Here is a 72,089-nt window from a genome sequence, read left to right on the forward strand (position 1 = left end):
GGCATTAACGGCCCCTCCTTGAGTTGAGGAAGGCTAACTAAAGGATGCACGATCTTGACAAACACAGATAGGATTTTTGCACAGTATGTGCAAGCACACACACCACTAAAGAAAATACTCCTCATTTCATACTGCAGGCAGGCAAAAGCCAGACTTTTTATTTAAGTTTAAAGTAACAAATATTCATCTACATCACAGTATACTGCTTAGTTTATCGCTTCTGCTTTGAATTCTGTGCTTTCATTTCACGTGTCTACATTTTGCAATTGTGTACACGCTGCAAAATTAACTAAGTATATCATTTAGCATCTGTGCATATCCTTTAGAGCTTAATGTTACACTGAAATTAAAAGAAATCTTGAACTTTAAGGTACTGAAAACAATTAATAAAATTCCACTGAAAAAAACAGTATAAATGTTTCTTGTAATATAATACTCTTAATTTTATGTCAGTGTCATTTTAATGCCACAGTTTTCAGTTATTCACTGTATAAAGAGAAGCCTAGGGGAAAAAAAAAATCTAAAATGCCATTCCTAAGTCTGTTAAACTCTGGTGATTTACGATATATGTACAGTATATAAATATATTTATGTATATATGTACATATATATTGGTTAACATTCATTATAAATAGAACTGTGTTAACTTAAGCAGTATAAAAATAGCCACTTTCCTGGGAACATGCAAACACAGTATGCTCTCACCTAATCTATAAAACCCAAAACAACCAAAACCTTTAGCTCTGGTTTTCTATAAATATAAATTTTAATTGAAGACTTTCAGCTGATTTAACCATAAAGTAAGTTTTTCCAGTAAAGATATAAAATCTGTTTGATGCTAGCTATAATTAAGCTCAAACACAGTGTATTTTGGGTTATTTACTTTCAAGTATTTTTCCCACGTGTGCTAAATCTAGACACACTGCATTTTTTTCTTTTACAGTAAAATATTATTCAGCTCTAAACACTAAAAGCCAAATTACAGGCAATCTGGCATGCTTGCACTGCAGGGGAAAGGCTCTCCTCTACACTATTCCTATGTGGGAGGCTGTCCTAATATGGCTATTTGTGCTCCAGATCTTTTGTTCATTGCAAAGCATTATCAAGATTCCCATATCGTAGATTCTTAAGGCCAGAAGAGAGAGTACTACAACCACTTAAGTCTCATCTCCTGCTCACTGAAATTCACTCCAAGGTCCCTGCATTCAGCACAGTGACTGGTAGCTGGACTAAAATGCCTCTCCTGTTACAGCCAAAGAGGTTCCAGCTTCAGAAGTTGAGCGAGATCTTGACTTTTTAGTGACTTTTCCCAAGGGGAAAAAATTTCGGTTCCATCTGAACCAAATGTGTCATTTTTCCTTTTTTCTTGCCATATGAAAAACTGAAAAATTGTTTTGCCCTGAAACATTCCCTTCTCCTCCAAAGTGCTCTGAGTACCAGTTAGAAAAGCAGAAGAAGAAAAAGAGGCTATGTTCAAAGGTGATACTATTTCTGTTCCTCTGCTTACCTATTAGCTCAGCAGAGAGCACACACTGGGTTGTACTGTGGAAGAAACAGCACTGAGTCCTTCTTCTGCCAAACAGATTTCAACCATTTACTAGGAGAATGCCATAAGCACATGACTATGCCAATCGTGGCATATGCTGACTCTTTTTCATTCCATTCCACATAGCTAAAAACCCACTCCCGCCCATTTTAGAGGGCAGAGGACTGAAACGCAGCTGTCTCCCTTCCCTAGAACCCCATCTCACCCAGTACTTTGAATTGGTCTTGCTATCTCTTAGAGTTTACAAAAGTATTTCATACAAAAACAAACAGCATGGAAGACTCAAGGCACACTCTCTTCAGGACAACATTTTTCTTGTGATTAGGGGACCTTTTAAGGAAGTAGGAAATTTGAATGTAAATGGCATGGACAAAGGAGGGACCAGAGCCTTGTTTTTTCATTCCTAGAATTATTATATGCACCTGCAAGCTACTGGGTAATAGAGGGATGATCTAGATACCGCCCTCCTCCAGCAGATCTATAGATACTAATCTGGAAATGTTTTCCAGATTAAGATATTTGGTGTGTTTGGATTAAACCTGTGATTACACTTCTGACAATCAAAAGCGCACCTTCTAAAATTTGCTATGTCTCTCAGTTGCGAGATGAGGTGTGCAACTAAACGAGTTGGATGTTAGTGAAGGCCTACTCTCCTAAAAATGTTGAATGAAGTTGCTTGTGCAAGCCTTTCTCTCCGGCGCCTCTGAAAGTGGTACACCTAACTCCTTATCCCTCAAGCAAAATGGCCTAATGTTCCCAGCCACATCCTACATTTTTTCCCTATTCCCAAGGTGTCTCCCACATTTTTCCCAGAAGTCTTTTCTATGTCAGAAGTGATGAATCCTTGTTAAAGTAGCACAGTCTTCCAGCTTTTATATTTTCAGAAAAAAAATACGAGGCGTTCTATTTCTTATGGTAAGTAGCATAAATGCACCAAAACAACAGTATGGATACCCCTGTATTAATTGTTTAGAGAGCTGTCATTGGAAGTTGGGGACTGGGAAGTCACAAAAGGCTCGTTTGCCTTCTGATCGTCCTTCATGGAGGCTGCTTGGTCTGAGATGGAAGAGAAGGAGAGCTGGTCATGTTCCATTATATGCACTTGGTCCTCTTCCTTGTCCTTCTTCACATAAAACAACTTCCTAAACTTTTTGAGTTCATGGAGTTCACAGAAAGTCTCAAGAACCACCAACATTGCAATAAGGCCCAGCAACAGATAACCTGGATACAAAAAAAAACCAAAAACAAAAAGGTGTTTTAATTATTAGCAAATTAAGTGGGGCTGCTACATTTTTAATCCTGTAACTTTTCTCACCCCTGTCATCTCTGAATAGTATGTTAATTTTCTTTATGACTCAATTTCAGAGCTCTGTAACCCACTTTGGACTGTTAAATCCTTTCTTCCTTTTTCATTCTACAATAACAAGACTCTGCATAATAAAAAAGTAACTCTAGCAGCTTTAATTCTGTTACAACTGTACAAGAGAAAAATCTGTAAAGACATTAAATGAAACAGAATACTAAAATTTATCACATATACACTCCCCCACTTACTTACGACCTTCACGATTAAGTGCTCTTCAAAAGATTTTTTTTCCCCTTAATATTCCTACATGTTATAAATAGAAGTAAAAATATGGCAGCTAATTATGGTTATTTGTTGTTTGTACCAGTTTAGCAGGACAAATCACTTGTATTTAATGAAAACTTTTGAATTATTTTCCTTTAAAATTATAAGAAGCTATCGAACACCCTGAAATGAGTGGAAAAACAAAGCAACTAGAAATGTGTACAAAACCAATAAAAAAAAATGAAAAATTACTGTAAAATTATTGCTGATATTTTAAAAACCTGACAAAGTTGCTATATCTGATGACACCTTGAAGATTATTTGCAATGTTTTACTAACATACATAAACTATCCAACTTGGAAGTGTTACTTAAATGATATTACTGATGACTTTGGTGGTGTACTGACTCTGATTTTTAAAGGTAATAGTCAGCTCTCATAGACTGAGACTTTTGGAAATGGAGCTTCGTATGATTAACAGCCCACTGTATTCTTTTTTTTTTTTTTTCCTCTCCAACATATCCATCTAGAATTTGAGGGAAGGTGTTGAAAATGAGCATTTCTTAATCTCAATGTTGCATTAGATCTTTGTCTACTGATAATTACATTTTAATGAGGAGCACAACTACTTGAATATTTTATCATTTCAATGAGTAAATCAAGCAGAAGCTAAGTGTATAATTATTAGTACAACATGCTCATCCAGAGGCTGAACATTAAATGTGCTGAAAGATCAACACGGATTAATTATTATAATCTACACATTGTCACTGTTCTGTTTCCTAAAGGCACAAATATTTCACCTGTAATTCCAGATTATTCACTGGCAATAATAGTCTCCTTTTCCTTCCAGGAGCACCATTAAATCAATATTGCAATACCAGGTACTGATCTGAATCAGCACTACAGCTAAAATTTATGAATTGTTTTTAAGCTTTATCTCATGACATCAAATGGGAGCTATGCATTAATACAAGGATGAAGTAACAAGCTATGCCAATTAAAAGGCATCTATAAATCTGCACTGAGAATTTTGTCATTATCTCTGAAACTCAGTCCAGCTGATCACCACTTGATTTAGAACAGGACTTGTGTTCCCCTAAAAATTCTTGAAAAGCTTGTAGCACTCACTAAGCATTTTCTGATATAGAACTCCAAAACTTTTCTTGAAGAAAATTTAGGTTCAGCAAGAGAAAACATTTTATACATCCCATTTGGTTCCTTGAATTGTTCACATGAAAGGAAAAAGAATAATTTAAAAGTTATGACCTTAAAAACTGTTGAAATTAAATACTCTAAGGTCATAACTTTGCCTAAAAGCTACTTTTTCCTTTTAGTATTTCCTGCAATTTATTTCCTAAGTGTCCTAAAGTTTGAAAAAGGATATTCTGAACGATAATGTTTTCTTCTGATTTTGAGTTTTCAGAATAGCTAGAATTTTTACAAGGCCTTTACTATGTGTGACTTTCTCCATTCACTTCATCATTTACCATCCCCAAATCAACTCTGTAGATCAGCAGGGTAATAATTAAAAGCTACTGCTGGTAAGATAAACATGATGGGTAGAGGGGGAAATCTCCTGCAATGACAACAGGCCTGGCAGGAGAATAAAATAAAGTGTTCTGTTGGCTAGTTCAAGGCCCTGCTTCAAGGAATGAAAATTGAAGGCCAGTCTTTCTTTAGGTAAAACACAAACCCAAGTTAATGGACACTTTGCCTACACTAAGATTGCTGGATCATGCACATGAGCACAGACAAATGCATACCAGCCTAAGAAATGGACCTGACAGGAAAGGTTTGTTTTGGCCGTTCAGATCTTTTAACCGGGGCATCTGATGACCCAGGACTGCACAGACTGAAGCCGTATCAGAAACTGGGATGCTTCAAAACACTGTCAACTGGAGGATACTGCCCTCAGCATACGTTCATTCAGAATGCCCACACAAACACAATTTTCTTAGCTCTACATTGAGCAAATCACTGATCACTGTACCTCTCTTCTGTGTCAAACATAATGAAACAATTTAAATTTAACATTCGTAGTCTTGCTTTGCTATCATCTCGGTCTGCTTGTCTCTCTTTGACAGCTTGTATGTACCAGTGCCAGCTTCAGCTACCTTCTGTTCCAACTGGAGTCAGAAACTTTGCTATTCTGCCTCATTTCCTGTTGTTCCTCAATTCATCTCTGTCCACCTGTCATCTCACCTTATGAGATGACCTTAGGTTACACGGATCATCTTCCTGGCTCTGCAATGCACTGAAATCTTAGCCCAGGATACTCATAACCAATTTCGTAACAGTAATGTGAGCATTTTTTCCTACTATTAATAAGAGACTAAGTAGCTATGGTTTAGCACAATGGAATTCTGGTTTTAGCTTTTTCTTTCTTAACTAAGAAAACTGACTTTATTTAAAGGTCTCCTCTTTGCACAGCTACCTACAATGCGCAGTTTGCTAGCTGACAGCTCACAAAACAATCACCATGGAGAAGGAAAGACTGATTTTTTTTTTTTTTTAATATATATATAAAATGCCTTTTATTTAGCCAGTTTGTTTGACACTTACATGTAATTCCTATTTTATACAGCTCTCGGAATTTTTGATTGTAGCCTTCTCCTGGCACATAGTCTCCAAGGCCAATGGTGCTCAGGGAAATGAAACAAAAGTAAAAAGATTCCAAAAAATTCCAGTCATCTTCCAGAACAGAAAATATTGCTGCTGGGATTAAGAAGAAGCATGAGACAGTGATGAACCCAAGGACTATAGCGTGGATGATTGCAACAACCTGCTTGGAGAAGCCCCAGCGAATGTGGAAATACAGTACAGGCCGCCTCGTGACATATACAATGATGCGCTGTACCACCGCTGTCAGGAAAAGCAGTGTAAACGGGATCCCAATGACAGAGTAGATGATGCAGAAGGCCTTTCCTCCGTCAGATAAAGGCACTGTGTGTCCATAACCTGGAACAAAGCAGAAGAGGCATAGGTTGAGGTAAAGCTGGGAGCTCATGTACCAATTTGATATTGGCTATATTGCGTGAGGAAAAAAACAGCTTCACTATTGCTAATTCTGAATTCTGCTATTCTTGACAAATGCTATTCAAAGGTCTGTTTTAAGCAGGCAAACAAAGCCTAAGTACTAGCAATAAGCAAGTAAAAATAAAAAAATATATTTCAAAATTGTGAACGTAATTGTATAAATGCTTATTTTGGAGAAGGAAGTAATGCCTAGTCAGGAGTGGGAACCTATGCCAGGAAATCTGTGTTTTATTCTGGGTTTTCCTGATGACCTTTTTGTTTAGTTTTACAAAGTGATGTAACTTCTTTTACATACCTTGTTAAGTGGAATAATCCATACTTCAGAAAAATGTTCCTACGTCTACTTTGTAGTAAAAAACTCTAAGACCTTTTGTGAAAATTATTTAAATTACATAAAGGAAGAGGAAATCTCTTGAAATTTAGTTTGGGCAGTCTTTACACTGATATCAAACCAAGCAAGTGCAGACAGGCCCTAGTCATTCTGCAGCCCCAAATCTGCCAGCTCATTTGGGTTACATTAGTGCTGTACAATGAGGCATTTTCCAGAGATACTGCAACTAGCTATCTTGAGGACCTCAGGCAGAGCCCAGTGCAGAAAGGGTTATGCTGCTTCTGATCTCTGAGCTGGGCTCACTCTGCAATCGCCCAGTCTGCCCAGTGCAGCACTGGACCAGGCAGACATTCCCCAAGGGCTCCCAGGAGCCCCCTGCCCGCTGCCCTGTGAAACCAGCTGTTCTGCAAGCTCCTTCAGGTTTTATATGAACATGAGAGACTTCCCCTCTACATTAATGAATTTAATAGTAGAAGCATTGCTCTTTTAAGTTTTCCAGCAGAGTAAGAAAAGATAATGTTCTTTTTATTTAAGACGCACAGAGACACTTTTAGACAGTGAAAGACGGGCGAAGTGTCTTATCCTTACAATGTACAAAGTCTTAGAGTAGAAATGCATGAGGTGTAGTTTCTCTGTGTTAGCTAACCTGACAGGAAACTTCAGCTGTATTTGAATTTTAATGACATTATGAATAATTTACCCAAGCTCAGTCTTTTGAACCCCAGAAAATAGTATTAATTAATGACTTTTTTTCTTGCTCACCTTCTGTTTGCTTCATCCGTTTTGAGATAAGAGAACCGGAACTGCGTAGAGCACACCAGACGCAGCTGAATCAGATTTATGAAGTTGCAGAGAAGGTTTCTCACCTTGTGTACTACTCCATCCCTAATAATGCTGGACATTTGATTGGCATTTCTGACTACCACTGAGCTGACACTCTCTTGGCCCTGTCTATGAGAACCCCAGGATCTTACCCCTCAGAGGTATCCGGGGCTCCACCAGTGCAGACCCCATCACTTCATATGTGAAACTACGACTGGTTTTGCTGTGTGCATCACTTAACATTTTATCTGCACTCATTTTCAAGTGCCATTTTATTGCCCAGTTGCCCTGCGGCTCTTCTATCATCCTTACTGCCTTAAATAATTTTGTGTCTTTAGCAAACTTTGTTACCTCCCTCTTCCAGGTCATTTATGAATACGTTGAACAGCACAAGCCCCACCACAGGAACAACCCTTGTGAAATCCCCCTACTTCACAAACTAACTATTTTCTCCTACTCTGTTTTCTGTCTTTCCCTATCTCACATGTATATGAGGACCAGCCCCAGTTCCTCAGTGTTCCTGAAAGTATTTTGTGACAGACAATCAACTCCAAGTTTGGAAGAGAAGATAGATGTGTGTTTTGAGTAGACTATAGGGTATCTAAAACTGACCCATGTGACACAAACACAAAAAGGCAACTGCAATGCTTCATCACATCAAGGTGCCTTCAGTAAAGCAGAACTAGAGGTATTACTAGAGTAAGATGCAGATCAGACCTCATCTGGACTAATCTACTTCATTCTGTATATTCACGCTTCAAGAATGAATTCACATTGGAAGAAGAGCACAGAAAGGCTACTGAAACCACCAGGGGAATAGAGACTGTTTTATGAGAGGAAGATAAAAGTGGTTGGCTTCCTCAGCACAGATGAATGGAGGCTGAAAAGTGATATAGTATCTCCCTGTTAATGCATCAGCATACAAGTACTACCAAGGGAAAAGAAACGCTTTAGATGAAGAATAATATTGCCACACAAACAAATAGCTTTGATGTAGCATGAATAAATTTAGTCTCAAAATTAGAAAAAGGTTTTTAAGCTTCAGAGATGAGTTTTGGAGCAGCCATCCACTTTCAGTACTGGGGGAAGAGCCCTCTATGTTTAAAATGGAGCCTGATGAAGCTTGGTAACTTTATGGATGGTGCAGTATCATGAGGCTATACATGACAAGCAGAAACTGCGCTTGCAGACCTAGAAAGTCCCTTGCAAGTTCCAGGTTCCTAAATTTAACATATGTTTGCACTGTACAATTAATCCAAACTTTCATTAATTTGAACCCAAACATCTGTATCATGCATACAAAAAAAAAAAAACAAAAACCAACTCTGACACGTTTGTCAGTTCATTATGCACAGAGCAGGTTGATGGTGATTTAATTTCAGCCTCTGCACTGACACAGGCAGCAATCAGCTCACTTCTTGGTGAGGAGGTGTTCTGTTACCTCTCCAATACTTCTCTCATAATTCCTTCTGAAGGCCAGACGTTATCCCTCCAGGTGCTACACAGTATGTACCCAGACTCAGAGGAAAGTGTAGAATGAGAAAGACTTTACTACAGGAAAGTTTGCAACAAGGTTATATTAAACTGGATGCTCAGACTAGCCTGCACGGTTAACCCTTACAGAAATTTTCCCAATTCACAGAATTAGTTGAGGTGCCTGAAGCATATGCTGCCTTTTAAGGTCTGTTCTGCCATTCTGGTGAGATTGTCACAACTCTTAGGGGATAGCTGAGGGGATTGTGTACCTGCTCCTCAGCTGCTAACAATTACAGGAACTATAATACTAAAGAGCATTGACAGTTTCAGACTGAGGAGAGAATATATGCTCCACTCAACCAGCAGCAGTAAGAGGATGACATCTTCTGAAAGCAACAGATGAGTGATCGATGTTTGCTTGCTACTCAGGATAGAGTCACTTCTTGGGAATGATTACATTGAAAAGCTCGAGCTAAAACAGTCACAATTTATGAGGCTATTGGCAAGTGGGGAGGAAAGAGATCCGTATTTTTCCCCAGTATGAATTTGTTGTTATGTGACTTTTCCTAACAGTGCCTATAATCTTAGTCATCACTGTACAAAAGTCATTAAAAAACCCAACACAGCCATACATTAAAAGAGGAAATTACAGATCTGATGCAGGAGATACTCCACGTCTGATTTCAGACACTTGCGCTCTACTGCCTCCCATCTCTTGCTCCTGCACCTGTTTGCAGCTTCTTTGTACTGTAACCTCTTCAGGGAAATTTAATTCTATAATCCCTCCGTAAAATGCCTAGCACATTCTAGTTCCATATAAATAATAGATAATAAAATGTACGCCAATTTGCCTTTTTCAGTGGAAACTACCATGTTCAGAACCATTACAATCGCAATTCTAAGATACTCTTTTTGTTATGAGGAAAGGATGCTCACAAAAAGGGTACAACTTATGAAGACATTTCTTTATTCTATCAAGGAGACTTGCTATGGGTGACTAGAATTAAATTGCCCATGTAGCATATCTGATAACTGTATTACTGATTATGAAGACAGACAAGATTTACTGAACGTTGTATTTTCATATGTATAACGCAAATATCAGATAACAATCACCCATTTAAAAGCACTTACCTTTGAAAAACCAAACTCTCAGATAACCTGCCCAAACTCAGAAGCAAAGTTACACCAGAGATAAAAGGCTATTAACTCAGATATAATCCCTTCTATTGCTTATTCAGCTCTTAGAGGTACCATTCCTTCAAAAAAGCTCACAGAAAAAAACACATGCAAGACCAGCAGGATTTGCCAAATTAAATAAGATCAACGCTCCATCTAGCTCAGTGTCTTGAGACAGACCATATTTGATTGATCATACAAAGAGCAAAATCCCCCAAGACATAGACAATTGGCTTTCAGTTCTGTTCACATATGGGGATTTCTTTCTTAAAACTCATTTACTCCCTTATGACTTGGAGGACTTCTACTGTTATAAGTTTTACATAAATGCACAAAATGTCTTGATTTGTGCTGCTGTAACTTTGAATGTCATCATAGTCTACAAAAGTGCTTATTTTTAAAAATAATTTAAAATGCTTCAAACTTTTTACATTGATCTTGGTGTTGTGAGTTATACAGGTCAAGTATGTGTTCAATAAAATATTTACTCTTCCATTTGCTGTCTTTCAAGTTAGTCTTTTGCTCTCATATCTTTCTAAAAGAAAGATATGTCTGGCACACAAGTCTGATGAAGAGCGGCTGAGAGAACTGGGGTTGTTTAGCCTGGAGAACAGGAGGTTGAGCGGAGACCTCATCGCTCTCTACAATTACCTGAATAGGGGTTGCAGAGAGGTGCTTGCTGGTCTCTTCTCCCATGTGACAAGTGATAGGACAAGAGGAAATGGCCTTAAGTTGCACCAGGGGAGGTTTAGACTGGGTATTAGGAAAAATTTCTTCACTGAAAGGGTTGTCAGACATTGGAATCGGCTGCCCAGGGAGGTCATTGAGTCATCCTCTCTAGAGGTATTTAAAAGACATGTGGATGAGGTGCTTAGGGACATGGTTTAGTGGTGGACTTAGCAGTTTTACATTTATGGTTGGACTTGATGATCTTAAAGGTTTTTTCCAACCTAAACGATTCTACAAAAAGGCTTGGTCATGACTTTTCTATACTTTTCAGTGGTTTGTATCCCTCTTGCACAAGTTCCTCTTTTAGTTATTTTCTGTCCTGTCTTACCTGTGTCTAATTGTTCCTATTAGATCACTTTGTAGAGAAATATGCAGAATTGATCACTGTATTCCAGGTGAGATATATTTTCTCCCTCTAATTTTTATGCCATCACACTGTTTTCCTGAGTCTCTATGTAGTTTACATGTATGTCCAACTCCTAACAGCCTATGTCAAACCCAGTATTGCGTACGAGCATTTCACACCCCTCTTCCACCCTCTGTTAGCTTGGCACTTGTTGGCACTGGGTGTTTTCTCCTTTCGTCCTTCTCAGATACTGCTTTGACCAATCTAAGCAGTTCTGTATCATCACTGCTTTGTCTCTTCACAGTTCAGTCCCTCCTTTAGCTCATTAATTGGTCTTTTCTCTGTTAAGAAACAGTGGCCTTCTTACAGGTCTTTCAGGACCCTGAATTGAGCATCTAGTGCCAGAATGCTGCAATTCTGTGTTGTGATAACCCAGCCTGAACTTCCACACAGCAGTCCCCTGAGGCTGCCCAAAGGGTGGATGTTTGAATTTCGTAAATGGATCTGACACCAGGTGAGGCAGGCGACAGGCAAACAGAGGTGCCACAGCCCTCTGGAAGTTTCCCCCAGGCAGCCTCTCTCAGGCTACGGACATGAAGCCTGGAAGGTGTGTATGCAGGCTGCAGCACTGTCTCTTTCTCTTGCCCCTCTGTTACACTCCCAGGGCATCAGCTGTCCATGACTGATCTCATGGGCTGGTCTCATGAATGGGGACCACTGTCCACAGCATTAATGCTCACTCCTCTCCCTTCATGAATTAAACAGTCATCGGTTTTGTGTCACCTGTTTTCTTCTGCCAGGGCTCTTCTCCTTCTTTCCTACCCCACATTTTTGTCAAGCCACTGCTCCCTCAGGTCCCCCCAGCACCAGGTGACCACCAGCCCTATGTGGCACCACTGAGCTTCTCAGGGCTGGGAGGGGGTTATCTTCAGCGCATCCAGTGTCCTCCCTGACACACCCATTCAGATGGCAAACTCCTAACACCCAACCCTGATGTGGTGGCACAACACAACAAGCAAGCTCATCCCTTTGCTGGTTTGAGTCAGTGTCCCTGAAGAGAAGTCAGCCTTTTAAGCCTGCTTGGAATCTCAAAATGCCCCAACAGATAAAGTGAATCATGTGCTATGTATTAAAGTTATGCAAAAATCTTTCATTCACCCCAAGCATATCATGACTCACTGGAATATGATGATGATGAAGGTCAATGATAATATTTACATAATTTCTACACTGTTATTTTTACAAACCTTTGACATTTTCCACTGTGTTTAACAGTGAAATACATCTTCAGAACTGGTCTATTATCTTCTAAGATAAAAAGGAAATGTCAGGTGACGGTAGATCCATGTGGTAAGAGAGATCCCAAGTAAGTCTCAAGTATTTTTTCTATTGCAAGGAAGAGCATAGCAGCAACCAAAGTGATCAGAAACTTGCCCTACAAAGTTCAAACCAACAACATTATGATTGAAGTAGCTGAATAGGAAGTTTATGTAAAGTAGAGCAGCTGACTGGGCCATAAATTTGCAAGCAAAGGTCACCTACCATACAGAATGAAAGAAATTAGAAAAAGATATAGTATATTATGCAGCACATCTACATGTGCCAAAATATCTGCTCAGAATCAATCCAGAAAATGTATTTTGCTTCTTCTACGTCTATAGGGTGTGCACTGGGAAGGACCAGCTTTATAGATGGCTGACAGGCAGGTAGTTAACCAGCCATTTAGCACACCATTGCACATAAGCCTTTCCTCCCTGCAATACAGATAGGAAAAAAGAAGTTAAAGGACTAAAGAGACATGAAAACTGGTCCATAGCTAAAAATGTGCAAAAAAGTAGCATTGTGCTGCTAGAAAAGACTTTTCAGAACTCCTAGAGGTTTGAGACACAGCAATACCATTAAAACAAGACATTAAAACAGAGTTATATGTTAAAAAGGGGTAAAAATTAGAAGTTCACCAACAGTGTTGTTAAACAAACCTGAGAACTTTGATTTCAAGACAGGCTGAGATAAGCTACCCTACATGGCAGAAAGGAGGAGGAAAAATTCCACTATGATAGGCATTTTTAAGCAGAGGAAATCCATTTGGATGTTACATTTTGCTACCTCCCCAGTTGAGCTAATGGAACTGGTTTTGTGAGTACTGGAGGAGGAAGAGGTGCTGTGAACTGAATTGATGAAACTGTCTGGGGTTAAAAAAAAAAAAAAAAAGAGGGAAAGTGAAGAGGAGGAGATTTGTTTGAAACCTAGTTCATTTCACTAATCAAAGCTTACAGCAGTTCTCAAAGAGCTGCATTGGCATAATTAGTGAGGTGATGAAGGGTGTGGCAGAAACCTCTTAAACCAGTTTTGCCACTAAAGAAAACATTCATTAGGTTCATCCTCACATAACACCAGTAAGGGTGATTTAAACTTCTAGCTGAGGTGATTTAATATGGTGCTATTCCAGCTACCTTCAATAATAATATATCCCTCAAACCTCACTAGAATGAAAGTGGTAAAAACATATTTAAACAATTAAATTAGCCATGAGGATTAGATTTTCTCCATAATGATTTCTCACCTAATTATTTCTCAGAATAGAATCTGGTTTGTTTCGCCAATTTCTAGTGTCAAGGGACTTCTTCCAAAAAAAAAAAAAAAGAAAAAAAAAGAGTCCACCATACTGATTTGCATGTATCTACTAATGATACACAGTTTCAATTCCTTCTGAGACTGTCCTTTGTTAACATCAGTTGTCAAAGCCAAAGACTGCTAATTGTCCTGCTAGCTAGGTTTGGAGTTGCCTTGGAAAGGACCAGTTCATATAGTAAGTTCACAAATGTCACCTGCTGCACACCAAGAAAGGCTGAAATGGCTTTGAACATGGTCGGTTTTACAATAAGGTTGTATGAGTAATTTGGCTGGCTGTCAGCAACATCTGAACCCAAGAAATCAAGCCAATGGCAGGGATGTATTGGCTTCTATGTTCAAAGGCAGTTTCAAAACCAATTTCTACCAGAACAGCTGTACTGCAGAACATTTATGTCTTGCAAAGCATACAAAGCCTGCCACATTTATTCCTGTACAGGAAGCAATATTTCACCTGCCTAAAAAATACCAAGCTAGAAACTGCATCCACAGATGCCGGGAAAAGGGAATGCTGATGAATGAAACTGTGGAAGAATGTTTGGATGAGGACAAGGGATAATTCCACACTATTTATGTGAATACATTGAGATAAACAGCTTGCTTTATGGTCTTGTATTTGGTATTGTTTAAACTGCCCAAGGATTTGGATCAGTGCTGGCAAAACACTGATGTTTAGTTCCTGTTCTGACTAATATGATCTGGGTCAGCCTAAATAACTGGTGTGACAGTGGATATAGCTACATATTCAGATGTAACACATCTACATTCAGAAAGCATGGTGACTGTTAATCAAAAATAAATAAATAAACAAACCCAACATCTCATACCGGGAGCAGAAGGAGTAATGATTCCAATTTCCTACTAATTATGTTCTTAGCCGTCTGAAAACTTATCCCCTTTCTCGCAGTAAGCCGAATCCCAACTCCATGCGTTCTCTGGGAGTCCCACATGAAGAGACAGCAAAAGCTCTTACTGACCTGGACCTACAGACAGGGTGGCACTTCTGGTGGAAAATTGCTTCTATATAAATCAAATAAATAATTACCCGTATAAAAACACATTAAAAATTCTGGATTTAACAAATAATTTGTGTATATAATAATATTTTAAATAAATTTAATAAGCATTTAGTACTTAATACAAAAATATTAAAAACTAAATTAAAACTGGTATGAAAGTATTTCATAAATCCCACAATAAATATCACTACTGTCGATATTCTTTTCAGTTATTGTATACTTACTGTGCTACCAAAAAGGTCTCTCCCACCCCTCACAGGAGTGATGCTCCAGTCCCTTCATCATCCCTTCACTGGACTGTCTCCAGTAGCTCTGTATCTTTTTTGCACTGGGCAGCTCAGAACTGGACCCAGCACTGTGTGGCCTCACCAGTGCTGAGCAGATGAGAAGCATCACCTCCCTCAACCTGCTGGCAACACTCCTAATGCAGCCCAGGATACCATTAACTCTCTTTGCTGCCAGGACATGTTGCGGGCATTCCTTTGGCCATTAATTATGGAAGAAAAATTGAAAGTGCATTAGGTCTTTTCAGATGAGTTTAACAATCGGGATCAGAATAAAACCATACATTGTGTATCTATTTATTTTCTTAACTATAGAAGAATTACAGTACCATTTGTTTATAACAAGAACTCCTGCATCTATTTTGCTATTTTAAGTCCACTTACAATTTTCTAGAGCGATACATGCTGTCCCCTTCTGCAGCTTAGCAGTCCTGGGAACTCCCAAGTTCCAAAAAACATTTTATTATTCCAAAATTATGGCACAGAAATCCTTACATTATTCATGTTTACCATTAACCCATTTCTGTGATCTCCAAGGAATATTCTTTTTCCTTCCAGCTAGGAAATGTGTTAAGATGGTTGTTGCCTTTGTTCCAACCTAGCTGCCGATGTTGGAGAATTGTCTGTTCTAGGAGAAATTTCTGTACCCTGTACTATATTGAGGTTGCTGTGCACCTTTTATATATAATGTGAGATATATAAGGTGGGAATATTGATGTTGTGGCCTGGGCATGTCTTTCCAATTCCATTTTTTTTCTGTATCAATTATGCAGCAGGAAGAACTGTTGTCACTTTAAATATTCAGGAAAAAATGACAATAAAGCACAAATAAACTTTTATTCCTTCCTTCAAATTCTGATATACTTTCATATGAATTATTATAAATATTTTATCTCATGTAGAGATGAAAATACAGACATGTCTTTTAAAACTAGGAAAAAAACCACATCTTGAAGACTGATGAAAAATAGCGTTGCTCCACCTATGAGTTAGCTGCTCTCATGATCCACAAACACTAATATAAAAATACATGTTAAAAACCTTTTTCAATCAAATTCGAGTGACAAAACATAAAGCAGTACAAGTACCCTGTTGTCATTTCAATCAGCAAGAGAAAAGCTGCAGTCAGTGCAGGGGGACCCCTGGAAATTATATATTTATAGATGGTAATTTTCCATTTTAAAATGTGATAATTTTTGATACTCTTCACGTCCCACAGAGGCAGTAGGAGAAATTACAATATGTGATGATGAAGAAAATGTTTTTGTGTTGATGGGCTTGTCAGCAAAACTAGTCCTTTAAAACATGAAAATAGTTTGGTTGCAACAGGAGCTGAGATCTTATTCTAAAAATCTCATCTGAATGTAATGAAAGAAAGCAACATTTGATCATATTACTTAAAGGAGCAAGTATCTTGCCAATTCCTGCCCAGAATCAATTATTTTGACTACTGGAATGTAAAGTATAGCAACAGAAAAAATAAATGGGAAAAAAACCCAATTGCATAGTCACCTTGTTTACATTAGTATTACAGCACAGTAAATGTGGATCCATAGAGTGGTAGCATGGACCTAAATTCATCATTATATTTAGGGAAGCCAGGGTTTACTTCAGATTTGCTCTAATCTGTTTGCAAAGACTGGATGCCCAGTAATAACTGAGGTGTGCTTTACTGCTCTCCAAGAGTGTCTGTTTCAGGTTGTTCAATCAAAAAGAAGTCCAGCCTGCACAATCCAAAACTGCTCCACAAGTGTGAATCAAAGGTGGGAAGTGGGAACAATCTGGAGATTTGTTTCAGCAGCGCACTCTTGATCTTAACCAAAACACTACTTCAGGGCCAAGAAATCTGGCAGATTTCAGCTGCCTTCAGAGTTTGAAATTGAAGTTAACAGCACTTATTTAGCATCAGCTCCTGTGCTCTTGTTCAACAGGGCCATGCCAGCGTGACTTAAATGCACAGTTCCCCACACCTGAGGTGTTTCCACTTCTTTGACGGGCTCCAGTTTTTTTGTAGGAAAGACTTTCACTTACAGTTTCTGAATTGCCATCATGACTCAATAAGATGAAAGATGACAGCCCTAACAGTCTGTGAGGCTGCCTGAACCACAGGTCACTCAAGAACATACAAGGATGCTCCATGAAGCGAAGAGAAACTAGATATAACTCTGGGCCAAACCAAAGAAATGCTAATATTTTCTAATTCTGACCCAGATATTCTATGCTTCCTTTCATCAGAAAGTTCATCCATGTCTTGCACACACCACCATGCCAGATGCAAAGACTACAGTCTGATAGGCATACTGAACAGCTAGCAAGCAGTAACATTTTGACCATTTACAGCAACTGCTGTTTTGGACAGTGTTGACCCATAGTTACTATTTAATTAAGTGAAAAACATTACAACCATATAGCCGTAATGCTAATGATGAAGTCATTCCCATACCAGCAGTTACGATCCATATGGTGGTGGTGGGGGAGTTATAAGGAAGTGCTCGGTACAGATACTGCAGAGTGGTAGGATGTCTTGTACTAGAGCAGCACAACAGTAGATGGAATCCACTGCACAGGAACCAAACGCAGACAAAAGAGTAAGTACAGAAATTAATATGTCCCTCCCACATTCGAGATGATTATTAGCAAATGTTCGGTGCAATACTATCTCTTCTCAGCAAAAGTATCGGAGAGAAATGCAACTCAAAAGATAATAACTTTTAAGTGGAAAACGATAGTATTCTTTCAGGCCACTGCCCGACACTGGATCTTGCTAATCCTGCCTGGATACATTATGTATGAGCAAAGCAGATATTATCAACCCAAGGGAACTGTTAGACTCTTCCAGCACAGTCTACGTGAAAGCACGCATTGCTTGCCACCAAAAAGGGACCTACCATGTGTGAGACAAGGGTGGCAGGACTCCAGGCAAGGCACGTACTCCATTCCAGGGCTAGTAAACATGCGTTTAGAAAGGACATGCTCTCTGCAGGAAGAGCTTGGGTTCTCCAGGCACTCAGCTGCCAAAGCTTTCCCACTTACCCTGGGAGAGCAGATTTTTCAAACCCTAGCTGCAAGCTACAGAACTCCTATCAAACTGCCCACTGAGAAACTCTTTTTTATTGTGACATGCTAAACTTTCAGCCTGACACGAGGTTTGTGTGGGCTGGACCTGTGCTCCCACAGAGCCCTGACAACTTCAGTCATGTTTTTTGAAACGACATGTCATTAAAGACTTCATGCCCTCCGTGTGCTTCACACAATGCTCAAGGCAGGAGCAAAGACTAAATATGCGAGTGCGTTCAGCAGACAGAGGTCTGCTAAACCTCTGTGGCAAAGCATTCAGGCTTTACTTCTATCACAGATGATAGTCAAGAGATATGCATGCATTTCTGGGTTTGCTGTTTGGGCTTGTTTTTTTGTTGTTGTCGTTTTTTAAAGTTAAGAGCACGTTTTTATTAAACCCTAAGTCTTAATACAAGAAATCCGTTCCTCTTAGTGTTATCCTGGTTTTAAGACCCTTTAAGGGTTAAACTGCCATCAAACCAGGATCCATCTGGTGTTGGAATTTTTTTCCCCCACAGACCTCTCAATAACAGCACATCTCTAGAAATACCTAACCAAAACATGAACATCACATTTTTAGATCTGCCTCTAGCAAAGATTTAGCATAAGTAAAGAAACCTGTATTTTGTTTCAACAGTTATTTTCCCTGTTATCTCAAATTCATTTTTCAACGGAGGAAAAAAAATGAAAATTACAGAAGTCTGCTGAATAAAACCCAACCAACAGGTCAAAAGCAAGGTGAGACTTCCTGAGGGCTCCTCTGAGAATTCAGCCAGGAAAATTCCAATTATTCTTTTATTGGTTTACTTGCCCGCTAGGCAACAGATGGTCAAAAATCTGTATCAAAGTAGGGGCCTCACCAACAGGCTACTTCATTATGAGTGTTTCCTGATGGAACAAACTCTGTAAGTCTCAGAAACTTGAATTTGATAAAAGAGAAATACGAATGAGCTTCATTAGGAAAGCTTTACTTGTAGTCCTCAGAAACGTCAAAAAACAAGACGAGGTTTTATGCTGATCTTTCGTTAAGGATTTTTGTAGTTATGTTCAGCAACACGTGTGCAGGAGCATTCCCACAATATTGGATTTTTAAAGCCACTGATCACCAAGATTAACATGCAATCAAAGAAACAGGTAAATCAAAAGCCTTCTTAAGAACTTCAACACGAACTTCAAGGTATTGAAGAGGGTACAAGCCTTTCTGCAGTTCTTCCTGGGATTCACATCCTGAAATACTCAAAGTAGGAAAAAAATCTTAACATGGACAATGTTTTGGCAAAGAGACCAGGAAAGAGTAAATGACATTATCAACTAGATTAAGCAAGTAGCTTGTCCATGATGGCAATCTTCTAATTTCTCATGGTAATTTGGTAAAAAGCATGATGAGACTTTCACCTTGACTGCAGCATAAAGGTGATATGTCTTATACAACAGTAATACTTCCAGATTTTGTCTTTAGATATGGCAGTTTGCATCTATGGAAAAACTAATTTTAGCAGCTAAGACACATTTAGCATCTAACTGGCAGCGAAGCTGAGAGGATATACACTTTTTTTGAAGACAGTGGTAGAAGATGGAGCTCTTTCTTTCTGGAAAAGGTCTGGAACCATGGTTTCATTTCATGCTGTAACTTTCTCTTTCCCCATCCCCTCTAATTTTCCTGTAACAAGTTTTAAAGTTCTATCAATTACTTCAGCCTTCCACCACTTGAAAGACCTTGTTTATGCATGGTGTACCACAGGGATGTGCCAGCTGCCGCTGCTGAACCCAGCACCTGTGCAGTATGGTACTCTGCATGAAGCCTCGTGCAGTTTACTGGGAAGAGGTTTCTGAAAACTGGTAATTTGCACCTGTTACCATCCCAAATGCACCTTGGGATGTGTCAAAAGCTTTGACTGTGTTGCAGTGGCACTTACTGCAGTGCTTTAATCATGTACCAATTAGAGAAAAATGCCTATCTAGTCTTGCTAAGTTATTTCTTGCACTGAAATGAGCCACAGTTGTTCTTCCTACCATCTGGGAATAAAAAGAAACAACCAGCTGCAAATCAGTATGCTTCCCACCTCCACTTCTGAAACAAAAATTGCTTTATTGCACCATCAAAAAGAACAGAGCGTGAAAACAGTGAATGAAACTGGTGTTGTGGGCAGTAAGGAATTATCACACAACATTAAAAAATTAGGGCATTTCATGCTGTGGAGTTAAAATCAAATCCATAAGCAGTATCTTTGCATAAAAATGGAAGAAAGTGTTATCTACCAGATACAGCAGGGGAAGAGAAATTTCTACTTCTAATCTTGTTATTGATTTAACATGTGGAACTCAAGGAAATTACTAGCATCAGCTCCCTTGTTTGGCAGAGGAAGACACATAGTCCTTACCTATCTTTGTAAGATACTGCAATTTCATACGTAAATCAGTCAGACATCATAATGCATTTGCATACAAATAAATCCTATTTCCATCTTCTGTTTTAATAGCTATTTCTCAGAAACATGAAGAACTCAACAACATGTAAAGCAAAATAGAAGCAAATCAATTTAACACAAATAGCAAAAATCACTAAAGCAACTAACAAAACCACCCAGAACTGAAGTGCATCAGTCTCCACTTTTACACGCGGCATATTCCACCTGGAATATTAATTTCTAACTTAAAAATAATAATTAAGATAAATTAAGAGACAATATTTACACAAGGGCCAAAGTGAGATACTTTTTCAGATGAGATGGCTTATTCTAAACTCTAAATCACAGTCCTAAATATGATGCTTGATGGTACTCTGCCATCTGAATAGAGCCTAGCTGAATATACTCACAGTTTCATGCTCAAAATAGAACATTAATTTGCAAGGCCCAATGGGGAAATACTTCAACTGTTGTGAAAACTAGCTTACTGAACCATAAGCAAATTTTATAGATACACTAGTCCTAGTGAATCATTCACATGTTTAGGACATCCTGCGTAGCAAACACTAATTGTGGGAACCATAAATTTGATTAGTTTATGCTGGAATCAGGATACCCAGGATAATCACAACTATATGTCCTACCAATAAATAAAGGGAAAGGAAAAGAACAGCATCATATTTTCACATACTATTTATGTTCATAAGAGGATGAAATGTAGACGATTTTGCCTATCTAGAAGAAGTTATTTAGAAATAAATGGTGATGTAGCATTCAGAAAGGCAAACTACAGATACAAGATATTTAGCCAGCAATGTAAAGATACAGACAGAGCAACTTAAAAGCTGTGTGGTTTTCAAACACTATATTGTCTATTTAGATTGATGGCAATTTATTTTAAAATGGTGAACATCTCTTCAGTTTGTTAGAGAAATGTCTCTTGGTGGGATATTTGATGTTTCCAGAAATTCTTACAACTATAGGATGATTTTCCTAGTAAAAATACATCATTGTAACCTCTGAGGGACAGAATAAGATAGCCCTGCATATAATGAACATCACATATAATTAAATCAGTAGGACAATTCACCAAAAATGCTCCAACTGCCCAATCACAATTCTGGACCCACCATGTCAAAGACTGTCAACACTGACCAATGATTTTGAGTTTCATTTCCTTAAATCCCATTATCTTAAGGTAGCACACATATCAGAAATGCTTAGTACTCATCCAGACTGAAGACTGAATCATACTAAGGTTTCTCTGTTCAGCACCCTCCTGCCAGTGCTTGCATTTGCAAACCGTGGCCAACATGAAAAAGGCTGGATCGATGCAACCTGAGACTCTAACGAAAGCCGGATGCTGTAAGTGGCATCTCTCAGACCTCAATATAAAGGGAGGGGGGATGTAAAATGGTTGGTAATTCCAAAATAAAGGCCTAGCATTGAAAAGGCTGGGCAGCAATGTGTAAATTGATAGTTAACACATTGTTTCAAGGGAGGAATTTCTTTGCAATTGTCTGGCCCTATGAACGCACCCAGTTTCTTGTAATTGTCAACGATCAGAATTTGTAAACTAGTTACAGTAACTAAACACAACAGTATGACTGTATTACTTCCTTACTAGTTTCAAAGACGATGCAATTTATCACATAACACTAGTTACCCAGCAGGAAAAAATAAAGTTCCCCTTGAGATGCATGTACCTGAGGTATACTGGATAGAAATATTTTAGTGGTGGCATCTGTATTAACAAAGAGGAGTCCTGTTAAGTTCTTTCAGCTTTGCTAGCTGTCATTTTAATCCTGCTTGAAATAACACTCCTTTACAAGGGGCAGCCAGCAATTGTCAGATACATTATCATTACAGGAAACACGTTCTTAGCTTGCCAGCTTCCTTCTTACATCTGTTGTTAATTTTCGCATTTTTGATTCTTTCTGTGCTTTCACCAAGTTGTTACATGAAATGCCTAATCTAGTCCCAGAGCTACTGCTGAGAAAGATCCTTTTCTCTATGTAGGTCTACCCCCTCTTGCATTGGTTGTAGTTTACCTGACGGCAATAACTCGGAGCAAACTAATCCAGCAGAAAGAAAGTGAATACATTTCTTCCAGTCTGATAAACTGACTTGGTTTACACTGTTGTGGTCCAGTAGACAATGGTCCTAGCACAGGGAATAACGTTGGACCATAGGGTGGGAAACAGGAGTCCAAGACATCTTCCTTCTGCTGGCAGAGCTGTTAGGTAGGCTCTGCCCATTTTGTTTTACATCACCCTGAACAAACATTTTACTAGGTATAAGGAGAGGCAACCAGCATGCTAAAGCAGAGCAAACACTGCCTTCTTCCCACAAAGGCTACTCACACATTTGGTAAGTTATGTGGGCCATATTAACTGATGGGAGTGGCAATATTTGCAGAGTCTCCACCGAAGGAAAGATACAGAAATGTGTATTGCACACTTTGAAATGGCTTCAGTAAGTCCCTATTCAAGTAGCAGCAATTTCCTCTAATATTACTGAGCAGAAAAACTATTACTAAAGTGAAAAGAATATCCAATGCAAGAAAATGAAAGCATGCTGAAGTGCATACACAGGATGGGAAATCAGCTTACTGTATGGGAACGTATCCTAGCAGCAGGAGAGGAGAACGGCAAGACAAAATTCACAGCCTCCTATTCGCAACCATACTAATGGCTCTTACATGATCTTTCAAACTGTTTTTCCTCTTTGTCTTAGTTCATCCTTTTGCAAAATATATACGGAACTATCACTCTAATCTCACAAGATGCAGAACATAATAAAAGTGCTCTAATCGGTAAAGCAGTTTCTGGTATGCACATGATTCAGGATCTACCGATAAAGGTGGTTCAGAAATGTGAAAGATTATCACCACCTCCCTCATGGCACCTAAGGACAAGGTATAATGCAAGGCTAAAACCTGGAAATCAAACTTCTGTTTGAGATGTTGAGAGAGTTTCTATCTTTTTCTTTGGTTGAGATTCACAGCTAATAATAACTTATAGTATAAATGACATTTTCCTCAAAGCAGCATACAAAATTCTGTCAGGTGGCAATTACCCACCAAAAGCATGACCTGAACATGCAGCTGGCTTCACTTAGTACAAATAGCTGCGCTAAAAGATATGACTGAAAGATGAAGATTTACCTTTGCACTATAGATAGGCAGAATGTAAATGCATAACAACTCCAATAATGAACTAAGGTAGGAGTTTGCCCTTAGATTTACTCTTTTCTTACCAAAATTAATTGTTGATTCATGCAATGCAACATCATGTAGCGTTCATGGTTCTTTGCTTGCCCAACTGGAGTTGCAGCAGTGGACTAGAAGCCAGGGTGGGGGCCTGGATTTCTCAATAAACGTGCAAATACACATAGGTAAATTGAACAATCTCTTACCTCACATAAGAGGGCTTCATTGCTAACTATTAACCATTCAAATTATTTACAGCATTTTGCATTCATTGCTGTGCATCACTCTTACAGTTCACGGTGGCTAGGGTTTTCAAATATTAACACAATGATATGGCTTTGAGCCTTAGTCATTTTTGCTATACTGCTGAGTCAGCATTCCAATACTAAATAAAAATATAGCCATGAACATAAGTAACAAAACACGCTGTGAAGTGTTTAAAATTTAATTGCCCATTAGTAAATCATACAGCCTAGATCTTCCAAAACTCTATAAGAGATGGAAGTTCTCCGGTTTGCTTTAGGATTTTCTCATTTCCTTTAGGCTGTAGGCTTCAAAGGAAATGTCTATGCCATTCTTGTACAGCATGCAGTTGGGTAAATAGCTACTTAAATAACATACAGAGTAGCGATTTCATGGCCTTCTCACATTAATCTGAAATACAACAAGCAATTTTTAGGGGTCTTTTCCCCCTTTTATGAAGTGAGATGTATAAGGATTATACAATGAAGTCCCCAGGAGTTAAACATCCAAGCTACTTCATTTTTTAGCAGATCTCTGAACACCTTGCTACTTTCTGAACGCAAGGGTTTTTTTCACTATGGCTTTCTTTAAAGCCATGTATAGCATGAACCCAGCCAATTGGGGAGGAGGTAAAATCAGAATCTTTGCCTTGTCTTTGCGTTTGGTGACTCTGAAGTAACAAACCCCTTTTCAAACTACATTGTAAACAAAGGAGGATACCTACTCTAGCTTGCCTCTGGACTTTGGCACTACTACTGCATGTTGCAATGTCTAAGCCTGCCAATCACATTTTAAGAGCTTGACCGAGCAAAATATGTGTTCATAGTGTGCCATGTAGGTTTAAAATAACAAAGAAACTAAAAGACCAAGTGTCACATGTCAGAGACAATTCAGTACAGGCTTTAAAATAAGAACTTACATAAGCCCCATTCCAGCCAGTGCTGCCATCATTTGAAGTCTTCCAAAGGACCGCTTTTGCCTCTTAATGCTGAGAAATCTTCTCACATTTTGAAATAATTATAGTTTTAGCATGTATTTAACCATTGTGTGTAAAAAAAGGGAGAACGACTTTCTGAAACAATAGTAAATTTTACAATCCTTGTTGAGCTGACTGCCTCCTTTCTCCTTGATGCAGGAGACCTTTTCCCTGCAATTCTGTGTTTAGCTTAGCTTCAGGATACTCATGTGTAACCTTTAGGCACATTACTACAGAAAAGAAGATGCAAAAGCACATGTGCAGTCGTGACAGAATTCCCAGCCGGCTTCGTAGCTGTGTAATTTTCTGTAGGGCAGACTATTTTTCTTTCCCCAACAGACCATGCATTTGTACTTTTAGTCTCACTGCGTATTTCTGTATGAAAAGCCTGGTACACAGCTTTTACCAACATTGCAGGAAACATGGTGAAGCAAATGTGTAACTTATCTGCTATTTTCACAGAATTACTAAGGTTGGAAAAGACCTGTAAGATCATCAAGTCCAACCATCAACTAACACCACCATGCCCATTAAACCATGTCCCACAATGCCTCGTCCACACACTCCTTGAACACCTCCCGTGAAGGTCACTCCACCACTTCCCTGGGCAGCTTATTCCAGTGTCTCACCACTCTCTCAGTGAAGAAATTTTTCCTAATATCCAGCCTGAACCTCCCCTGCTGCAACTTGAGGCCATTCCCTCTCGTCCTGTCGCTAGTCACTGGGGAGAAGAGACCAGCACCCATCTCTCTGCAACCCCCTTTCAGGTAGTTGTAGAGAGCGATAAAGTCTCCCCTCAGCCTCCTCTTCTCCAGACTGAACAACCCCAGTTCCCTCAGCCGCTCCTCATAAGACTTGTGCTCCAGACCCCTCACCAGCTTCGTTGCCCTTCTCTGGACACACTCCAGCACCTCCATGTCCTTCTTGTAGTGAGGGGCCCAAAACTGAACACAGTATTCGAGGTGCGGCCTCAGCAGTGCCGAGTACAGGGGCACAATCACCTCCCTACTCCGGCTGGCCACACTGTTTCTGATACAGGCCAGGATGCTGTTGGCCTTCTTGGCCACCTGGGCACACTGCTGGCTCATATTCAGCCGGCTGTCAACCAACATCCCCAGGTCCTTTTCTGCAGGGCAGCTTTCCAGCCACTCGTCCCCAAGCCTGTAGCGTTGCCTGGGGTTGTTGTGACCCAAGTGCAGGACCCGGCACTTGGCCTTGTTGAACCTCATCCAATTGGCCTCAGCCCATCGATCCAGCCTGTCCAGATCCCTCTGCAGAGCCTTCCGACCCTCCAGCAGATCAACACTCCCTCCCAACTTGGTGTCCTCTGCAAACTTGCTGAGGGAGCACTCGATCCCCTCATCCAGATCATCGATAAAGATATTAAACAAGACCGGCCCCAAAACTGAGCCCTGGGGGACTCCGCTTGTGACCGGCTTTCAACTGGATTTAACTCCATTCACCACAACAATCTGAGCTCGGCCGTCCAGCCAGGTTTTTGCCCAGTGAAGAGTGCACCTGTCTAAGCCACGATTCGCCAGCTTCTCCAGGAGAATACCGTGGGAGACAGTGTCGAAGGCTTTACTGAAGTCCAGGTAGACAATGTCAACAGCTTTTCCCTCACCCACTAGGCGGGTCACCTGGTCATAGAAGATCAGGTCGGTCAAGCAGGACCTGCCCTTCATGAACCTGTGCTCGCATATAATCATATCAACTAAATGCAGTGCCTTTACTGTAAACACTGAATGATGAATATTTAACCTCTAAATAAAATATTTTCAGTAAAGTTGGGAAAAGGATTCCTTTTACGGTCATTTCAGCATACAACTAGCTATATCATACAGCCAGTACAACAAAAAAACTAAGTCCCAAAAATCTACTTGCTGCCTGAAAGAATTTTCTTTCGCAAAAGCCAGAATTATGAAGCTAGATTCATCTATCACTAGAATTAAGCTTCTGCTTATCAAAAAAAAAAGTAAAGAATGGTACAATGTATGTCTCAACCCTATCATTTCAATACCTAATTCTGGTTGGTCCCCCTCCCCTCCTTAAACCAACTCATATTTCTACTCTTAGGAACCATTTGTGAAGTAGCTACTGTTAAAGAATTTAAGGTTATTTAGCTGATTCGATTTAAACAGTCTTTAAATAATTGAAAGACACAGAAGGAGGTACTCAGATACTACACGTAGGATGAAATTCAGAGGTACATTTTAGCTTTTTCATTTTAGCTTCTGCAATTATTTTTAACATCTTCAGAAAATACATTCAGTGTGTGGAACATGAAATGCACGAGGAGCAAAAGAGATTACAAAACTTCATTCTCTTGGTACCAGTTCTCTCAAAAGCTGCATTTGCAATGGCATTAAATTATGCTTGAAAAGATCCTGTACAGAAGTTCTGGTTACTCCAGAATTTTTCACTTTGTAGTAGAGGACAGTAAAAAGATGCAGAAAGCCTCTACTCCCTGTTAGCATAGCAGTCTGGACTCATGATTTTCAGAAGATGGAAAACTGCTCTTAAAGTTTCTACTGGTAAACAGTATGGAAATTTGTCAGAGGGCACAGCCTCACTTTCTTTCACACAAGTAGAGCTGTACTCAGAAAACTACTGGGTTGGCTTGTTCCACTGGCAAAACCTGTTTCCCAGCCCAACCTCCTCCCTCAGCTGCTCCCAGGGAATACTGCCTAAGTGATCCCCTTGCTTCTGCATCTGCATTCCCTCAGTTCCTTAAAGATGCTGTGATACCTTCTGAAGCTGCTTCAGCTACTGGCACAGAATCAGTTTAGAGTACAGACTACAGTAATACCTAGGAAGCATCAGTTAGTAAACATTCAGGGTCTGGTGACTGCTGGTGTAACACTTCAATTAATATGTATTTTTCCTGCAAGGAAGCTTTCATACTGTTTTCAGAGATGAATGTTTATCTTTTTTCTTTCCAGGGGAGAGAAAATCCACATGTTCTTGCAAAAGCCACCCCGATACTTCTCTGAAGCACAGCCACTTGAAAAGCTTTGCTCCACTCATTCCTTTCAGTCCTGGTCTTGACCAGGACCACATCACTGTTTTGTCCTCATAAGAAATGCAACCTCTTTAAGGTTTCAGCTAGGTTCTTAAGTGAAAAAGCAAACTGACACATTTCTCCTAGGGTCTGGTCTTCTGGGTCACCTCAGTAACTACTCTAAGATTTCACTTGAATTTTGTACAAATATTATAACCTCCAAGCAGCTGAGGTCAGATCCAGAGAGACAGTAGGAATTTAGGTAGGTAATTCCCGATAAACTTTTTATTGGTATTCTTTAATCCTGAAGGCATCAAAACTCTCGTATGTATCCTAATTTTTCTCAAATTGCTAAAATTCCACTTCTGCACATGCGAAGAAATATCCTGGTTTTCATATGGTTTAGCAGCTTGTGGCCTACTTTATAATTAACCTGGAGCAGTGGCTAAAGTAGACATTTCTCCATATATTACGATGTTCTTCTAGCCAAAAACCCTATAGATTATTAAAAAGATGATGTATTGGGCCAAAGTGAAACAAAGAAAGAATAAAAATCAGCCAACAAATAAGTGAAAACAGGAGAAACTACAGATTTGAAGGAAGACTTATTTTAAATTGCATTCACATAAAAGTGAAAATCCTACTCAGCAATGGTCACGAACTGGAGGATTTGATTGTTAAGTTTTAGAAGTCCTGCTCTGAAACTGTACATAACTTTTAGCTTAGGATTTGATTTGGAGATGTCAGTAGAATGGTAATAAAAATTCCAGCTCTGCAGAAGAATTACAAATAGAAACGTTTTAATGCAAGGCAATTTTTTTGACAGATTACTCTCTTCCTTTCAATAAAGATGTAAATATCACAGAACAGAATAAAGCCAAAGAGAGTAATAATTAGAAATAATAATAGAGTAACAGGAGGCCATGTAATCTGTCTATGACAAACAGCAAATAATTTTAACATAACTAAATTAGGAAAAAACAGAGAAACAGCAAAGTTAACATTTACAAAAAGTAAGTCAATTAATAAGCCCAGGGCAGAACACCATTAACTCAGTCCTGACCCCAGTTACACCCTGTGTATCAAACTAATACATACAATGGACTGGTTTTGTGATTTTTTTTTATTTTTTTTTTTCCCCCCCCCCCAGAAGAGGAAGAATGACCCTAGACCTGACACAGAAGGACTAGAGAAGCAGCAGTTGCCGTCCTTCACCTGTGGAAAGCTGCTGAGCTGGCTCATCACTGGGAATTTAGCAAGGCAGGTGGAACAGCAGGATACAGAAGTGAGGACAGAGCTTGTAAGAGAGACACTCCATCCATCAGCAGCCAGCGCTGCTCCAAACAATAATGCAGTCATGCTACTCCATGGCTTCTCCGCTTTCTGCCAGGAGATGGTTTTTATTACTCATTGGCCTGCAAAGCATAAATACAGGTTTAGAGCTACTCTTGCCACCCTTTGTTTCAGCAAGCACAAGTAAGAGTTTGGCACAGCTGATTGTTGTACTCGCATGAGAAACCAGGAACTGCCACCGTGCCTGGAACACAAGACAGGACAGACCCGGATTTCCTCTCCGCTACTGCCTACTTCAGTAGTGAAAACAAGAACTTTGTCCCTTTGTCTTGGACACACATAAGAGACCAGACTGTTGGCTCTAACTGTCATCTCTGGTAACTAAAGAGTGGCTTGCGTCCTGAAGCACAGAGCCCAATATCCTTCCCAAAAAGTTTATTATCATTAATTTTGACAACTACAGGTATTTTGGAGATATTCATACAAGAGATTTTTGCTTTGGGTTTTTTTTTTTGGTGGATTTGCTTGGTGTTTTGTTTGGTTTTTTTTTAAACTAGTTAAGTCCCTTCTTTTCTGGTTTTAAATTTGACCTTTTTTAAAATTTTGTTGAATGTTCCCATGTTTTTGTGTTGCAAGACAGGGAGACCAGAAGCATCCAATCTACTTTCTCACTATTAATCTGTACATATTCATCTTACAACTTCCTTAGATGGTAGTCTTTTTGCTTCCTCTTCCTAAAGACAGCTAGAAAACTTTAGTTCAAATCCTTGTCCTGAGAATTGAATTAAGCAGAACTCAACTGAAACCTCCCACGTCCCAAGGGACATCATCTTAACCCTGGGGCCAGACTAGAATATGACAGCAGCAAGTCTGGAGCTGTTCTACAGTGTATAAAACACAGGAATTTTCCCTGAGAGGAAAGCAGACGCATAGGCAGACAGAATGATTCTTTCACTTTGTGTTTACACTACTTAATCTGAGAGGTGGGACACCTGGTTCCAGGACAGTCTACTGATCTATCTGGAAGGGGACAGCCTCGGGGACAGTAGCTATGACTACCCTGTCCCAGAACACCTTGTAGCATTCAACCACTCTCCTGGGGTGCAGCTTCAAATCCCTCCAGGCAAATGAGGGAAAAGAATGTAGTTTCCCACATGCCAGGTCAGTGCCCAAACAGTTGGCCTACTGAATGTAATCCTTCCCCTCTGGCATCTTTCTCAACCTACCTCTTCATTTCCTTTGCTTTTCTTAGAAGCACTCCAGGATAAAATACACTCTGTTGCAGAGCACAGCACAATCTCTCTTTGTCTCCCAGATCATCCCCAGCAAATTACCTTTTCCTGTAGATGTCATTGCTAAGTAACAAACAACTCTTAAAAGAGAAACAGAAGTTCCTTCCCAAAGTTTGGCATCCGCACCCTGGTGAATAGCTGCAATTTATCACACCTGTTTAAATGATCTGTGAGTGCTACAGTCAGAGCAGCAGTATAATGAAGCTTCAGTTTTCTGCTGGAGTCAAAGGTGACTACTAGTGAGACTGATCTGAATTTAAACTCACAAAGTTTGTACGTTTTCATACAAAAGGCAACAGAGAATCTTATGACAGGTCTATAGACATATATTTGGTATGAATTATGAAATGTATTTATTTGGTGTGTATTAATGAGCTAATACAGGCATCCTCAGGGACACAGGCCACATATTCTGATGCCAGCAAAATAAAATATGCATTTTACATTAAATTCAAATGATGGAGACTGACAGGTTTCTTTCTCCCTGGTCTCTTCATATGGACTGCACTTTCTTTTACAGTATGTCTGCCCACTGACTCCAGCACAATCTCCCAGTATGTTACCTTTCACAAATAAAGGTTTAGTTTAGTTTCTCTTGCAAATCATCAGTAGCAATACTTATGAGAATCAGACCTAACAGAGAATGCCCTTACAAATCAAATGGTATATGCATTAATATTGATTCCTCATGCTGCTTGTCCATAAGATTCATATAAGCTATATAACTTGAATGCAAAACTTCCCCCGAAAGCCATATTGTTTCTTGACTAGTCCTTCAACCAAGCAGTTTCAAGGTAACAGCCATTGCCAGCATTTAGCTACAACTACTGCACAGATGTTCCTTACTCTCTTCAGAATACAGCGAGAAACATGAATTCAGTACATCATGGATCTTATGCGTCATTCCTTGCAACGTAGGATAATACATCCATCCTCAGCACCAACACTGAAACCGGTACAGGCTAAACTCTGGAGGAGATGCTGATATGCACTAACCACCTTGCAGACAACCACATTACAGGCTTCAGAAGCAGTTGAATACTAACAGCCCTCTCCTCCCTTCTCTTGCGGTCTTGACTCCTGTGGCTCAGATGAGAGTCCAGCCTGATCTTAACCAAAAAAATGAGAAACATGCATTGCCGTCATGCAGCTTCTCCTCACTCTTCCTCTGTAAATCCCTAGATCAGGACAAGGCTATCCTAGCTTCCTTGTAATGTATATCTTGCCAACTCTATCACAAAGGATCCAAAAGAAGCTCTTTCTCAGCATCCCTCTAGTATCCAAATTTTAAATGAAACCTACAGTCATGTTTGTGATGGAGGCAAAAATACTCAAAGCTGGACAGTCAGAATAAGACTTACAGTCCTTTTGCACAAAGTGCCGTGGGATATCATTACACTGCAAAGACCCTTTCCAAAAATAAACACAAAAATACAGGCCCTAAGTTCCTAAATTGGCATCTCCTTTCCTTCCCTACCTGTTTTTCTTCAACAAACAGAAGTACCACTTTACTCTTCGTATCTTGCAACACAACAAATATAAATTTCTTTTTTTAATCCATTCTGCTTAAAATACATGTACTGCAGTATTCCCATATTGCACTGATAGAAGATAAGATCTTAGAGCCTAACAGCATGCCAAGAACAGTGAAAACACACTACCTGGGAGAGTAAGCGCAAATAATTGCTTCGTTTTTATTGTTAGAAATAAAACACATTCGTACAGATGGCCCCACAACAAAGCCAACCAGAAACAACTGCTTCAGCAAGATCGTTCATGACACCTAGCACAGAGCGATGACCATAATGCGCAAGGTCATAATTACAGAGTTTCCAACACAGATGCTATTTAAATGCACACAATTGCATATTCTTAGTGTTTATTTTGTCAATGATTAATGACCAAATTGCTTCCTCTTGCACACTGCTCATACGGCATTCTGCATGACTGCTTAAGCTGCATAGGGAGTAATAAAGTTTTTAGAAGAGAAACCTGCTTCCAGTCACTTCTATAATCTGCTGAAGCCTCACCCCAGTTTATTTCACTGCCCTTTGTTTGCCCGTCCTTCAGGCAGCTTGTGACAGTCCATGTGTGCAGCAATATAAATGACTTTCAAGCAACATTTGCCTTACTGTGTTTGTTCTGCAAGCTCGCTCCATTTAAGAATTTTTCCAAATTCTTAACTGGCTTCAGCATGTTCTTCAAGGATTTTCTCTAGCAAGTAAGAAGCCAAAGAATATAATAAGGATAGGAGGGAACAAGAAGTGGAGCTGGGGATGCTAAAATTAAACATTTTCCCTATATGCTTTATATAGAAAACTAAAAGGCTGTGAAATAAGCCTTGTCCTCTGTACAAAAGGTAGGCGTGCATTTATTTACATGATGAATGACAAATTTAGGCAGCTGAACATAAGGAACATCCCAGTACTCCCCTGCAATTTCACTTAAGCACAGAAGCAACCCTCAGTTGATACCATCAGTACCAGGGTTCTCTTTTGTGCTTTTGTCCTTACTGTACTCAGCAAAGAGAGGGAGTTTCAGGGGTACATTTTTTTGGAATGTTCAAACACTTCCAAACAGCTGTTTGAGATGGCCAGGCAGGTTCTGCTTCTTGCTCGTCCTCCATTTTAAGGACCATTTCAAAAGACTTGAAAGACTAAGGCCAGCAGGAGTAGGGAGGTGATCGTGCCCCTGTACTCGGCACTGGTGAGGCTGCACCTCGAGTACTGTGTTCAGTTTTGGGCCCCTCACTACAAGAAGGACATTGAGGTGCTGGAGCGTGTCCAGAGAAGGGCAACGAAGCTGGTGAGGGGTCTGGAGCACAAGTCTTATGAGGAGCGGCTGAGGGAACTGGGGTTGTTCAGTCTGGAGAAGAGGAGGCTGAGGGGAGACCTCATCGCTCTCTACAACTACCTGAAAGGGGGTTGCAGAGAGGTGGGTGTTGGTCTCTTCTCCCAAGGGACTAGCAACAGGACGAGAGGAAATGGCCTCAAGTTGCACCAGGGGAGGTTTAGACTGTATATTAGGAAAATCTCCTTCACTGAAAGGGTTGTCGGACATTGGAACAGGCTGCCCAGGGAGGTGGTAGAGTCACCCTCACTGGAGGCATTCAAGGAACATGGACGTTCAATGGACGTGGCATTGTGGGACATGGTTTAGTGGGCATGGTGGTGTTGGGTTGATGGTTGGACTTGATGATCTTACAGGTCTTTTCCAACCTTAATGATTATGTGATTTCTTGCAGTGGTGCAGAGTAAATTGGGGTAAAAAATACACCTCACCAGAAATCTGTGTGCTCTGGGAAGAATTTTAGCAACTGTTGGACATACTATATTGGTCTGGATTTATACTTGTCTACTTGTACAAGTTCTTATTTACATTAAATAGGAAACAAGTAAAGCTAAAGGACACTGCATAAAACAAGAAACAGAGGCATTTTTGTTTAAGGGGCCCAACCTAAAGGACTATTGGACATAGAAGGAAGTATTACATTAATGATGACTAGATGAACTTCAGTTTCTGAAATTCACAGAAATAAGGATAACGCATGCATGTCAGACCTCTGTGTTTTTTAAGCATGCGCCATTGAAGCAGAGTTTTCTATAAGGTTTTCAGTTTAGGCAACGGTATTGTGTTTTCAGTCTCTGCCTGAACTGTGCTATGGAATCCAAACATCCTGTAGCTATGTCTTAGCAGGCAGTACTAAAGTGTTACAAACTCAGTCCCATCCCCACTGTCCTGATTGTGAACATTTTTTTGATTGATTCATCTCCGAAATCAATATTGCCAGATTTAAAAATAGTAAACTGCAAGGACTGTGGATTAGATTTTTGTCTGATATAAAAAAAAAAAGTTACATACACTACACTGTATAAAAACAAATAGAAAAGCAGGACCTTTTTATTATCCTTTTTTTGAAGATGTGGGTTATTATTTTATAGAAAAAATAATTTGAATACAAAAGTAGCTCTTTGACAAAATAATTTACATTTTATAGTCCCAGAAAATGTAATTGATTAAGAATGGAAACAGGCATCATAAGGTCAATTCAGCACCTTAAGTTTAAAGTGCTTTATGCTTTTACCAAAATGAAAAAAAATTAAATGCTGAAGTACTATCACAATTCCATGCTTTTCTCACCAATAGTATTACTACACATCAATTAATGCTTGGAAATCTATTCACTGAAAGCATTTATTTGTCACAAGCATGTCACTTTCTCTCTTCTTACAAACTCTAATTACAGTTATTAAGGTGGGGGGGGAGGTTTTATGGGGACACCCATAACCTTATTGTACTTTTTTAAAAACAAACAAACAAACAAACCACCCTCCTTATAACAAGCAGACAACCTGATCTGTATACTCAATGACAACTATTTTTAGGACAAACATTGCCTGTTTGGAATCAGCCAGGAAGCACCAAAGTAAGATCAAGTAAGTAAATTATTAAATGTCATTATTGATATCAGCTGATTATATTTCCCATACTAGAAAGAGCGGTCACCTGAGGGCAGGGGGGAAAAAGAAAAAGAAAAGCAGCACTGCATCTTTTCTAGTAGTAGCAATGTACTGCCAAGACTCAAAGCCCTCTGGTTGGACTAATTTTAAGGTGAATTTTTTTGAAGCTTTTCTTATTTGAGAAGCCTTCGTTACTTATTTTAGTGAGCCACATTCGAATCACCACAGCGCAGCTTCCCAGCACAAATGCCTGCACTCATCCTTTACAAGAAGGCTGTCTACTACAACCTTATGTGAAACACGACTGCTGTAAAAGTAAGCGCTTATAAAAACTATGGCCATAGGAATGTTTCCTCAAGCTTTTCAAAATATCAATGACAACTGCTCTTGGGAAGCAAATTAGCATTATCTTCCAGTCTTTTACATGCAAGTATGAAACAGAAATTGAAGGTAAAATATGAAACTGATTATTTAACTGCCTTCTTATACCCAGGCTAGCAGTCCATGCCCCCCCGCCAATTCAGACTGAAAGAAATGCAAAGGAGACAGAGAGCTTAATGACAGACCCCTGAAAACATTCAAAAGTTCAAATAAAGAGATGGGCACCTCCCAGATTTTCAAAAGCACCAACATTTTCAAGGTGGGGGGCGCCGGCCAGCTGGCTCTTAACGCTAAACAGGGTGGGCTTAAAGTACGGGTGATGCATCTTACATAAAATAGTCCTCTCACGGACGAGAGTTTGGCAAGCAACGATTACTCCGGAGCCCAACCGCCGCCGCCCCCCCTCACGCCCAGGGCCGCGGGGCTGGTGCGGGGCTGGTGCGGGGCCGACCCCGCGGCCCTGGGCGTGAGGGGGGGGCAGCAGGCCCCGGCCCGCCGCCCACAGGCCCGGGTGCCCCCACGCTGCGGGGGAGGGCGGCCCCACACCAACCCCTCCAACCCCGCGGCGGCCCTGAAGGGGTCCGGGCCTCCCCGGAAGGCCTCCGGCGCCGGGTCGACCGCCGTTCCCTTACCCGTGGTGGAGAGGACGGTGCTGGCGAAGAAGAGGGAGGAGGTGAAGTCCCAGTTCCAGTTGCCCGAGGCGTTGCTGAGCACCGAGACGCCGTAGTTGCTGGCCTCCAGCACCCGCATCAGGAACTGCTCCAGCTGCTGCTCCGAGAGGCAGGCGTGCTCCTCCAGGAAGCGCTGCTTCAGCTTGCCCAGCTCCTGGCGCAGCAGGTCCTCGTAGGGCAGCTCCACCGAGGAGAAGACCACGGCGCCGAACACCAGGTAGAGCAGGTAACCCAGCACCAGCAGGGCGAAGCACCAAGCGGAGCGGTGCTGCTCCACCAGCCGCACGCAGGAGCTGCCCGCAAGTGACTGCAGCATCTTCCCGAGCCGGGGCCGGCTGCGCCCCGGGCCGGGCCGGGCCGCCGAGGGGGAGCGGGAGTGGAAGGGGGGTGGGGGAGCGCGGCCGGTGCCGCCGCCGCCTGCCCTCTCTGTGGCCGCTGACTTTGAAGGCGCGGAGCGGCGGTGATGTGGCGCTCACGTGGCCGCGCGGTGCAGGTACCGCGGCTGAGGGACGGCCTGCTGCCGCCAACCGCCCGCCCGCCCGGCCCGGCCCGGCCCGGCCCCGCCGCGCCGCCTCACCCACCTCGCGCCTCTGCCGCCGATTGAAACGGCGTTTTCTCTCGTTCTCTTTCTTGTCGCTGCGTGGCAGCGCGAGGGGCCCCGGCCAACGTTCAGTGAAGCCGACCGGGAGCTCCCCGTCTCTGGGGCGGGGTGGCGCCTCGCGGAGATTTCTTCCCCTTTTCACACAAAAGTGTCTGGAGATTTCCTCACCTCACTGCCCCGCACACAGACAGTGAGAAACCCCCAAAACAGCAGTTCCTTCCACCGTGTCTGGTTTGGCTTGGCTGGGTTTTTTCCACGTTTTAAAAGGCGCTGGGCAAAGTGGAAGAAGGTAACGCCAGAGACGGAGCAATGTGAAGCAGGAGGCTGAATTTTGGTTCGGGGATGCGATGTGTTCAAGGAGGAACCCTGATGGCAGGCATTAACGTCCTCCCTCAGGTCATAACTTCGTATGTCCTCCCTCCTGGGACATAACTTCATAATGGGGCCAGTGGGGGTGCAGTTTGAACCAGGTAACCTCCAGAAGCCCCATCCAAGCTAAATGAGCCTTTACTTCTGTGCTGCGCTCCTGGAGATACTTTTTAATGGTAGGAAGTACCCGGCTAGTGCTCAGAGCAGTGTCCACGATGAATACAAATGCACTGTCCAGCCAGGCCTCTGTGTGGTCCTAACCAGTGATCTTCTCCAGTTTCACTTCAAACGCTTCTTTCTTCATCCGTCTCAAACTCTGGCCAGCAATCATACCGTTAATCCGCAAAGAAGTTCCCCACCACGTGAAAAGGAGCAGTGAAAATTGTAGCTTCCCAAAGTGTCCCTTCAGGTGACTAAAGGCAGCTTCTGATAAAGGAGAGAGAGAGGAGATTCCCTGGTCCCAGCTGATGGCAGCTTGTACAGTCACAGAAACAAAGTAGTAGGTTGTAAATTAGAAACTTACTGGGGCTGAGCCAGGGAGTTTGGACAGACGATATCAAATCCGTCAACGTATCTTAAGCCGTGAGGTACCCCTCTAAGCTGTAAGGACTAAAATGGGAAAAGAATTAAAAAATGAAAGGCACAAAACAAAATTTTTCATGCTAGAAACTTAGAACGATGTGTCAACATTTCCTTTTATACAAAAGTTACACTGGGCTGTGGGATGAATCTGGCCTGGCAGAATGGCTCATTCAGTTCCCGGCCCATTCCCCACTGCCAGCTACAGCTGAGTTGTTCCAGGGGCTTAACCCCGCCTCTCCTGTTGGATGATCAAAATATAAATGTGTTCACACATGCAAAAAGCAGCTGCTTGAATGCCTGGTCAAACAGCACGCTTGGGGGATGTGATAGGTACATACCTGACAGGCCCAGCAAGCAGACTTTTGATGCCATGCCAGGAGTGCACACGTGTTCTGGCCTACAAATGTGCGTCTGTCATGTGCGTTCAGTTGATCATACAACTGGGGAGGGGGCACCGTGGGCATTTGGGTGTTTTGGTAGGAAGATAGACTTTTCCCCTCATGGCTGAACTCCTGAACTGTTGCAAGGTAAATGGTTCCAAAGTGCCCTCTTCATAGGTATAAACTGTAGCCCCAGACGGAGGTGCAGCATAATTAAACTAGGGGAGGGGTTTGAAATGAGCAACTGAAGAAAATCTGTGCTGTATATCCAGAAGTTAATTGACAGAAGGACAGACAAAGGCGGAGATGCCATGTCCCTACACTGCCACTTCAGCACCTTTCATCAGCATCAGTGTATCTTTAAAATGTATTTTTTTGCTGTAAACCAGTGATGTATACAAAAAAGGCGATCTAAAGCAATAGCAATGACAATTAATAACGGATATTGTCTGAAAGAATGTAATGCAGACAAGCTTTTGAAGGGAGTATTCCAAACAAATGTTTTATTGCATCGTACTAAGACAGCATCCATTTAAGCATCATTACTGAAAAAGAGTCAAGGAACCTCATTGACCAATTTGGTATGCTTGGCTAACTCCATCCAATTACTTAATCACTTGTGCCCTCAAATTCCAAATGACTGAGTATCTCCATCTATAATGGAAAAGCCATTTAAAACAGTACGTGTGACATACTGGGCTCCACTTTGATCAAGTGTACTCCCTTTGCCAGATACAATATGTTTCATAATACAATATAATTTATGGCAACATCTGGTAGGTACAGTTGCATTCGTGACAGGGAATGGGCATGTCTTCACTATAAAACAATATTTTCCCAACTTTGAAGGCAAATATTTGTTTAAAGGTTAGAAAATGTTTGCCTAAGAACACACCTCTCTGGTGATAAGAAACTGTGGCTGGGTAGCTGAACAGTTTTATTTACTGGCCTCCTTCCGTTTTCCGGTTTTATCAATCGCTCATTCTCCATTTTTAGAAGTCTCTCACACTTGGAGGCTTGCTGGGCTAGAGAGAAAAGGAGGACTCTGCTGAACAGAACCTGCGCTGCTCTTATAACTTGATTTTTCCCCCACAGGTTTTTGGATGTATGGGCTGGGGGAAACAATGGCAGAGCAGCACACCTGTGTCACCAAAGCATTCGTGTTCTTACTTCCAAAGCAAATGTCTGGACAGTCTGAGTTTTAGCCACCATTGTTCATGTTCGTATTTTAACTCAAAGCCTTTAACATACCTGATAATTTAATTACAAATTTAATTGTAATGGATGTGCAGAAAGGTGTCATAATGTTCCGTTTTCTGACTTGAAGTAATCGTATTTACCATGATAATATTATATGTGAAATCAATTATGTCATTCCAGTTTCATTCCAGAGTATGCTATGTCCATTTTCACATTGTTTTGCTAGTCAAGGATCAAGTTAGTCACAGATTCAGTGAACTGAATTCAGTGTTATGTACTGTATACCAGAAAGCCACAACAAGCTTCAGCAAGGAGTGACTGAAATTCTGGAGCAGGCTGTTACAGAACAGTCTTTTTCCAGCAGAAGTTTCATTCTACTGTGATCATCCCTCTTAATAAAACATGAATCCATTTAATAAAGTGTACCACATCATTACATCACTCATCCAGTAGCTACACTCAGTGATGACTGGGCTCCTTACTGCCGGAGAAGTCCAGGTGCTAGCAGGGAGAAGAAACCCACTATTGGTAGATACTGGTGCTCTCTACTGCACCAAACTCCCCTCTGAGGTACTGCAAATGCAAGTACAAGCTGCCTGTCTACAAAGGTAGAAGACAGACACTCTCATTCACCCATAGAACTGCGACAGAAGTCATGTTGGTGTCCTGGGGTGCTGGAAAACCACAGAGAAAGTTAGTCATCTCTCTAGCTCTGCTGCTTGGGGAGATGCAACAACTCCCCTGTCACATCACTGGGTTAGCAGCTTCTCCAGTGTTGTCCAGAAGCTGAGAAAATCCTCTTTTGTATATAAGAAATGTAAGGCCCTCTCAGAGCTGTGTGGACCACATTTTCTGTTAGGAGACATGAAATTAAAATAAAGAGGTTTTGTGTTAATGGCAGCCTATTTTTATCTGAGCTTTTTGGTTAACTAAAAAAATCTTTCATTACTGCCATATTTCCAGTGAAATGCTGAAGTGCTCCAAACGCTGGAAGACAAGGAGATGGTAGTAGGCTGGAGGGAGATGACAGCCTGGTGGCCCACAGTGACCAAGAGAGGGGCACCACTGTACTCTAGTCTTTTGTCCAGTGAATGTAAATGATATTAGACAAAAATACTAGCTTTGGTAAGAAGCAAGAATAGTTCCCAAGAATGTTCTGGTGCCCAGAGATTGGCCTATGCTGAATGGCATATGGCAAAGAGGAGATTTCATGCTGGGGGTCTGCTGCTGTGACCACTTACTGAGCTCTAGACCCTGAGGGGGGCGAGTCTGGGGAAAGAGAAGCACCCACGTTTGGCACTGTTACTAATATCAAGACTATAAAATATTTTCATCACTGAGAAGAAGTAGCTGAAAGTGACTCAAATACACAGTTTCAAGTTGAATGAAAGGCCTTTTTTTTTTTTTTTCAAGAGAGCTAGTCTCATGGCAGAATCACAAACAAAATCCTCCATTTTGACATCAGTCTTAGACAAAAATGTCCTTCCTCTCAAAAAAGTATAAATAATTACACTGAAGAACCTTAAGTCCTGAGAAGCAGGGTAAATAAAATGAGTTACTAGGCAATACTCGTCCTGCCAAACCTGTTCTGCTCTGGCATACCTATAGCATAAGCTCACAGTACAGGGAACAGAGGAGGTGGTGGTGGTGGGGAAGAGTGGGATGAACCAGGACAGTGTGGGAGCCAGTAAACAGTTACTCGTGGAGAACCTGAAATAGTGTCAAAGCTGTGTCACCCTGACAGCTGAATATTGAATAGCAATAGGGAGCCGATTTGTCCTTCAGGGTTTTTCTTCAGATTTAGCATGAGTATAAATTCAGTGGTTACAGTAAGTCTAAAGGCTGACTGATCTGTTCTAAATTATGCGTGTATGAAGAAAGATAGCCATAAATGTAAGATTCGCTTAATTCACTTGCATTAAGGATTCTGCCACATTTAACTGTTCCCATGAATATTTTTTTAATGAAACTGAGAAGAAGGAGAATCCTTCATAATTTGCTGTATCTGTTAAATGAAGGCTGGAACATAATAGATTTCCTGTTGTAGAAGGAAATATATCTGAACAACGGTTTCTGAACACACAATTTGTGGGCTTTTGCAAAAGTTAATATAAGTGGCTCTTATAGTCTAGTGGCTCTGATTGAATGTCATGCCCCCGTGGGCAGGCAGGATGGGGAGTTATAAGCATCACATCCTCAGAGGCACCAATGCAAATGTAGTTAAGTTGAGAAGCAGTCAGATAGGTTGCCATGTGTTCTGTTTCAGATGGGTAAGGTGTTCTATTTTGGCTAAAGGGAATCATCTAGATTTGGGTCAAATAATGTGACTCTTACAAAAATTGAAACAACATATCCTGACTTTATAGGAAAAAGTAATCGTTGAACAGGGGATTCATTCCCATCTTAATGTGGCAGGAGGATGGAGATGTGATAGGAGAGTACAAACATATTTAGGTCTTTAAAATTTATCACTACGCAAGCTGGTGACAGTAGAAATATTGCCATGGAAGAAAAAGAGTCAGCAAAGTCTGTGTCCATGCCATTTCCAATATCCTGCCTGACTGCATTCTACTTGAGAGGGAGGGGAGAAGGCTCGAGATTTAGTGGCTTCCTCAAAAAAAATCATTCTATGCCGTTAACTTAATGGTGCAACACTGTCCACAAAGGTTAAGACCACTGATCTGTGATAGCAAAAGAATGAATATGCCTGGTTTGGGGGCTATATTTAGGAGAAAGTTTACGTCATGGAGTAGTAGTATTTAGAATCAAGAAAGTTTATATGCATGGTCAGGCACAATTTCTTTCTCGAGTGAGTCATGCCTTGTTCAGCGTAAACCTAATTTTCCTTAGAGTTGCAATAAGTATTCATATTTAGCCAATGATCTCATTGTCCAAATAGGATAACTGATAGGTAATGGTTTTAATAAGATAGGCATTTTATGTCATGGGAAAAGTAATTTCATGTATACTTGCTGTCAGGTTTACCCAATGGCATTATCCACAAAGAGGCTTGGTCACTCTGAGAGGTACAGGTCCAATGGGGCTGAGGGCTGCATATATGTACATAAATACATGCGTTCATATATATACATATATGTTTGTATATAATTATATATATGGTGTGCTTCCTCAAACTTTTCACTGTTATATTCTAAGTTGTGCCGTATCTTGGTAGAAAAGTAATTACCTGTGATTTGTAGCATTGTGTTAACACTGAAGGAATGTAGTAAGTCAGAGAATGCAGGATGTCAACATGACCTTATTAGAGCATTACATTAAATAAAATTCAGTGTTTTAAATAAAGTGACCTTGCCCTCCTAAGTCCTGTGGCAGTCAGCCAGCAGAATCAGTGTTTTTAACCTCTTGTTCAAGATGCTGAAAAGAGGAAAATCAGTTAAGATACTTAATACTTTGTGCTGAAAATAAGCGTTCAGAAAAGACTTCATTTCTCTGTCTTCTACTCTGTAGAATTTTTAGTACTTCTTCCCCCTTCTTGGCAGCCTGGTGTTAAAGATGGTTATGGAAGGAAATAAAAGAATGCAGTAGCTGAGGTGGACTCAAACAGTTGTGGGTGTCCAAGCCTCCCTCCTGATCTTATCAACTGCAGGACCAATCTTGGTTTTGTGTCAGAGACATTGTGCTGATTCTTGGGCACCCAGGAAATGATGGTGCCAGCAAAGCCCACCAGCTTTCTCTGGGTCACTTTCAAACCACACAGCCCCAGAAAGGGTTACGCACTAAATGGCCTGCTTGTAGTTACTTCTTTCAGTAGTTAGGCCGTATTTCCATGATTTCTGCTTTTGGTTAACTGAGGCCCATTCCCAGTCTCTTAGTTTAGTGCTGCCATTGGGGAGTATTGGTAGGTCCTTTTGCCTGTGTTAATTCAGTCTGCATTGCTGTAGAGTTTGTGTACTCGTATAATCAATTTTATGCAACAGGCTGAGTCGGACTTGTGTTACAGCGGGATGTGTAGAAGTAAACCTGGACCCAGCAGTGGTGACGTTTTCACTGACGAGTAACACACCCTGTTGCCCATTCTTGGAAAGGTCACATTAACTTGCCAAAATAGCTTTCAGCTTCAGCTCTATTTGACTCTGTTTTCCTGGGCCCCAGTGTGTGTACACAGCACAGCACTGCTCTCCGAGGCCACGCTGACCTGGGTAATTAGTTCAGACTGAACAGTGTGTGCGCTTGGACTTCTTCATGCACTCAAGTCGGCGTGCTGAAGCCTGGTCCTGACACGGAGTGCTCTTTGACTTCGCGTTAGGCGGTTGGGCTCAGGTGGCTGGAGATGTTTTTGAAGCTGTTGTCATTTGTAACAATGAACTTCTGGATGCCTGCAACCATCCTGGCCTGTATGAGACCTTGTGGTAACTACACATCGCCTCCAGGCCAAATTACTTTGCTGCTGTAGGGAAGTCAGGTGCTGGATGTGGCTGCCTTTGTGTGGATCATACAGGGGCCACAAGGCAGGTTCTTAGGATGACTGTCAGATGCTGCCTAGATGCAGCCCAAGAAGTAAGGGACTGTTGAAGGAATAGGGTTGCAACTCTGAGAAAGGATCTCTCTTTCCTGCTGCATCCATAGCCGATAGCATGTGCAGCAACTTGTCTTTTCAGGGCTCTAGACTCCTAGGGAATTTAAATTCTAAAGAGAGACCCATCTTACAGATAGTTGCCCATCTCTAATACATACAACGCGCTGTAACACGGATCCTCAGCTATTCCTGAAAACAACCCTTGCGTCTGACCTTGGATATTTCCTGTGCTGGATGGATCCTACAACCTGAAGGAGCTTAATGTTTATCTGTAGGCTGGCACAAGCTCCAATACTTTCCTACAACTGTCCTTGTGGGATGGAGAACCCAGCAACACTCTTCCCTAGGCATATGCTTTACAGCCAGCACATGGTGGGGTGAGTGTTGAGGCAGGCACCTTTCCCTTGTTATTCCTGCAGAGCAAATCCATCTCTTCCAGTGGTCAGTCCTGACAGCTCTGAGGTCTAATACCTCTGCACTGGGAATGCAGCACAAAACCACACACCATACCAGAAACCCTCAGCCATGGTGTTTATTCCTCATCGCTGAAGGCCCACAGTACTACAATGAAGTAAGCAGGAGTTCCTGTCCACAGATGAGGAAATACAAGCAAAACCATCTAATCTGTGATACTCCCACCTAGCCATGCTATTTGGACAGGTTCATCTTCCAGGCAACCCTTCTGCGTCAGCAGAGTTAAATTTTAATAAGTGCAATTCGTTGCCTTGCTGAACCAATGTCTGGAACAGCCCATGGGTGCTATTGCCACATGCACCTGCTGTAATGGATACCAAAGCCTACTTCAGTGACCTGAATCTTTTGAAAATTTAGTCCTTTATTTATAGCCACTTACTTGGAAGGAACACAAGCTGCAGTGTCCTACTTTTTCTGAACTGTGTCATCTGACTCATCAATCAAAACTGAAATTGAGTCCTATTTTCACCCACTGACTCTCAATCAACCTAACAAACCTATCAGAAGTACAAAAGGACAATTTTGTCACTCGGTCCAAGATACCTTTGCAAATCTTGAGTCATGTGGGATATTTTAAGGTTTAAGAAAATGACAATTTCAGCAAAGCCAAATTCTACACTTTCCCCTGAAAAGATACACTTGGATAGAAAGAACATTACAGGACAAGCGAAAAAGTTCTGTGAAGTAAGAAAACTTTTATGTGAGAAGATTTTATGCTATTGGGTTGATTAATTTTTAATAGAATACACTAGTATCATCATCTTATCCACTTCTGTCAGAGGGCACTATACACTCTTGTAACATTTACCAGATGTTCATATCACAGAATCACTAAGGTTGGAAAAGACCTGTAAGATCATCAAGTCCATGAGGGCACGTATGCTGAGAAAGAAATATAAAAACTGTCTGGCCTACAGTTGGTTAAAAAATGGCTTAAAATGTAGGCCTATCCAGAAAAAAATGAGTTAAAAACCTGACAGGTTTTTTTCCCTTGTACTTTCAGAAATGCATGAAGCGATTAAAAAGCAACAACACACCCCACCCACCCCACCCAATCTGTTTTTCTTGCTGTTACGGCAAAACAAATATCAGTGACCTGATCCTATTCTGTCTGGCTCATGAGACATATATGGGAAACAATTATAACGTATGCTAGAGGAAGATCATTCCTTCCTTCCTCTTGAAATCTCCTTCCCAGAATCCAGCCTGCTATCCTTCAAACAAGTCTTTAACCTTGCCAGGAATAAAGAATAAAAGACCGAAAAACCCAATTTCCAGGGAAAAAACATTTCTCACAGTGCCACTGTTTCTCTTCTGATCTCTCACACCTGATTTTAAGACAGATCTACAAAATGCTTTGAGATGAGGTTGGGAACTAACATTTGCAACCCTTTTGAACATTGCCAACTACAGATTCTGATTTTATGCTGCATTATGATTTTCTCTACCTCCCCCACTTCCTTGTTTAAACTAATGATACCTGTGCCTGTTATTGCTCCTAGCTAAGGTCCTGTTCTCTTACACACCCCATAAAGTGAATTTAGGACTATATTTGCATGAACAGGAAAATGAAATAAAGTTAACACTGTGTATATTTCTCAAGCTGTCCTTTCATTAATGAAGGCCTAAGCATTACCTGGGTGCAAATAACTAATGATAAAATCTTAAACCAGGCTGCAGAATTGACTATTAGCATAGGTTTTCCAATAAAATTGAATCGATGTTGAATTAATTTTGGGACAGTACATATACAACTTAGTCTTAGGCACAATCTTCCTGACAGGCTTTATGCTTTAGGCAGACCTCTGTTTTCTCTTCAAGTCAACATCAGATCCCTCATCAACGTAAAACAATGAAAACATTAATAATTAATATTAAAGTTATAATTAATAATAATCAGATATATTGCCACAATGGCAATTACTCTTATTTGTGTTTACTAAGTAAAGGGAAGTATTTTTCCAGGAAGTGCACAGAGAAGGAAAGAGGAAGAAGAAACCCCTAATGTTATTGGGTACTAGAATAACTTGTAATATTACTAGTCAATAGGGACAAATAAATTGTTTTCACATTGTACTTATGTCTTCTATTTCACTACAGTTAAATTCTTAGCATGTCTAGTTTGACGGTAAAATACAAAGGCTTTCATATGCTGTGTGGCTACCATTCCACATGAAATGTTTCTTTTTGAAAAAGCTTTATCGGTAGAGTACACTTTTCCCGCAACAGTGCAAACCAATGTTGGTGAGCAAAAGTGAATCTGCTGATGAAATCCAGTACATCCAAAATCTGTTATTGAATTGAAAGGGAAGGTAGTGTTTATAGAAGAAGTCCCTCATGAGCTGTATACTCTTCTTTAGTTAATTTGAGGTTTGATTACAATAATGAAACATAAGGCACAGTATGTTCCAAGGAGCCAAAACAGAGAAGAAGCAGACTGCAATAGAAGAAAGTTTCAGCAAGATTTTTGTAAGAATGGTGCATGGTGATGTATATTAAACATTAAGCTTCACTGATATTAAGCATTTAGGTTAGTGCTGAATAGACCCTTCAGTCCTCAAAGGATTCTCAGTCCAGTCGCACAAAGAAAACAAACTTGAGAAGAGAAGAAGAATATACATCCAGCAGCTAGAGGCTGAATGTTCTCCTGCCAGAATACCAGTAAAGACAAGTATCTCCTAGCCAAAACCAGTGAAAGGATCTTGTGGAGTTGCCTTAAACTGTTTACAGCACCTAGAAGAGAAGTACTACTTGTCAGCTAATGATAAGGACAAGAATCACAGAATGAGTGAGGTTGGAAGGGATTATGTTGATGATGAAAATGATGATGGTTATTCCTACCACACAAAACCATAGCAATTTGGTCCAGGGTTGCAAAGAACTTTCTCCTCAGTATGTTATTGCATAATGCTATCCTCATGCTATTATCAAACCTATTCAGCCACCAAATTTATCTAAGTTATTATATATTATCGTGCCATAATTACTGAGCAGCTTAATGATTTTGAGCACTGAAAAGAGAGAAAGTTTCAGTGCTTTTAATCTCCCAACAGCCTTTGAGCGAAGAAATTCTGTTTTCCTCATTTTATATCTGGAAAACGGAGTCATAGAAACAAAAGATCACTTTATGAACCCCGGTCACCATGAGATACGGACAGGCATTTAATAACATAGTCAAGAATGCCAGCAAAACACTTCTGAAATTATTAGGAAGTTGACATGTACAGTTCATAGCAGTACTTTTTTGCAGTCTCATGAAAGACTTGCCTGCCTCCTAAACCTCTAATCCCCAGTCACTGAAGTCACTGCTTGGAGGAGAAAATGATGGAATCAGGTGTTTGCTGCCAGCAAATAAGTCTGTGTACAAAGCACAGGCAAAGTGTATTTTTCTACAGCATGTGGAAGGGATGTCCAATTTCCAAGCTGGCATCTGCTAGCAGTTTTGTCCCCTGCTGGGGTCTTACCTTGCTCTTTTTCTGGGCCACACTCTTTATCTGTTAATATTTCCTGCAGGCTTGGATGTTTGTGTGCATGCAGAGATGTCCAAAACTCATCCGTGTCCCAGCTGCCATATTGCCAGTCATCACCAGCCCTTTCTACATGACACCCTCCCCTGCTAACGACGCGGTGTTTCCCACCATTATCCCCCACTAAGAAACAGCAGTTGTTTTCAGTGGAATTAGAAATGGATGAAACGTTCTTTTGGCGTGCAGCTCTTACATTCCAGCATAACACTTCTGGGAGAGCTGGCCTTAGCGATTTATCGTGGTGTCCAGGCTATGGTGGATATGTGTGACATATGCCAGGAATGCCCCAGCTGCTGGCATGCTGCCTCCTCCTGTATGGCAATATGTGGCCCATGAATGACTATTTCCCCAGGCAAAGGGGACAACAGACACGAAGGAGCCTTATGCAGAAGGACCTGTAACAGCATGACACCTTAGGGAAGCCAAATGCCTTGTGGTTAGTTTCCTAAACACCAATTCAGAAACGTGAAGGTAGGCAGTCCGAAATTTTTAGCCACAGGCTTCTGTCAGCTTAGACATTCCCATTCATATTGTGTGATAGATAGACAGACGTTATTTGGGAGAACAAAATGTACTGTTACCACAGGATCGTATAAATCCTGCCTGTCTTCTGGGAAGTTCAGATTGAAAGAAAAGCTGGATGTAACTGTCCTAAAGCATCAAATATTTATGAAAAATATATATCATGGCACTTTATGTACAATTGTGCAATATACTTTTGTGACTTTGCTCCCAAGGTACTTCTTTACTATCTTAAGTTGTTGACAAATGGATGACGCTTTGCAGCAGGAAAAGATCTCCCCTCCAGCCCCCCAAACGAACTCCTCAAGACATACTTCTTCTGCTTGATGTTAAAGCAGAAAATTGAATTTTCATCTCATCATTTTACATCAAAATGGTTTTGGTTATGAAAGTAGAATAATCAAGAAAACTATTTTAAATATAGCTTCACTAAACTACAGAGGAAATTACATTGTCTGCTGAGTTTGAAAATCTGCCTATAATTAGATTTAAATGTCACTCCTTTCAGTGTGTTTTAGCATTTCTGCAGACTGTAGTCTTTATGAAATACATAGTTTCAGAGTATAGCCTTCCTCTTATGAAAAATACAACCCCATGGCATGCTTTCAGGAGAGTATGTCTTTGTATTAGCTATAAAAGATAATCTAATAGTTGATGCAGTTGTTGACTGGTTTCCTCTCATTCCAGTAGCATAATTTGTTATCATTTGCTTTTCTCTATGTATTGTTGCATCCTGTAAGTTTGGGAGGAAAATGATTCATCTGTAGCTAAGGATAGTACAGAATTTTACTATAAATGTCTGTATTTAATATTTTACAAGTGATGCTTGTATATATGAAATGCTATTTACTCCATTTAAACAGCAGTGGAATTTCAGCAATTGTAATATTTTCTTTTGTTCTGTGGTCTTACTATATAAATAAAGAAAAAAGGTTATTGAAATGAAAGATATTTATATGGCTGTGCTTTTGCAGAAAAGATACTAACTGACCAAATGTTGGTGGGTTTTTTCATTATCTGCAATACCACAATAACGCTGTCACTTGCAAGGTTAGGTTTTTCACTTGTCCATTTGTGATGGCGGTTTCCAAATGGAGGCTTGTTTCTTTGAAAAAGAAACTGAAGAGTAAAAAGCGATTCCTAAAGAAACTGCTGACATCGTATCGATATTTAATCTAGTTATCGAGACATTGCTGTGCTTTAATGCCTTCTGGGTACACCTACAGCATGCAGTGTGTGAACAGGGTGGATAGCCAGAGAGAGGGGAGGGACACGAGCAAGCTGTTGTATCCCCTGGCCACCTCGGATCTCTGCCATGTGTCCTGGTGATGTGCACTCCCATAGAAGCAGCCACAGCACTGGGAAGCCTCCGTGATCCCTTCCCCCTCATCTTCCAGTCCACTTCCAACATTTGACCAGCTCAGATATGGCCCCTAAATTGGTCTCTGAGCAGTGACAGGGAGCGGAGGGAATGGGGAGTAGAGATGCACAGGGTCAGATCATTAGCCAGCACTGATCAGAGTAAACAAGACCAATGTAGATGGCTTATCCCACCTGCATTTTAGATGTGGGTGCCTCCATCCCTGAGAAGAGCAGAGCCACTGCTGGATTTGTGTTTAAACCGATTGAAATACAATGCAGTGGAAATACTTTCCCTTCAGGACCCCTGATTTTCAGAAGAAATGGTTCCCATTGTTAGCCAGGAATGAACTGTAAAAATCACACCTCAGCCCAAATGAATTCTGACCGTACTTGAAATTTTAACTTAATTAAACTGTTAACTTCAAACTCTGGCATAAAAAGAAAAAAAGAACATTGTCATTTTTGACATTAGGTAGGTAAGGCAGCATCTCCCATTTTAGCACATTTTGTACCATACAGTGGTGAGTTCAGATATTTCAAATCTAATTGGGACATGTAAGTGGACTTTCACTGAACTGTCATGTAAGTAGAGCCACCATTTCTGGTATGAGCAGCTCAGGCGACCCGGGATTCCTGGCCCTCCTGGCTTCCAGACAACGTGGCTGGATGAAACAACACAATGTCTTTTAGCAAGAACTCCTGGCTCCAAAGATCTGCCATTGCAAACAGCCATGGGAGCAAATCATATGTCAGCCTAAAAAATCAATATTGAAGAACAAATTGAACTGTAATAGTGTGTCTGTCTGGTTGTTTAAAAATAGATGAACAAAGAAAATGCAAAGGATAGGAGGCAGCCAAGAGAGGTTTACAGAGATTACGCAAAGGTGGAAAACTTGAAGAGACACTTCTTCCGGAAACAGCCTGGCTCAACACCCACTGAAACCAAAGAAGTGGTTCCGTCCCTTGACTTTGAAAGTCTTATCTGTGTCTTCTCAGACACATCATTTGTGTCTTCTCAAACACAAATAGATAGTACCTGATTTCCTCCTTTGCCTATATGCTCATGCCAAGGCCTATTAATACTGCCCAAATAACGTAAAGGGAAGGGTCTTGGACATGTAACAATCCAGCCTTCAGACCATGAACTTTCAAGGAAATGGAGCACAACAAATCTATCAACAAATAGAGTGAGCTAAGATTGTCCCAAGAGGCCTTACTGAAGTTATGAGAGAATTATAGACACATTCAAAAGCTTCTACTGAAAATTACTGTTGAAACCTCTGATCTGTTATGAATATCCTTTTGCGATACTCCTTCCTGTAACATTCTACAGAAGATGCAATTCTCCTTTAAACTCCACACGGTGCTTCAAAAGCCTGCAAGGTTATAATTTTCTAATAAATATTGTTGCATTGAACAGTTCTTTTAAAAGAAAAAAGTAATGCAAAGAAAAAAAGAAAAAACACTTAGAATGCAAAGTTTTCACTATAAAGAAAAAGTAGGAAGGAGACAGCTGAAAAAATTTAGTATGCATTTATCAGGAAGTGTGAATATTGTGAAACTCAAGGATTTATAAAGAAATTAATGACATTAATGAATCACTAACAGTGATCTACAAATGATTACACATTAAAGGCTTCTAAAAGTGGCTTGGTGAAGTTCTAAGAAATATCACTAAACCTGGCTGTCTCAAGTACCTCCCAAAGCTATGGAGGCCAGAAATTTTACTTACAAATACTGCTGTCATTTCTCTGTCCCAGCAGCTCAGAAGGCAGAACTATTCTTTACCACCAGAACTAAAGCTCTTTCTAAGTCATCTGGATTTGCCATCTTGGACAACATCACAAGGATTGATTTGTGATTCCTGCTGAACAGCATGTATGTAGGTGTTAAGCTTGGGCGTAGAAGCAATGTAGTGATTTTTAGAGGGTTTTGTGCCTGAGCTGGTAAGACCTGCAAGTGCACTACTGTTAGAAGATGTTAAGTCTGCCTGTGAGACCAGCTCAACTCATATGTTTCTGCTGTGCAGCACCAAGTCTGATGACCCAAAACACTATGAACATGTGTTGCTTTGTAGTCACTGAGCCTTATTCATGGCTCAGCATAGAGCTAAGCTTAGTTTCTGGTAAGAGGGCAGCTCTCCTATAATTATATATTCCTCATCCTTTCCCAAAGCACTCACTATTTTTTTTTTTTTTTTCTTGGTAAGGAAAGCTTAAGGGTTGTACTTCACTAGTGATTCTCAGTGAGGAACCTAGGGAGCTTGGTGGTAGCTTCAGTAAGTTCTTACAAAGCATGATTGTTTAAGGTATGATAAAAAATGCCTGCTGTCTCCACAATCTGAGAAAAACTGGCTGTGATGAATGGATAAGCCTCACTTACATTTTGTATCCTGGTGTTCTGCTGCCTGGAAGAAAGTCTGTTTGGGCTTTGAAACTCTTTCTATCTGACCCTGTATGCAATTAAGGGAAAGAGAAAGAACTGATATTACAGTTATTTATATAATATTAGCCTGTGATGATTTCTTGCTTGGAGAAAAATGTCCCTTCATTCACGGGAATGCCTGTGAATATGAATGGCTCCAGGGGATAACAACGGCCACTGAAAAGTCGGTATTTGGGCCTTGTCTAATTCCTGACACTTTTGTTGGATAAACATCTTCTGAGAGCTAGACTCACAGGAATAAAACTTGCTGGGTGTCATATCAGTGTGAGTAGGTTTTCTCTGGAAACTAACTGTGAAATGCTAATAATTTTTTTAAAGTTATTTATGAATTATTCCTAGAATTACTCTGGGCAACTGCTCCATTTCTCATTGTTGGGACTGTCCCCATCGCGCAGGGGGAACCTGTGGGCTCCAACTTGTTCCTCAGAGCCGGGCCAGGGGGTTCACTATGGGAAGGGCTGATCTGATACCAGTGCCCTGAATGCTGTGCTTGAGTCAGCTCCTGACTCAGTGGTTGTCAGAAGCTCCTGGCTGCCAATGAGAAACTTAAGTAATGAATTTCTTCCTGAATAGATTTTCCTGAAGAAGCTGAAATAAATGAAGTATATTATCTTGTTTTACAAGAAGTCCATCTTGCTTTTACTGAACGAATTACCCTGCAGTCATATAGCTGGTTATGTTTTTCTAATGCATTGTGAAATCTGTTGAATCTGGAGCCAGAGTAATTATGACATCTCGGGTTCATTTGTGATTAAAAGTGGTGACTGTTCTTACAGCTCACATTTCATCAGAGAAACTCAGAGCATTTTATAAACACTGGTACCTCTCAGAACAGTTGGAGGAATATATAAATTGCTAATAAGAAATATTCTTATATTTGAACATTACACACTGACTTTTCTTCTCAAAATGTTTTCTGAATATACAAAATACTTAAAAGCTCCATTCTATATGACACTATATGCAGTATATGAGCCACCCAATAGGGTTTAGGGTAGGAAGTGAAACTGTAGCTGCCAGTAAAAACAGAAACCGTTCTGAGATGCAAACAGTAAATACTCAAGTTAGAATTTGGCTAGGATATGAAAGCTAAAATCTCTGCACTCTTGGAAATTAAATAATGCCATTTTTAATGACCGCAGTGTCAAGGGTGTTCACTTACAACTGTTTAAACACAACTCCTGTTAACACAAATCTGGACTTTGTGTTAATGCAGGGTCAGAGAGATGAGTCATATACAGTGAAGTAATAGTGAATCACTGAACCAACCTATAATAGGTGTCCTCTAGACTAGCTAGGCATTAGTGATGTATGACTGCTCTGCTTGAGGTGGTCCCAATGCTCAGCAGGGACAGGACAGGTTTTCTGTCTGTTTGCAGGAGAGAGCATGTACTCCCATCCTGGGTCACAGGATGGATGTGCAAACACGTGTAGAAGAAGGGGAAGGTTTAGGTACGGACAGGCAGCCACACTGCTCCATCTGCTCTCAGGCTCTGCTCAGTTGATAAGGGTTTCGGTTACAGGCAGGCAGCTGATGTGGGTTTGTGGCACCATGCAAGAGAAGGCAGCCGTCCTGGCATCCTGTAAATGCCAGAAGTGCTAGTGCTGGGGCAGGGGAGGGCTGTTCGGTGCCTGTGTGAGGGCACATGGCAAAGAACCCGCTGGTTAACGTCAGGGTGATTAAACCGAGGCACAAGGTTTTTGGTAAACCACACAACGAGGATATAAGAAAGAGAGGATATTTTACGGGCAGAGAACTGAGACAGCAATGAGGTGACTAAATTAAACCCAAAGTGTGAGACGGCTAAGAAATTAACTAACATCTCCTTATTCCCTGCCCAGGTTCTTAAAGCAGACAGCATTACGTGCTCCACTTTGTCCCTACAGCCTCTGTGAGAGGCTGTCCCTGCCAACTAGCTTGCACTGCACTGAATGCTAAAAAATACTGTGTATGATGAAAGGCTCAGAGCCAATAAGGTTGTAGCAGACTTAATTAAAAATGCAATTAAAACCCCAGAATGAGTTACCGTTAGCCAAAGGGGCTAGGAGAAACCGGAAGGTTGGTTTGGGTTTTTTTCCCCTAATATATTGGAACGGGAATGGAGCTAGAGAGATAACAGGGCAATTAAAAATGAGAAATGGATGAAATTAATGATGACTCAAAATGGCTGGGAGAGGCTGACTTTTTTTTTTTTACATCTGTCTATAGTGTATTAAATAAAGAGAAGAAGTTTGAATAATCAAGAAGTCAGAATGATGCTGTAAAATTAATTGCTGATTAAGAACACAGAAAGAGTAATTGGAAAATGTAAAATATATGATGTAATGGCTCTAATAATACATATCTCAAAGGAGCTAGAGGAATTGTGGAGTCTGAATGGATTTGATGGGGCACTGTAGGGTGTTTGCAACATCTGGCTTTATGTACTTAATGGCAGTGCTAAGTTACAAGACTCATCCCTCTGTAGTTATGGTGAGGGAGTCATCTCCAGAAGACAATAGTATAAATGAAGATCCAGCAGTCTCTGAGGGGAGCCAACCCATTCATGTGGGCATCTGAACTAGTGCCTCGATGCAGGTGATGTGAAAATCCCCCTTTGTTTCACACTGCAACACTCCATGGAGAGACCAGGGGAAATAAAGTGTTTTCCATCACAGATGGATGTGATGAAACCTGCCGCTGCTGATGCTACTGCTCTACTCAGGTTATTACAGTGTTCTTATTACCAGGACATTACAGCCTTACTGATATTGAGTTCATGCTGGCTCTGTATTCCCTTAACTCCATCAGCTTCCAAGGGAAAAAATGAAGGAAACTCTGAGGCAGAAATGAGGCCTTTTCAAAGGACAAAGCTGCCACTTCAGTTGCTTGTACCAGCACTAAGCTCAGAAGAGTAAACTTCAAAGGGAGTGAAGCCTCTTTTCTTCATCAGCTGGATGAAGCAAACATAACACATATCAGCACAGATATGGTTTTCCTGACTCCAGAGCTAAGAAAACATCTTTCATGCATCTAAAGACTAGGAAATCAAAAGTGATTCCCTCTTGATTTCATCCTTATGCCTTAATCCTTTAATCAGTTCCCACTGACTGGAAAAGGGGAAACATAACCCCCATTTTTAAGAAGGGAGAAAAGGAAGATCCAGGGAACTACAGGCCTGTCAGTCTCACCTCTGTGCAGAGCAAGTTCATGGAGCAGATCCTCCTGGAAACTATGCTAAGGCACATGGAAAACAAGGAGGTGATTGGTGTCAGCCAACATGGCTTCACTAAAAGCGAATTGTGCCTGACAAACAGAGACTGGGCGGAGAATGGATTGAGAGCAGCCCTGAGCAGAAGGACTTGGGGGTGTTGGTTGATGAGAAGCTCAACATGAGCCAGCAGTGCATGCTTGCAGCCCAGAAAGCCAGCCATATTCTGGGCTGCATCTAAAGAAGCGTGACCAGCAGGTCAAGGGAGGTGATTCTCCTCCTCTGCTCTGCTCTTGTGAGACCCCACCTGGAGTACTGTGTTCAGCTCTGGGGCCCCCAACATAAGAAGGACATGGACCTGTTGGAGTGAGTCCAGAGAAGGGCCACCAAGATGACCAGAGGGCTGGAGCACCTCTCCTGTGAAGACAGGCTGAGAGAGTTGGGGTTGTTCAGCCTGGAGAAGAGAAGGCTCTGGGGAGACCTTATAACAGCCTTCCAGTACCTGAAGGGGCCTACAAGAAAGCTGGAGAGGGACTTTTTACAAGGGCAAACAGTGATAGGACAAGGGGTAATGGCTTTAAACTGAAAGAGGGTAGATTTAGATTAGATCTTAGGAAGAAATTCTTCACCATGAGGGTGGTGAGGCACTGGAACAGGTTGCCCAGAGAAGCTGTGGATGCCCCTTCCCTGGAATTGTTCAATGCCTGATTGGACAGGGCTTTGAGCAACCTGGTCTAGTGGAAGGTGTCCCTTCCCATGGCGGGACGTTGCAACTAGATGCTCTTTAAGTCCCTTCCAACCCAAACCATTCTATGATTCTATGATACCTGGCAAGAATGTGTTTTGTTAACAGGAACCGGCAGAGAACTGTAGAGTTGGTATACCTCAAAAAGCTCCTGAGATAGGATCAGTCTGCTAAAATAGCCAGTGGGAGGACAAGACAATAAGATATCCAGAGACCAGTGGTTCATCCTTCCATTGCGTACCAGCCTTGCTTTCTTCCCTCACTGCTGAAGATTTATGCATCCTTGATCATTTGCATTGGCTGCCTGGACTCTGAAAGCAGTGCAGAGTGACCGTATGCAAGGTAGTCTGGAGGGAGCGTTCCAGTCGTCATATAAGGAAAGCCCTGGTGTACTTGTGTGAAAACAGCTCTGACAAGCAGACCATGTATGAAATATTAAAACGCTACCTACCCTGGCTACTGTGGGCTTGTATCCAGTATTAATACACCATGTGCTATCAACGGGTGTCACCAGGGAATTTAAAAAAGCAAGGGAAAAACTATTTTGCATACAGTTTTTTCCTATAGACTGCTAATTAAAACCAAGAATACCAAAAAAACAGAAGAAAGTATTTTCTTTGCTGCCCTGCCGCTCCTAAGCAGCTCAGCTGGGACAGAGCTCTCCGTGTGCTGCCGTTCCCAGCAGCACGCAGTGTCCACCCTTCCAGCTCCCCAGAAACATCCCAGAAAAGGGCAGAGGGGTGGGCAGCACACAGGCAGCACGTTTCCCTCACCATTTTGAACTGGAGTAAGGGTAGAGATCTCAAGCTCCCATTTCAGTCTGGGAACAGGCATACAGCCTCATCACCTTCCATCTCAGAGACGAGCAAAAACCATCACTGGGTAAGACAGGACAACAGAAGACCCCAAGCCACTGAAAGGGCAAGTAATCTTCATTAAATTCTGCTTCCAGGGCCTGCTCCCACTGGCCTCCACCCTACCCATTAAATCAGCTGGAATCAGGCTAGGAACACTAAATCCCAGTGGCTTCCCCTGGTTGATTCTTCTTAATGCATGCATGGAGGGGAAGGCAGGAGAAGCTTGAGTAGCAGTTTTAACAGCTTTAGCCTCTCTGGAAAAATCTGCAGCAGCCATCAGTGGCAGATTTTTTCCTTAGCCTGTTTGCAGTCTTGAACTCCCATGTACGTCCCACTTGTTATTTTATAGGCAGCATTTTGACATTTAGTCTGAAAGGAAGACCTACTGCAGGTAAACGAAAGCTGAGCAAAATATTTCCATCTAATGCTGCCATGAACACCGGCTGGTCATCTACACCTTTCTGGTTTAGAAACCCTGGGGATAAATCTGCATGAAACTGTATATATGCACACTGAGAAAGCAAGCAGTGCACTAGCTGGGAAAAGTAAGCACCACAGCAGGAAGACAAACTGGAATCTCTTGGTCAGTTTTGGTTTAACACCTTGTACTTCTTTAAATAGATCCACACAGTGTCCCATTAACTCCTCTGACCTGGTCTCAGTGTGATTCCTGTGACTTTACTGGGTTTCCCTCTTGTGTCAGCAGAAGATGTGGGAAAAGAGGCATAGTTTCTTCCTCCACAGGACGTGAAATACATCACCGTCTGCCCTGATGAAGATGTCTTCCCTGGTGTGATCTCTCTTCCATGTTTTCAGGGATCAGACCACTTCTTAATGATTGTCTGCAACAACCTTTGAGATTCAGAGAACTCCCTCTCTCAACTTCCCCCATTTACTTTTCACTATAGAGAGAGAGATTTAGGAAAAACCACAGGTAACTAACATCCTTTGGTACATTCTCCTGTGCTTTTCTGACAGGAGATGTCAGAGTGGATACACTCTTGCATTGTTACGCAGAAGGTCAAATACAACCCCAAGACTTCTACTGTCTGTAAGTAGAAATCATCAGCACTGAACTCATGCACGAATTTATCACCTGCAGTCCTCATTCAGGTGTAGGTGGTGTTGAAGCATATGAAAATAAAATTCCATATAAAATTAATGCTACTAATCCATGCCTTATTTTAATCCCTTAGTGCATATTACAATCCTTAGTTTTACCGGTGATGCCTACTATAAAGATACACTGGTACACTCAGGTTCCTTTACCCTCATCCAGTGACACAAAATAAATGAGAAAGTGTTATGAAGAGCTTCTGATAGCTTTGCATTGCCTGATTATCACAAAATCATGGCTTCAATGCACAAAATAATCCAAACCATAATCAGTATAATTAAAACCCTACATACATCTTCCTGTTTCCCCTGCAAAGTGGTCATTTGTTAAATTTCCAGATAAGGTTCCTGCATCAGCTTTGCATTTCAACTTGATTTCATGGTGCAATAAGGCTCTCACGATCACTCCCTGTGCCTGCTTGCACGTAGGTGTGTCAGCCCTTGTCTAATAACTATTGTACTAAACAACCAATTTCAATCAAATCTTTGGAGGTCTCAAGGGTATTCTGGTCCTATAAGATTTATGGCAAGAGAAAACTGTGTGGAGGGAGAATTTTCTGTACGTGCTTTTTCTGAATTGTAAGCACCATCCATCCACTTTACTAAGTGTAAGGGAATCCACACAAGAGCCCAATGAAACTTTATTGGTCCTCCGGTTTACCAAACTATTCATAGGTAACATGATCATCCCACATGGACACAATCATTGCAAAATAAGGAAAACAGGGACCTCTGGAGGGCTTCTAAACCAACCAACTGGATAAATGATACCGTGTCATACCTGAAAAACATCTGTCTAACCTGTTAAAGATTTCCAATCCTGAAGTCTCCCCAGGCAATTATATGAGCATACATCTTTATTCCCCACCATCTTGTACTACAGCTGGAACATTGTAATGCATTAGTGAAGCTCTGTAAAATATGATTCAAAGCCTGCCATTTGTGGCTGCGTTTGCATTTCAATTTAGAGAAGTCTACGTAAGGGAAGGAAGGTAAAACAATGCTGTAGCACCGATTTCTCTCAGGGACATGATAGTTACATAAAGGGCTCTGCTAATTATAGCCACTAGCTATCAACAGACTCAACAAAAGCCACAGCAGCATTGCAGTAATTTGATGCCTACCATAACTTTTTAAGCTGAAAGCATTTGTCATGCGTAAGAATTGATTTTCAAATGTAATGTCTCAGCAGCCCCCTACAATAAAACATGGGTGGACTTGACTCTGAAAGGTTCTTCAGATGGTGAGTAGCTGCCAGAGCACTTTCCTCTGGTGTAACTTGTTTTTAATTGATGGGACTTCTCAGAAGGTGGATCCATTATACATGACTCGCTCAAGTTCAGGACTTTAATCCCAGGGAAGCTACCACCAAAGCTCCCTTAAGTTTATGTTGGAAAGGTGTGGACCATCCTTAAAAGCAGAAAGTGCAGTATTTAGGCAGAAATATGCTGTTCAGTAAAAGACTCAAGAATGTAATTTCTTCTCAAAACACTAGTAGCTATGTTCCTAGATAAAGGGAATGGATCAGGCTAGGTAAAAATTACTGTCTTCATGTAGTTTTTTCACTGCCTAAATCTGAAGTTACATTTGGAGGGTTATGCGATAATTTTATGCACACATTAAAGCAGTGCCTTGAGGAAGACTGGGAAGACTCTGAAAAGCTGTACTCTCTTTTCTCTGGCTTGAGGGAGCCCAACTGCTTGCTCTTTTGCTTCCTTCCAAGCTGACACCAAACTTCTGCTCACAGTCCATCTTGGTCCCTAGATTGTGTGTATGTACACTGTAAGGTCTGAGAACAGAAGTAGGTGAAGCAATATCTATGAAAAACAAAGTCTAAGGACTTTTCCTTGACCAGATCTTAGCTGTGTACCTCTCCCGACCTTCCCCGGGAGTAAAAAGTTTAGTATGAAATTCTCTTTGGTGAAAATCCTTGGTTCTGTTTTCAGCATCGTGTGGCTTAAAATCTAAAAGCTTCTGCTGCTGCAACTTGGCACAACTCCCTCTTCTTCAGGGGGGTCGTGTTGGTTTCTATCAGGTTTGGAGCTGCCATCAGCCTGGTAATTCAAATGGGTAATTCCTCAAATGAGGGAGATGACTTTGTAGAACAAGGGAGTGATGGCATTCGTACTCTGCTCTCCCTAAGCCTGCCTTCTTGCCAACAGATGACAAAATATTTAAGCATAACATAACTTTAAAATTGTTTGTGGCATTTGGAGTTGAAACTCTAAGCAATAATTATGCTAATGAGAAATATAGTATTTTCTTGGCAGCAGAATACTTTTTTGTTGGCATTGTTGTTGACTTGTTTATTTGTTGCTTTCTTGTCGTCATTGCTGGCTTCTATTTCTATGCAGTAAGTGCCATTTACAGCTGTCCTTGAGAAAACTGCTCCAGCTTCCAAAAATTGCTTTCCCATTTCTTTTTTTCTCGTTTCAAAAGTAACAGCTTTTTGTCTTTTCAGGCCTTTGACAACTGCAGGCCACATAGCTATTCCCTGAGAAGGGTAATGACTTTCTCACCAGTGCAGTACGGCAGTGCATCGGGGGAATAGATGTGGGCACTTGCCATTACAACAGATACGAGAGAAATGAAGTGCCCGTCCACAGAGGCCTCAGTATTGGGTTGAACGATCACATTCCCATTTCAGTTCTTAATTGCGCAATGAGCAGGAGGAAATGGAGTAGATCCAGGGGGATCTGCAAAGGAAGAAAGTAAATTCTCAGCCAGAGCTTGCTGCAGAGAAATGCTCTTCTTCAACTTACACATTTTGACCATAAGCAGCATCTTCATGCAAACAAAGCCATTTTCATAGGGAAGTCCCTTGAAAAACTGGTGATTCAATTCTGCTTTCGTTTACTGAAGTGGACCAGCCCCAGTGACCTCCTCCGAAGACAGGTCTTTACTGATCTGAACAGAGGGAGAGGTCAACTGGAGGGGGAAGGCAGGGGAGGAGAGGCCGGGCAGTTGCACAGTGCCTCCCTGCAATGTGGTGTGCAGTGGCCACCGCTGCAAACACTGGCAGCAGAAAGGCTGCAGTCCTCAAAGCTTCTGCCCTGCCTGGTTTAGGGCTGTGTATAGATGCTCTCTGCCTGTAGAGGAGTCCCACCTACTCATGGAGGATCTTTAGCCTCCCAGAGTACCACGAGGAAGGGAAGCATCAGTTCAGCTGCAGTGGAATTGATGCCTCGGTTCACTTAGGTGATGGGTCAGAGACTGACCCACTCATTAGTGAGATCTGCATGAGCCAGAAAACCCCTTGCTGTGGGAGCAGGGTTGTGAGGTCTGTGGAGGAGCACTGGTGTACATTATGACATGGACCAGACCGAGGGAATCTTTACGCAGAGCCTTTAAAGCAGGTGTGAGGCTGGTTTCCCTGTTTCCCCTGTCACATCTGTGGATAAATCACAGCGGGTTTTTTGGCATTTCATATTAAGATACAACTGACTCTATCCAGTGGCTGAGTTATCCTGTGACACTTGTTTGAAATAATGTAAATAGAAAGTGAAATCTTTTTTTTTTCCTTAATTTATACAAGTTCCTGAGATTTTGATCATATTTTAATGGAAGGTCTAATTAGTGAGTAACTGAGTTGAAGGTGAGAAACTGCAAATGCAATTCATTAAAGCTTGAAGTTTAAACTACTAATATGTGTGTAGCTGTTAGAAATGAGAAACAAAGACACAGAATAATGTCTGTTGGATCTACTGTCTCAGTATTGCATCTCTAGCATGCAATAGATAACATTCTTTTCTTCTTTCTCTCTTCAGGGATATTGCCCAAAAAATCTATTACTTACCAGATCAGTGAATCAATAGATGTTATTTTTCTCCTTGTGCTAGACCTGCACTAAGCACAGCAAGGAAAATCTGCCTCTCGGTGCACTGAAGCTTGTGATTGTTAACACACAAAATGGTCACTATATAAAAGCTGTATGTTTCAGCACTTTGCATTCCACGTCACCATTTCTACACCTTCGTGTATACTTGATGACCAGTTGTGGGGTTTTTTTAATAAAGAGGATATCTGATTTCCAAAATTACAGAATCATCTGTAATTACAAGAGCCACAGACTCACCAAAATAAACCTTGTTGCTTGCTTCAGGTTATATTAGAAGCAGCTTTCTCAGGGCCTGGGACTCTGCAGGTGTTTCTGAGAGCTGGCCTGCTGCATTATGAGCAGTTGCTGATAACAATCCTGCCACCCCAGCATGTCTGCTGCTATATTGACACAGCCCCACTGTCTCTAATTCTGTTCCTTGTCTGAGGATCAGACCTACCCATGGCACACTGCTGCAGGGAAAACAATCTCTTTGTACAGACACATAAAATAAAAACAACCAGGAGTTGCGCAGATGCATGTAAGAACATACACTTCGTGCTGACAAATGTCAATGCAAGCACAACACTCTGGAGATTAAGGCTGTACTCCCTGACAGATGCATTTGCTACTTCTACATGTTGGCTTTGATTCTTTCCTCCCTTATTGCTTTACTCAGTAGTTATACCATGCAACACACCTGTAATGCTCCAAACATGAAAAACAAAACAAAATAGAGATCTAGGGAGCAGGTCACCAGCTCCATAAAACGGCATCGCATGTACAAGATGGTAGACATTTCCATGGGACTTGGGGTGAGCCACTCATGTATCCCAATTTTTTCCTTTATACCCAGGTGAGCAGAATGGAACGGAGGAGTTAAGAAATTGCTGCCACGTCAGTACCTGTTTCCTGCTAACACCCAGCCCGGGTAATTGCTTACACCCATGCCCAGTATTTGTAAAATTTGTTTGTCCTTAGCTGCACTGCAAATCCATTTCACACTCAGAAGGAGCGAGCAGATGAAAGCTCAAGACCAATGCATTTCTATCTGCCGTCATTTGCCATTCATCAGTAGCCCCACACTTCAGAAACCTCAGGATTTTTGTTTTCAGCTACCAGCAAGAGGTAGCTTTTGCATTCAGCTGTAGGTTACTCAAGAGATGAGCCTCATGGAGAACTGCTGCCCCCTGTGCCAGCCTTCTGAATCCTAAAGGTGACCGAAAAGCCCACCACCAATGATATATCAGGATTTAGATTTCCTCAAATGTGTGCCTTGAAATATATCCCAATTCCAGAACAGGAAGGTTACTGCAGTTACTTTAAGATAAATGAGGCCATTACATTGCTTTTAGAAAAGCAAAGAAGAAAACAGTGATGTGGGGTTCTATTCCAAAGTCTGAATTAATTTTTAGTTTGTTGCTGGATGAACATTTCAATGATTGGTTTTGCAGTACTGGGGGGTTTTCTTTCAGTTTCATGAGTCTGAGAATCAATTTTCCATAACCAAGCAGGATGATATCTCTTAAAGATCTAGGAAGGACTATACCAGGTTCCTTGAATATATTAATAGCTATGGTTTTTATTAGTTTAGAAGAAGGATAAGGAGGAGGCAGGTGGCAGTCACTGGACAAATAACCTTCATAATGTGGAAAATACCAAACAGTTTAAAAGATGGTGGCTGTAGCAAGATTTTGCCAAGCGCTGCTGACTAGCTAGGAGATAATTCACACTCGGTTGGATTAAGCTGCACTTGATTTGTGCAAGACAATGATGGGGAAATAAGGCAAGACAATATGACCTGGGGTTTTTTTTTGTTTTTTTAAACCAGAAGCGCCGAGGTTAAGTCCACCAAGTGTTGTCTTCAGAGCGGAGAAACTGCCTGAAAGACGCCTACCTGCTCCAGATTACCAGGACTAAGCACCTCTGGGAACAAAGTCACACATGGGCCACTCCACTCCTCGCTGCCTGGTTTCTGCCTGTGCATGGGAGGCCCATGAGGAGCAAGGACAAAGCCAGCAGAGCATCACTCTTCAAATGCCTATCTGCGTTTTCACATCCTATTTTTCCACATGTAAAGCTGCAAGATCTGAACGTTCATTAGTTGTCATGGTTTATAAATGGCACACCTTCAGTTTTTGCTTATTTTGGCTATCTTTGCATGTTGTTTTTCTTTACATAGCTGAGTGTTCAGCTTGTATTTTCTTTCTTTTTAAGATACTACATGTCCATCGAGGAACTTCCCTCCATCCCCCTTATGTAGCCCAGGCAACACTCATATTCTAAGTCTAAAAGTCTTCTGAAACTTTGGGACTCATCACAGGACTTAAATCTCTGGTTTATATAGGTTATTAAATTTCTGCACATCATAAAAGGCTCAGTTGAAATCTGCCTCATAATTAGAGCTGAGCAAAGAGAGACAGTTTTATTTCGCAGAAGATTTAGATGTTTCAAAATCTGGTTTTCCTCCAGTCCCGAAAGTCCCTTAGTACTTCCAAATTTGCTACAAACTGGAAGGGAACAGCCTACACTGAGGTGGACCGGGAGCCCAGGAGGCCAAAGAGCTGCTGCCCTGCGAATGCCCAGAGCAACCCAAACTCCTGGCTCCCCGACAGCCATGTGGGAAGTGAAAACACAGTTTGTGTGTATGGGAGGTGGGAGACAACTGGTCACATGGAAAAGTGATTTCTGAACAGAGGTTCAGACACTGGTCGGGTTTTGCACAGAATTTTGTACATAATACTGATCAAAGAGGTGTGTGGCTGCTGAGATTATTTTGAATATATAGTACCTTGCAGTGCCATGGTTACATGTGAAATCTAAACAAAGTCCACTTTGCCTGAAATCTATACAGAATATTTCAGCAGATTTGGAGCTTCATGACTACAGAATCTGTTTGTACTCAGCACAATCTCATTCTTAATTTGGCGTATGAAACCATAAATTGATTTTAGAGTGCATATACATACATACAATAAGTTACGGCTACCTCTTTTTTACATACTGTAATGGATGTGAACATTAAAAGATTAGATTGCAAAGAACACATACTGTAACATGGAAAAGAATATAATGAAAGGACAGAACAGTCTTCCTTGTGATTTAGCCAAAACCAGGTTGGATTTTGATATTCATCTAGTTCAAATTAAGCACATCTAAACCATTCATTCTGCTATCCATGGTTCATTTAGCAAAATGATTTTATATAACCTTGACAGCTTTAAATTATATTCAGGTGCTTATAAATGCCTTTCAAAGCATCTTAGTTCTTGATGTACAATGACCCAATCCATTCTTTGGCAGCTGGATTTAACCATGTCAGAAAACAACAGGCCATGACAGAACTCCCACTGTTGAACTTTGCCAATAAAAGGTCTGTCTCTCCTAATTTTTCCCCTTCTGCAGAACTTAAAATTGAAGCATATTTTATTTGGCATCTTCTCAGGTGTTTCTGTGCCAGATGTGAGTTTCCTGGATACGCAAAAGCACCCGATCTTCACCAGAACATTCAATTTCACATTATAGCTGATCAAAAGTGACATTATGTGAAAAAGTGTTACATATTTATTGCTTTATCCTTCTGCTCTGAGTACCCCGTACATGCCCTTTGCGTTCACAGCAGGTCTTATAAAGATGTCCATTGGTTTTATAAGTAGCACAATAACCTCCAAAGGTTTGTAGGTATGATTTGGACAAGTGTGCTAGGATCACACTTGGCAATTATTTTGAGCTGGATTTCAGCCTTGCTGAAATGAGGACAGACTAATTAGACTTGGACTCTTCAGCTGAAGAGACAGCTGAGAGGGGAGATAATAGAGGTTTATAACGATAACTGAAGTAAACAGGGAACAATTACTCAATCTCCCACCCACTATGAGAATTAGAAGGCACCCCAATTATCAGGCAGCAGGTTTTAAACAAAGAGAAAGAAATACTTTTTCTCATAACATTTAATTAAACTGTGAAACTAACTGCTCATGGAAGTTGCAGAGGCCAAATGTTAAAAAAGGGATCAGACAAATTCATGTATCCATGAACGTCCACCACTGGTGAGGGAACGTGACTGTCTGGATGTGTGTCCAGAGAAGGGCGACGAAGCTGGTGAGGGGTCTGGAGCACAAGTCTTATGAGGAGCGGCTGAGGGAACTTGGGTTGTTCAGTCTGGAGAAGAGGAGGCTGAGGGAAGACCTCATCGCTCTCTACAACTACCTGAAAGGGGGTTGCAGAGAGGTGGGTGTTGGTCTCTTCTCCCAAGTGACAAGTGACAGGACAAGAGGCAATGGCCTCAAGTTGCAGCAGGGGAGGTTCAGGCTAGATATTAGGAAAAATTTCTTTACTGAGAGAGTGGTGAAACACTGGAATAAGCTGCCCAGGGAAGTGGTGGAGTCACCCTCACCGGAGGTGTTCAAGGAACATGTGGACGTGGTATTGTGGGAGATGGTTTAGTGGGCATGGTGGTGTTGGGTTGATGGTTGGACTTGATGATCTTACGGGTCTTTTCCAACCTTAGTGATTCTGTGATTCTGTGATGCAACCTCTGGCTCAAGAAGCCCCTACAATAGTCAGTAGCTGGAAAGGTAGCACTTTGCATTTGCCCTGCTTTTTATGCTCTTTCATAAGGACCTGTTGCTGGCCACAGCTGGAGGCAGGATGCTGGGTAGACCTTTGGGCTCACCCAGTATAGTTGCTTTTATATTTTAATTATGGTCTTCACTATACTGCCTTAGGATGATTTCAGGCATTGGTATCATGAGCAATACAGTAATAGAAGAGCTGTGAGAGATGCTGAGATCCCTGACATGCTGAGGAGCAACCAGATGAGTCCATCATGCCCTCAGCAGTGCAGCTACCCTGAGCTGGGTACCAGGGTGCCTAATCCATGCACTGGGACAGTCCATCTGGGGCCTGGCCTACTTCTGCACAGCAAAGTCACTGCACTAGGATATGCATTCAAGCATCCACCACAACAGGAGGATCAGCACACCAGCATCCTCCTGCCATGAGCAGGATGGGCTCTGCGGCCTCAGCCAGCACGGTCATGTGGAGAAGCACATCCCTACTCAGTCTCCTCAGGACTTTTATTATAATAAAAGACTGTAAAGGCAAACTGTAGAATTGATCTCTTAGCGGAGAATAATACCACCTAGACATTGGGTGCACTGCAGTTACTGTCTCAGTCCTTACTTTTCAAACTCTTGTACAGTTTTCTGCTCCTCCAAATCTTGGCATATTATAAACTGAAAAAGGCACATATACACACACAAAGGCATAGCATTCAGCACATGTAACACATTAGCTTTCTTCTCAGATATCACCAACTGGGAGGAAACAGGGACTGTTTAACCAGTGTTACTGCTTTGTACCTTCTGCTGCCTGTGACTTTTTCCCTCCTGAGAAGTGTACCCAGAGGGCACAGTCCTCCATTCTAGCAGAAATAAAGTTGTGAGAGAATCAAGAAGCTGGTCTCGCATTAAAATAAAATTTGTTTCATTAAAGGAATGGCAGAATCTCTCTAGACAAAAAAAAAAAGCCTATTTCAGATAGAATACTTAAAGAAAAACCAAATTCTTTTAAGCCATGGAAATCACTGAGGAACCAAAATGGCACAAACTTCAAATATGGCATGCATCATGTCACCGAAGTGACAGAAAGTGCCCTTTTAGGTGCTCACAAACCAGAGAGGAGAAAAAGCTGAAAGACATGAAACTGAATCAATATACTTTTCTCCTGAATGAAGGCTGGCTTCATTCTAGTATTCTCTTTAAAAAAAAAAGAGGGGGAAATGGCAACAGAAAAACTCCAAGAAATAATATAGTTGCTTTCCATCACAGTTCTTTCAAAGCTGATTTCAGATAGTAATTTGCCTGGAATTGCTTCTTGAACAGTCCCTTGGTTTCCTGTCTGCTGTTCCAGGTTGAATGAAAGACGCAGTTGCTGCTGGTAAAATAAGCTTTCTCTTTTGTAAATGTGCCAACTTGCAGTCTCTGCCATCAGCAGACAAGCCAAATGGTTCTTCTGGGGAAATATGAATTTCCAGGCAACTCAGCTGTTTGAAGCCTCAGCATAATAATACTAAGGCCAAAAAAAGAAGTGCAAAAAAGAAAATAATCCCTTCTGTAGCATCCACAAGGACAAAACAAAGAGATCACAATTACATCACCATCTGCCTAATTTAAATCTATGTGAGGATAATGTGCAAGGGGGTTTCAGGAAATTGCAAAATTGCTAATGCTACAGCTTATCTACACAGAAAAGTTTTACCTTTCGATCCAGTGTAATTCTACCAATGGATACGTTGCAGGTGATATAACCTTCTGTATGGCAATCAAGATTACTCCCCACCCCCCCCACCCAAAAAAAAGGAGATCAGAGAGCCAGGCTGGGCTGACTCTGCCCACCTTCTGCCATTTGTTTCCCGGGAGAAGTTCCAGCTCAGGTTGCTGCTCATGGAGTTGGCCCAAGCCAGATGGGAATGGAACCATCTCCACAGGAGCAAACATGGCAGGCGAGGCTGCAGGACCGCTCTCTAGAGCAGGCTGCGGAGGCTTGGCGTGATCCCAGCCTCAGCTGCATGTTTGGCTTCTCTGCCAGAGAGTATTCCCCATGCAGCAGGGCTGGAAGAGCAAGTTATATCCCCAAACCTCCTGGAACTCTTAAATGAGCACTCCTTTATTGTCGTTTTTAGCTAAACAGCCAGATTTTGTATGGAAGCAACTGAGAGGCAAATGCATTTAGTTCCCCTTTGCCTATTCCCCTATAGCAGGCAGTAACCTCCAGCAGAAGGGCATTTGCCTACAGCTGGGGGTGGAGGGGCAACACCAGCTTAAAGCGTGGCAGCTGTCTGCTGGATGGCCACGTACCAGCGCCCGGAGGTGGCTGTCTGTGTCTGCACCTGAGCAACCGCACCGGTGGCACAGATTAATCATCAGGCTGGGTTTCTTCTGCTGAAAAAGAGGTTCTTTTTTGTTTTGACTTGTCGAGGCACCATTTCATTTTGTCAAGGAATATGAAAAAACTATCTTGGAGCCTACGGCGTCAAGTGAGGGAGGAAAAATCCCCCCGGCCACGAAGCCCTAATTAAAACTCTACACAGCTATAGGAATAGAAAGCCGTGTTTTGATCTTAATAGTGTTAGTGGAAAAGGCTTTATCCTGGTGATTTTTGAGCCTTTCTGGCTGCCCCTTGCTGAGCAGAGCTGCAGAAAGCTCAGGCCAGTATTGATCACACAGCAGCGCTTGCATTCTCCTCCAGCCTGCCGGGCAAGAGTTGTTTTCCAATCTGTACATCACGTACAATGTGCTCCTGCGTTTCCACGAAAGCTGGAGCGCTTCATCAGTAAAGCCTTATTTCATAACAAAGTCAGCTACATGATAAGAAAAGTCAGGTCTCGGACGTCAGCAGCCCAGGAGAGGCTGAGCCCTATCCGGCTGTGGGGCTGACCCAGCAGCGAGGTCTGTGGAAGGTAGGAAGCCTGTACGCCTGCAGCCCAGTGCAGCATCACTGAGGAAAAAGCTGGGGGCAGGACGAGCAGAAGAACAGACAGGATCAGGAGTTACCTCGATCCATCTTTCTTGGCCCTTGGCAAGCAGATCCTCAGTCTGCATTCAGGCTCTTGGCAAACGCAAGGTTCATTAGGATTTTCTACAAAAGTCCTTGCAAAAGCATGATGTTACGTTAATGGATTGCCACTGTTATGATATAATAGTGATACGCTGCATTACAGAGAGAAAAATCATCATAAACATCAGAAGTTATGTACTTGCCCAGGACACTGTTCAGGCAGGGGGAACTTTGTCAGACATTTCCTGCATAAGCTGCCTGCAGAAAGCATGACAAAAGGGTAAAACTCATGTCACGCCTCACCTGGCAAATTCAGAAGCCCTCTGATCTAAGTCCGAGCATGACAGCACAAACCAGTAGTTCCAGTTCAGTGTGGTTTGTACGCTCCAGAGGCTTTTCTAATAGCAAAGTCTATCTGAACTTTACTTAGCCAGCAACACTAGACGAGAACTTGTCATATATTTCAGTCTGGAAACTTGTGCCCCACTCTGCCAATATGCCTGACCCACCTGAACATGAGGTTGTTAGTCAGGGAGAGATGTTGAGAATAAATAGGGGGAAATAGTCTCATAAAAGAGGAGGGACTTGATGGCACAGATTGAGACTGCTATGTATTTTTAAGAATAGTCAGTGGAAAGCAGGGATGTAAAGTTTATTCTACGAGACAACAGCAGCTAATACTACCAAGGCAGTGACATTCCCAGAAGTTATTGTTTCCTGCTGCTGCAAGCAGCATGCAGGATCTAGGGCTATTTGCATTGAAGATTTACAACCAGGACCTAAGGCTGTCGTCTGCATAGAGAGGGGTTAGCTTGGAGTGGAATACAGAAGAAATGAGGAGGGTCTGAGCTGAAAGGAAAAAAGAGAGAGACAAAAAGATGGGAGAAATAAGTGAGTTGCTGAGTGAAGCTTATGACACTTCAATGAGAATAATCCTTTCTCAGACCACAAAAACATTTAGAGAGGAAATGTTGCAGTAAATCTCAGAGAGGCACTGATGAGAGACTGTAAATTTAGTTTCAAATGTTTGAGAGGTTGTTAAGTAGACTAATATTAAGTGGGACTGTAAATGTAATGGCATGTAATATAGCTTTTAAGTAACTAGGGAAGCATTATATGAACTGACAACGGTGATCTGTGGCTGTGGGACCTTAATAAATTTATGAGAGTTTATTACTGAATTTCATTTATTGCCATCATAGGGAATGCTTACGCATGAGAATGTTACATGAATTGAGATAATTGATCATCCAGGGAAATGTCTAAACGCATTTAAAGGAAACTTTCAAATACCAATTTTAAATGAACAAGAAAAAAATATATGTTAAAATCTATTCAGGGAATATTGTTATTAGCAGGACACAGTCAAGCCCCTTAGGCAAGAAATGTTCCCTGTTACAAGATATTTGATCTTGACTGCAGGAGAAGAAAAGTTTTAAATCAGCCCTCCCAGTACAGATCCTCTCCCCAAAGACACAATAGTACCCGTGAAGAGATGCAACATCCCGCAGCACTCTTTAGCACTGAAATCAATTCACTAGAGGTCTAAGTATCCGCGCGAGCTCTGGTTGCCCACGTGCCCTAGTTGCAGCTTCGCATTCAGCAAGTTACTGCTGTGCCCTATATGCTGTGCCCTACCTCCAAGGACAAAGCAGGGAGGATTTCTTCAAAGTGAGTGTTGCCCAGGCTGGAAGGTGGCCCAGGGGCACCTAGCCCAGCATCTGCTCAGCTTTCCCCAAGGAGAAGCGATAGGGAGAGATGGGAACATGAGGGTTTTCTGCACTCAGGCTGAGCTGGGGGGAGCACAGGGACAGGTCCCCTCACTGCAAGGCTGTAAGCCACTTGTGGATCTGCTGTAGAGTCACCAATGGCCACAACTGAGCCCCAGGAGTGGTGAGGGAAGGAAGGAAGGAAGGAAGGAAGGAAGGAAGGAAGGAAGGAAGGAAGGAAGGAAGGAAGGAAGGAAGGAAGGAAGGAAGGAAGGAAGGAAGGAAGGAAGGAAGGAAGGAAGGAAGGAAGGAGGGAGGGAAGGGAAGAGAAGAAAAAGACATCAGCAAAAATGATAAAAGGTAGAGAAATGGTAGGGGGAAAAAGGAAAGAGGAAGGCTGTGGAAGGCCTAAGGGAAACAGCAAAAGGAAGGGTTCTTACATGTGGAAAAGGGAGGAACAGAAATAAAGAGACTGAGAAATCAATCAAAGAGAAAATGCACTTGACGGATGGATGAAGGACAGTAAAAATGAAGGAACAGAAAGAGGAAGTGAAGGACAGAAGTTGGGGCCGCAGACTCAATTACAGTATTATTGAAGTCCAGTGTCAGATCTCACTGAACAGAAATTGGATCTTTTTGAGTAAGACTTTTTGATGGATTTTGTGGATTTCCACAGTAGTCCAAAGAGCTCCTGCTTCAGTGCAGTTGCAATTGTACAAGAGTAGCTGATGTCAAAACAGATATGAAAAACTAAAGGGAGATAAGATTAAAAGGCTGCGGGGTATCCAGGCAGCACTATGAATTACATATTGGTCAAACCAGCCCTTGGCTAGGGCCCTGAGCAAGTAAGAAAGAAATCATGTAGTCTGGAACCACATAGCTCAGCTGGGACTTCAGTGACACCCGTCCAGGATCGGGGGAGAGAAAGCTACAGCTTCCCAGCAGAACCTCCTTCTCTCTCTTTCCCTGACCTTCCTTTATGGAGACCTCGCCCATCTTTCCAACTTCCAAACCCTAAATATTGCCCCTTATTGCTTATTCACTCCTAGGTCTTAGTGCATCAATTTGCCTGGCCTTTCTCTCAGGCATTTTTATTTGAAAGCTTTTTAATATATATACTCAGTGCCAGT

At 41.5% G+C, this 72,089-nt stretch overlaps 1 protein-coding gene across 1 annotated transcript; it reads right to left on the bottom strand.

Moving 5' to 3' along the window:
• Positions 1–620: 620 nt before the first annotated feature.
• KCNK1 (potassium two pore domain channel subfamily K member 1) lies at positions 621–36,281 on the bottom strand. Its single transcript, XM_059833412.1, has 3 exons — positions 35,927–36,281; positions 5,682–6,077; positions 621–2,767 (listed from the first exon to the last, which is right to left on the bottom strand). The coding sequence occupies exons 1-3, from the start codon at positions 36,279–36,281 to the stop codon at positions 2,508–2,510; spliced, it is 1,011 nt and encodes a 336-aa protein (XP_059689395.1). The 3' UTR covers positions 621–2,507.
• Between the last annotated feature and the right edge of the window lie 35,808 nt (positions 36,282–72,089).

The sequence above is a fragment of the Gavia stellata genome, chromosome 2 (assembly GCF_030936135.1).
Source record: "Gavia stellata isolate bGavSte3 chromosome 2, bGavSte3.hap2, whole genome shotgun sequence".
NCBI classification, from domain to species: Eukaryota; Metazoa; Chordata; class Aves; order Gaviiformes; family Gaviidae; genus Gavia; species Gavia stellata.

Excerpts from the sequence above, each read along its gene's own strand:
- KCNK1 (XM_059833412.1), bottom strand. The coding sequence starts at position 36,281 with ATGCTGCAGTCACTTGCGGGCAGCTCCTGCGTGCGGCTGGTGGAGCAG. Across the intron at positions 6,078-35,926 it reads CACCGTCCTCTCCACCACGG|GTTATGGACACACAGTGCCT; the intron begins GTAAGGGAACGG and ends GCTTTGTTCCAG. Across the intron at positions 2,768-5,681 it reads GTATAAAATAGGAATTACAT|GTTATCTGTTGCTGGGCCTT; the intron begins GTAAGTGTCAAA and ends TTTTGTATCCAG.